Raw genomic sequence first — 72,089 nt, forward strand, 5'->3', positions numbered from 1 at the left:
TTATCAAAGAATGCCACTATTGAGCCACAAGTCACATGACTAACATTATTAACGCGGCTCTCCTGGCGGGATGACATCATCTTGTCAGGTGAACTGCTCATGCGCTAACCTGCATGTCTCACAATTCATTCTTTCCTGCCAATCCGATGCCTGAGTTCACTAGTTAAACACACCTCTTACCTGTGTAAGTTGCCAAATCTTCAGGTCCCTCCTCCGGTTAAGACATCCTGTACCCTGGCTCCTGATTGCTACTTGTCTCCTGAGTCTCCAGCATATTGGCCCGCAGATCATCACAGCCTCTGTGCCTAATCCACTTTCCTTGTGGTAAACGCTCTGCAGATCATCGCTACTTGTCTCCTGAGTTTCCACCGTATTGGACTGCAGATCATCGTTACCTGCCTCTTGAGTATCCAGCATATGGCTCTACAGACTATTACATCCAGTGTATTTACTCCACTGTCCATAATGGAAACAACATCCTAGGGTCTCAGCCATTCTGATCCTACTTATTCGTGATATCCATAGTTATAGTATTGGTTCTCATCACAGTTTCGCTCATTACCTCCTAAGAGAACCGCGACCTGCAGTTTCGGAGCTGCGAAGTTCAGACTCCCTTGCGGGAGCCTCTGGTGACAACCCTCTCTCCATTAGACTCCGCGCCTGTTAGGAAGTAGTACCAATTTGAGCAGACTATACGGTCATTCCTCTGGCCCTAGTGGATGTGACACCTGGAAGCATAGGGAAGTTCTATTCACTTCCAGAAAGATATCAGTAAAGATATCTACTTAGCGGTCTATTTATAATGCTCATGTTAATTTTAATTTTTTTATCACAATGATAAGAAATGAATAAACATGGCTATTTATTAGAATTGATTAGCCAGGACAGCGTCTCCGATAGGAGCCTGTCCCAGCAAATAATCTGTAGCAAAGTGATCGCAATTGTGATAATTTTGCTAACAGGCTTCTATGGCAGGACTGAATTTGCGATGGGGGGAGCACAAACCGTGCAGGGGAGGGATCTTAATTTTGGAGCTTGACAATTAGGGCAAAATTGCAGTCCCCATAGACTGGGTTTGCGATTGAAGAGGCTGGGACTGCAGCAGCTTACAGAGATACCGGCTGTGGTCCTCCATTAATAAATATCATCATCATCACCATTTATTTATATAGCGCTACTAATTCCGCAGCGCTGTACAGAGAACTCAGTCACATCAGTCCCTGCCCCATTGGAGCTTACAGTCTAAATTCCCTAACACACACACATAGCATCATTGCTTTTACTTTTATTGTTGCTATATTCAAGGATAATAGCTGCATCATCTCGAAAGGGAGTCACATTCTTGCAGAAGGAAAAATCAGTGATGAATTGCTGAAGTGCAAGTGGTCAATACTGCAAAGCTGAACCAACATATAAACTCCACCCATGTGTGGTTGCAGCAACATCTAGGACATAGGAAACCATATCGCAATAAGGAAGCTAGCTAAAGAGTACTTTGTTTACAGCATCAAGATTAATCAGTGCAGCCATATGATGAAATACACTAGCTGCTTGAAAATTACAAGGAAATATTTTTCAAAACTCAGCACTAGCAGAGCTGAACAGCCTCTGGACATGATACACATGGATGTGTGTGAACCTCCGGGAAGGAAAAAGCATTTTCTCACTACCTGCGGAGCAAAGATGAAGTATCAGAGAAATTCAAAGAATAATTTGCTCAAGTAAGTAAAACATTTAGCAGAATGCTAAAGATACCGGGCCTAAGTAATTAGGGGGAGAAAAGCAAAAAATAGGAGTAAATTTGCTCCTGGACAAACCATGTTACAATGCAAGGGGTGTAAATTAGTTTATTACTTTGCACATAAGTTAAATACTGGATGTTTTTTTCATGTATCACACAAATACTTGATAGCTTTAGTTTTACACTGAAATTTAAAGTAGATCTAGGACATTCCCTACACCAACTTTAAATCTGTCCCCACTTTTTAAATTTAATTCCCCTCAAATGTAACATGGTTTTGCCAAGGTGCAAATTTACTCCTTTTTAAATGCTTTGCTCTCTCTAATGACTCAGGCCCACAATGTCCAAATGGAATGCACAACTATTAAACACAATTCATCTAGTAAAAGAATGGAAATGTGTTCCAGACCACAGTGCCATACAACCCTGAACCAAATGATACAGTACAAAGTAAGAACCATGCTCTCGCTGATAACAGACAATGAGGTGGGGTACGTTTTCACGAATGTGAGAACACTGATACCGAAGAATCCTACCCAAAAAAAAAACAAAGAGGACTTTGACACTGACAGGGATATAATCAAGACTTACCTGCAAAGCAACTTCTGAAGTTCCGAAGGCAGCGGCATGCTGACAGCTACTGAATCCAAAGACATTGCTTGTCCTCAGTTTTTTTTGTAGGATTCTTCAGTGTCGGTGTTTTCACATTCGTGAAAACGACTACCACCGGGACAAAGTATGCATTTCGAAGCATAAGCCAACACCATATTTGTCAACATCATCATCTATTTATTTATATAGCGCCACTAATTCTGCAGCGCTGTACAGAGAACTCATTCACATCAGTCACTGCCCCATTGGAGCTTACAATCTAAATCCTCTAGTATACACACACAGACAGACCGAGAGGGACTAAGGGCAATTTAATAGCAGCCATTTAACCTACCAGTATGTTTTTGGAGTGTGGGAGGGTATCGGAGCACACGGAGGGAACCCTCACAAACACGGGCAGAACGTACAAACTCCACACAGATAAAGCCATTGTCGGGAATCGAAATCATGAACCCAGTGCTGTGAGGCAGAAGTGCTAACCACTAAGCCATCGTGCTGCCCATATAACAATAATGACAGACTGTTCTCTCCACATTCATATTCCCAGTAAGGCTACAGAGAAAATGCTATAAAAACAGTGGAATAGAAAGAAGCCTGGGCCGCAGCAGAATCTCTCAGCAACACAGAAAAATTAGCAAAGTGACATTAAAATTGAATTAGGAGGTGACAGAGAGTAATGCCTCCTTTATCTTTAGTTAGAAGATCCATAAGATGGAAAAAGAGTGATCCAACAAAATTCTCATGATTAAGCAACACCACAACTTGAGCCAGATTGGTAGAAGGGAACTACTGCATATCCATTAGAAGCAGAAGTCAATTAAATCTGCTGATGAAGTGATGAATTCTATCAACCAGCTCCAGACCTAAGAACCAAGATGGGATTCACTTGATGACTACTACTGTACCATATGTGTTTTGTAGTTTTGTAAAATTGTTATTAAAGTTTTTAAAAATGTAAATTGAAAACATGAAACTAGAAGCTGACAGTAGTGTGACATGTGCTGTTGCACTTAAAAAGTTAGCAAGATTTTCTCTATAATTAAAACTTCTTCTTTAAGTTTGACATGCCTAGACAAACTCCTTAGTTGTCGGCTGCTAACACATATGCAAAGAGCTAGGCATAATTCAAAACCCCCAAATAACTAAAAAGACAACATTATTTACTGAGTCCCAATCACAACATAATATTTCTGTTTTCAATAATACACTGACTTTCAAGACACCCAAAACAAGGTTTTGGGAAGACTTTCAAAACAGAAAATTTGCCCCAAAACCACTGTCCTTGTCCTTTCTAAGCTGTGGGCTATTTGAAATTATAGCATTAAAAACTAAACTTGTTTTAAAATTTGTGAACTGCATTGCACTACAGATTTTCAATCAGGAATCAAGGTGGAGTTCCTACTAAATTATGTTATTAGCACTTTAACTTCTAGAGCATGAAGGTCTAGAGATATGAGTGTGCACCATTCTTAACTCTGCCAGTCTGTATTATGAGGGATCCGCACAACAATTTTCAAGACTAAAGTTTGAAAAGAAACAAACAACAATTTCACTTTTTTTGTAAATATATAGTTAGACATCAAAACACCAGCAGCTGGTCTACATTTGTTACAAGTTTTTTGGCCTAGAAGGTTGACTTGGCATATTTTGAATTTTCATAGTCTTTGGCATAAAACATGTTCTTTTAGTGTTTTTATTGTCCCTTTACACCACATTACCCAACTGTCCTGCTACATTTTTCTTCTCCTTGACCTATATAATTTTTTTCATCCAATGGGAATGATTTGTGACATTTTTTTTTGCACGTGATTTATAACTCGTCTTATGAATTTTTGGGGGAGAAAATTCAAAACAACATTTAATCGTGTTCTATTTTTCTAACCTAAAGACACTTCTATAAATGTGCCCTAGTGGGATTCTCTTTTAATGAATTGGAATAGCTTTATGTGCAGGATCACTCACTAAAATAGCAATTAGGTCTTACTGTAGGATGTCACCTACTCCATTCGCTCATGTAGCTTGAACCTAGGCTATAAATCACATTGTCAATTTTGAGATAACAATAAGGGCCTGATTTACAGTTGGACAGAAGTCCAATTACGCCAGGGAAAATGTGGCCCGGACACTGCACATGCACAACTTACACCCTTTTATTATACATATCTTTGCCAGTCCCATAGACTGGTGCAAGTTCCCAAGTTGATGATGATGATCACAGCTGAGTTCTTGCACCACAGATCTCTTTATTCTAGATATAAAGTTGCACATAGCACAAGAAATATGTAAATCCCAATACAGCCGAGATTTGTCTGTACAGAGGCATTTTTGGGTGCGCGCAAAAGTTGCCTTTTTACTTTTGACTCTAATCAAGGTCCTTCGTAGCTAATGTTTGCAGTATAGGGAGAAGGGACAGGTCATTGAGACATAGGGTGAATTTCGGCAGAACAAAAACAGCTGTAACTCCAACAATAAAACAACTCAACTTGACACATTTTGCTCAAAATGTTGTTACCACAAAATCACAATTATGCTTTTAAAGACTCTATGGGGCATATTCAATTGTTGGCGTTTTCTGCCGCTGAAAAAGTATTACCGTTATTATGGTAATACTAAGCCGGATTTCAGCTCACAGCTCCCTGAAATCCAGAGTGAAATGTACCGTAATAACGGTATTTACGCGCACTATTACCGTAATGACGGTAATAGTGCGCGCGCCGCGTTACTTTAGGTAGTAACGCTAACAATTGAATTTGCCCCTATGTAATTATAAATGATACAGCTTCACTGTCAAGATACCGTAACATGGACTTACTGTAATTATATGCTCACTATTACTACACTAATTTTACACTAATACCATTACTACATCATTTTCGGCTAACATGCCAAAGTTATCACTTTTTTAAACCAGAATTTGTCTTGTAAATGTAGCTTACGTTTCACTAGCCACAAGCTGCATTCAAGGCATTTTGTGGTTGCAACAAAAGGTTACATAAGGTCTGAATTTATCGGTGAAGGATGTAGCTTTGTTCTACGTTTTCTAGCAATGTCAATGCACTAAAATTTGGATGATGAGTTTCATAACACATTGTACTAGCTGCAAAAATAATTAAGGCATGCTTAAATGGCACAGTACAATATTTGCTAGCATAATCAGTGTTAAAGTTTTGGCCTTTTTTCTTGTCTTTCTTTGACTACCTTGGAGTGGAACGTTGTTAATTTACTTTGACTAACAATACATTGTTGCCAAGTTGGCTTATAATATTAACAAAAGCTGTGTTTTAGGCAGCTTAATACAAGCTTACAATTACAATGTTCTACTCACTGAGCTGTACTCCCCTTTCTGTTCTCATTAGGAGCTAGGGTACTGGCGCACAGTAAGATTAATGAGTAAGAAAAATTATCTAAATTAGAAATGACAAAGCAGCTTTTATGCCAAAATGTAATTTTTGTACCAACAAGCCTAAGCTAATTTGTCTAATTATAGCGAAATAGTGGTGATTTAAACGGTTCTGCTTACTGTTATGATACGTAAAATAGTGATCCCTGAATATATCCAGTATCCAGTAATCATTTTTTTTAAAAAAAATATTATAGTACTTGCAATAATAATATTATAGAACGTAATATACTTCTTTGGTGTTATTTTCACGCACAAATTATAAATATTTATATTTATATAAATTGTAAATATTTCCTTTAAACATTGGGAATGATAATTATGTACAACAAGATTAACAGAAATCAATCTGACTACATAAACTTGCAGAATAATAATAATAATAATAATAATAATAATAATAATAATGACATTGCCTATTTCACAATGCTGGAACCGGATAGACAGGTTTCCTAATGCATAAACAGATCTAGCACAAAAGAAAAGCTGATTTCCATTCTAGTCTACTGCATAACACTGATGAATGAACTGCCTGTCACATGACTAGGAGTGTTGAGTGATTTGAGGCGCTGCTCTAAAAGACTTAAAGACCCACGCACACATAAACACACACACAGACATAAACACACACACATACACAAACACACATAAACACACACACACATAAACACACACACATACACAAACACACATAAACACACACACACACACACACACACACACACACTTGGATATGCACTTACAAAACGTTATTATTTTTAGGGCAATTTCATGCTGCACACTCCAACATGTTTTAGCAGCATGGTTTCTTGCCCAAAGAAACTTAACATCTAATATTTAATAGCAGGCAAATAGGAGCATGGAAACCTAGCACTGGAATCCAAATGGAGTCTCCAGTAAATATTTCAATGTCATTGTTGTCAGCCATTGTTTAACGGCACAAAGCCTGTTTTCTACCCAAGCCATGAGTTTGTTATTTGACGATCCAGTTCAAATAGTTTTCAAGACATGTAAAAGTTACCAAGATGAACATCAGATAGTGTTTTCCTTACTATTACAGCCAGTCCTATTAGTCTGTGTGTCCAGTATATTAAGCCATAAAAACATTTCGGTAGAGATGACTTATATTTGTGTACTGCACTCCACGTTGCCTTGTGAGTAATAATGCTGGTGCTAATATTAACATTGGTGTTAACACATTTAAAATGTGTAGTTTAATTTTTCAGTAGTGTTAATTCCAGTTTATATTCAGTGAAGACTCGAGATATTATTCATGTAACACAAGCATGAAATTAATCAGGGTGTAGCAACATGTGTATATACCAATATGGTGAATTGTTTATATATAGCAAGGTATATTTTAAGAAAGTGCTAAAAAAGTGTTATTATCATTATTATATAACTGTGATGACTGCATAGGACATAGATCCCTAAATTGTTGTAATAAAAAAGAATAACATTTTAATATCAATAAATGTTTATTACTTCCGTCTTCTCTTTTTTTTTAGATTTAGTCAAATTACCCATAGTCTAGCAGTCTCTTTTACTCAACAGGCCAGACTCAGGTATAGTATTTTATGTATATGTTGTACTTTCCATGTACACTTAATAATTAATATATTTGTTAAGGGATTACAACAGCAAAAACACTATAAACAAACTATAAAATGCACTACACATTTATTTAATATAAACATTCCAATATAGGTCATTTATAAATGGCAAAAATTGCAGATCTTCAAAACCTTTCTTATGTGTAGGCGTTTTTCTGCCAAACGCCTTTATTAATGTGATTTTCAGGCATTAGTTAACAGCTGAAAAGTGCGCTAACAGCAGATAGATGTGAACAAACCCTAAGGAAACATCATTACTGCTAGTGGAAATTTTGTGTGTTTTGGGTAGGGGAGGATGGAATGCCACTAAAGATGTACCCTATCTACCACGTCATCTAATTTCAATTAGTTTGCTAAATCCTTGCCTACTCTATGCAGCCAAAATGCCTTCTCTCTGTCCTCTGTCCAACTGCTACTATCGCCAGGTGTAAATTTCTGCTCCTCCGCTATCACCAGGGGAGGGCTGGTAAATTTCAGCCAGGGGAATTAGTAAGACTTGACTCAGCAGCCTATTTTAATGGAAAAAATGCAGGTGGCCCAGTGACCCAGCCTAAGGTAGCCCATTATGGGCCCGGCCCAGGGGGCAGTTGCCCCCCTGCCCCCCAGCCCAGCCTGCCCCTTACAATCACTACTATCTTTCTGCTTATACCAGCACACTTCAAGGTGCAATGCTCAATACAAGATCATTTTGCAAAGTACAGTATACAGTATATCAAACACTATAGTTCACAAATATTCACACAACTTTGCATTTTATTTGGTATAGAATTGTTTGAAGAGGAGAAATTGTATTCTATTAATTGTTGGAAAGATCATCTCACTTAAACGGAACTGGCAAGAGGCACAAACATGTTTTCTATCTAATTTTTTTTTTTTTGTTAAATGTATTTGCTTTAGTTCTAATTTACAGTTATTCTAACATATAGGAAATAAGAGATTACAAGTAAGAAGGAGTACACACATTTCAGTAAAACTATTATCTTATAGTTATGTAAATTACTTATGCTGAAGGCTATAACCCTTTACAGTTCCCTGTAGTGGTGCCTTGTTGTGCTTTTACTATAAGCATATTGTGTTGTGTCTTATTTTGTGGCTATTTTTATTGGTCCAATTTGACATTTTTCTAGATTTGTATTTCAAAAGGAAGAACAATGCATGTTTGCTGATTTTATTTACAGATGCTTAAAGTAGTCGACCGACTTTGAGAAAAAAAAAATTCAGTCTACTTAATGTTGCTATTAGGGACATAGCTGTTTTCGTGACTTCATTTGTTTCAAATATCTCAAATATGCAGCATGTATGTCTGCTCACACATTAACTTCTTCTCTAAGTGAGTGTAAGAGCTGGCTCCTGCCATCACTTCTTACATTTACATACTGGTTTTGTAGGAGCTTGCAACACATCATCAATCTCTGCCTGAGAAGTAAACTTTGGCAAGTCTGCGCTTCTCTAAAAACAACACGAATATTGGAAGGGGAAAGTGTATTTTCATCCTGCAAATTTATTGACCCTTACTCTCAATAAAGAAATGCCTGTGATATAACCCATTCTTTACCAGTTTACCTGATACATGAAAACGTTGATATTAGAGGAAAAAAATAAGCAAACCTAACCCATAGACTAGAGCCAACGTGCCATTACTTGCCACAGCCACTGTGATTGTTATGGCTTGTCCTTTTGCAGTGCAGGTATTTAGCTTAAAAAAAAAAAATGCACAACACACTTTTTATATTGACATATCCAAACCTCTATCTTTCAAAGAATTTAACCTTGGACAGAAGATCGAGCTTTCAAATCGAATATCAAACACTCTGAGTCATAGACAAGTAGACAGCGCTCTGTCTAGTAACATATTTTAAAATCTTGACAATTTTCAAATACTAACTTATGTAATTTTTAAAAGCACTATTAAATTTATGACTGTACACTTTAAGACAGATGTCACCTAAATCTATTTTGAAATGCTCAGTTTAATAAAGTGTCTAAATTATCCCAAAAATAAGTTACCTTACAATTAACCAAGACCAGGCTCAGCACATAGAGGACTCGGGGTAGTAAATAAATCAAGGATTAAAACAATGAGAAGATGCTAGTTAAAAGAAAAGAAAATGTCCTCCAATCATCAAATGATTCTCATTTTTGTCATCCATTCAAAGGACAAGATGTCCACCTTTAGTGAGCTTTTTATATTTAATTGATGTAGCCCCAGTGTCTTTTGTCGTAAAGATAAATTTTACATAGCTCAGTTAGGTACACACTTGTTGACTGTATCTAACACTAAGCTTACATTACAATGTTTTATGTGTGTCATAATCACTAAATGCAGGCTACATAGGGCTATACCCCACTACGGGGTCATTTGCCAATTTCAGTGGCTTTAAAATATCATATTCTCAAAAATCTATTCTCAACAGAAAGTCTGTGACATTGGGTAGATATTTGTATCTAGCACAGATATGTGTCTATAGCAGTTTATATTCCAAACCAGCACTTATATGTCAGTCTTAAGTCAAAATGCAGGCTTATTTCACGTGTGGTGTCACACATTTGTCCACTTATGTTTGAAATGTAGATTTTTAGATTTTTTCGAAAGGGAAGAACAAAATATAAGCAAAAACCCAAACGCATATGCAAATTGCACATATGAACACTGCATTTCCATGAAGCCAACCAAAGCCTCAGCTCACATCAGAAGTGGTGACTGATTATTAAAGAGATGCTTGATGTAATCAATTATAAGCACTGTGGATTAGTACGTTAGATTGTTTCATTGATTGCAGGGATGCAGTATGAAGTTTAAAGTGCATTTTAAATAGCTCACATGTTTTTATTGCTTTTAGGACATCCCAGGTCAAATCGCTTAACATAGTGTCTATTTATTTCAGTTATTATGCTTTTAACTAGAGTGAAAGCATCTATTGTCTCATTTCTCTTCTTCTGCCTGTCTGTGTGTAGCCATTTTTCAAATTAGTGAGGCTTAAAGAAACTGGAAGAAAATGAAATAATTAGCATGTTTACAGCAACAGAGAATATTTCAGCAGACAAGCTTGTTGCTACAGGATCTTAGGGATATAATGACTTGCATGATGTGTGTGACAAAGAGTCTTTCATAACAAAATCACCTATAAAAATAATTAAAATCCCCCTTTAATTATACCTTATACTGAATACTGCTATCATCAAGAGTTGATTCCAAAGCTAACACTTTAAGGAAGTTCTTCAGTAACTTCCTATATTATAACCTTTTACAAATAAACCCTACATTTACAAAGGTTATCATAAACCAAACAATACTCTTTATTTCAGGCACATAGGGCTAGATTTACTAAGCTGCGGGTTTGAAAAAGTGGGGATGTTGCCTATTGCAACCAATCAGATTCTAGCTTTCATTTATTTAATACCTTCTACAAAATGACAGCTAGAATCTGATTGGTTGCTATAGGCAACATCCCCACTTTTTCAAACCCGCAGCTTAGTAAATCTAGCCCATTGTGTTTCAATAACCAAGCTAAGTAACACCTGAACCCCTTAAGATCACAAAGACAGAATATTATTAAATGGCATTTAATAAGATGAAAGTTGTCATGATGCTTAAGATATAACAAACAAAATAACAATGAAATAGCATAGACTACAATACAATTATGCAAACACGTCTCTTAAAATAAAAACGAGAATGCATGTAATGTTCTGTTTGATGTTGCAATCCAACAATATAGAACAAATCCTTAATAACACATTTGTAGAAACATAGAATTTGAAGACAGATAAAAACCATATTTACCCATCTAGTCTGCTCATTTTTTAACCTTTGGTAACCTCCAACCCTATTTGATCCTTAGTTCTTTGTAAGGATATCCTTATGTCTATCCCAAGCATGTTGAAATTGCTCTACTGTATTAGCCTCTACTACCTCTGATGGGAGGCTAGTCCACTTAATCATTTGAGTAGTTTTTCCTCAAATTTCCTCTGAACCTACTTCCCTCCCATTTCATTGCATGTCCTTGTGTTCTCATACTTCTTTTTCATTAAAGAATGTTTCCCTCTTGTACCTTGTTAAAACCCTTTATTTATTTGAAAGTTTCTATCATGTGCCCTGTTCCCTTCTCTGCTCCAAACTATACATATTAAGATCTTTTAGTTTTTCTGGGTAAGTTTTGTGCTGTAGGCCATGCAGTATTTTAGTTGACCTCCTTTGCTAGCCTCTAATGTATATATATTCCTTCTGGAGATATGGCCTCCAGAACTGAACACAGTATTTAAATGAGACAGTACCATTGACTTATTCAGTGACATTATTACTTCTTTCTTTCTGCTATTGATTTCTTTCACTATGCAACAAAGCCTCTGACTTGTTACATTGCTTACCTGCATTTTAGTCATCTGAAACAATGACTCCTAGATTCCTTTCCTCCTCAGTAGTTTCCATAATAGTAGAGTTAATACTATATATTTAGCTTTGGGTTTTTGATACCCAAGTGCATGATTTTGCATTTTTTGGCATTAAATTGTAGTTGTCATGCTCTTGGCCATTCCTCTAGTCTACCTAGAGCATCAATCCTTTGTTTTACCCCTCCTGGTGGGTTTACTCTGTTGCATATCTTTGTGTCATCTGCAAAAAGGCATACTTCAATACCATTTGCAATGTCACCAATGAAGATATTAAAAAGCACTGGTCCAAGTACCAATCTCTGTTTTCTATCCTGCAACAAATATCTTATCCATTCAACCATCTTAGAATCCAATCTCAAGCTTTTTAGTTTATTTAACAGTCTGCGATGTGGGACAGTGTCAAAAGCCTAGATAAGCTACACCTATGACCCACCCTTGATCTATCACTTTAGTCACCCAGTAAAAAAAGTCAATAAGATTTGTTTGACATGATCCTTCCCCAGTAAATCCATGTTGTTTATAATCCTTTGCTTGATTTCATTTCATTGCTGGATTTCAGATGTTCTACCACACCTTCATTTAAGAGTGTTTCCATCAAATTCCCTACTACTGATGTAATGCTCACTGGTCAGTAGTTGCTTGCATACTTTCATTCGCTCTTTTCCAGTCCTCTGGAATGACTGCTCTAGTTAGTGACTGGTTGAATAATTCTGTCAATGGTGTTACCAGCACCCCTTTAAGCTCTTTTAGTATAATCTAAAGCAATGGGAAGACAAATGGTGGTGATACAGAGAGGGCGAGACAAAGGGAGTAGAGGTGAGTTAAGATGAGAGCTGATAGACTTTTATGGAGAAATGAAAGAGCCCACTTAAAGTCTTTGAGAGAGGTAGAGAGTCAGAATTGGAGAGGGAGTGAGTTCTAGAGGAGGAGAGCAGCACGGGAGAAGTCTTGGAGACGAGAGTGTGAGGAGGTACTGTTGAGTAGAGGCGGCGGTCATTAGTTTAATTTTGGGACTTCAGAGGGACCTTACATCTGAGGGCACCTGTGCAGATGGGCTATAAACTTAGGTGACATGCTTACCTGATATTCTGTAGTACAACTGCAAGTCTTTCTGAAGTATAGACCCCATGTTCTGTGACATGCAGAGACATTTTCTGGCCCAGTCTCCTTCAAAGATAAATATCATTCTGTCTCTCAATTAAATGTAGTAATAACGCTTAAATTAATCCACACAGTGAGTTCACATCTTAAAGCAATTCATATCTCAATCAATATGTATATATATTTATATTTTATTATTTCTTTAACTCGTGATTAGGCCATAATTATGACAGAGGACATGGCTGCATGTGATACAGAATGAGTCATGATGTGTTAAAGGGGGATGGAAACAAGCAGGAACCCACAGACTGAGAGTTAGATAGTGGACTCTGAGGACTCTCTGTATCACAGCCAAATATGCAATAATGATACAGTAAAGTGGGCTTGCTATGGTTAATAAAGCTGTGGTATATAAATATATCTGTAAAGGTTGTTTTTTACTATACGGAAGCATTCTGCTTATGCTTAAAAATATGTTGCTAAACTATAACATAGCATTTGTTCCTTTCCCTGCAAAGTATGGTTAAAACTTGAATTACATGTGATATTTTTGTGCTTGCATGTATTACTTGGCTAGATCAATATATTGTTTCACGTTTTTCCCTTTCAACATAGAATAGAATTCTCTGTTTTATGTTAAATTAATGGGGATGAGATTATAACAGTTTTCACAATTTTTTGTGTATACAATGTAAGAAAAAGCAAAAAAGACTGCACTGTAAAAAGTAGCTAAAATGAGATAAATATTCAATAATGGAGTGACTCCTATACAAAATCAAGTTGATGGAAAGGTTCTTTAAAATATCAATATATTTATCAAAGCTTTGATAAAGTGCTGAGCCCAGAACAAAACTCGTCAGCCGTGTATTCAAATACCGATATGAGGTTATGACCTGTTGATGTATCCCCTGCTCCTACTGTGACCGATTGGGAGGAACTTTTCTATAGCGAATTTGGTTTCCAGCCAGACCGCAATTGTGGAAACACACTTTTGGTAATATACCGCTATTGAACGGACAGATAGAGGAGTCTCTGACCGCGCACTGGAAGTCAGTGATTTCCAAATCCCCTCCAGAGGGTGGTGAATTTCTGGCCGGTACCGGTAAGAGGAATTAATCTGTATTTTACCTTGAATGAATTCTGGGACAAGAATAACTATTTAGCAACATTTAAGAGGCATAAGGTGATGATATGTTGAGCCTCTGTTGCACTGGATCTTTTGTGAAATATTCACTTCTATATGAATATAATCGCTTGGACATATTATCCGAAACATGATCAGTGGTTGATCACCATATAATTATTTTTGCTACTCCGCAATTAATGGTCACTATGTTTTATGGAGCTGGGACATTATTAAGCATCAAGTAAACCTGATCAAGCAGTTACTTGTTTTTGTCGTCATATTGTGTACTTATTGTATGTGTCAAATAAATGTTTGTTTTTATTTTAAAGAACCTTTCCATCAACTTGAGTCATTCCATCATTGAATATTTATCTAATTTTAGCTACTTTTTTATTTTTTCTTGGCTTATAGCTTTCTGGGCTTTACAATAGGCCCTTGACTAGCTGCAGTGGAATGTGCTGTTTTTTACATATCAACTTTCTGTATATTAATTTTTTATTAATATTCTATTTTGATCATTGAATACGTATTTATTGGATATCCTTAGGCCCCCTTCTGTGAGCGCTGGGTTAACCCCTAAGTGGGCCCCCAATTTTTTTTGCTTTGTATATAATGTTGACTTCATGACCATAGTGTTTTGTAGACAAGTGTAACAAAGCATTTCCAAAATAAAGATCAGTGGTTTCTGTGAAGAAAGCAGTTAATTTGGGCAAAAATATTTAGGCTGTTCTTCAAATAATTTGAATAGGTACTTTTTCTACCAGTTCATTTGTATACTAAAAACAATTTATAACCTTAATTCACATTTCCATAACTGTAGCCCTCAATGCCTAGATGTGAAAGGCTGAGGGTAGTAATTGTAAACAGGGTTACAAATTTCGATTAGGGATTAGGAACCCATGCCAGTGATTGGGTTTACAATCTAGAGAGTGGAGTTAGGGATTGGAGACTAGAATTAGAGACTGAGATTTGGATTACAAACAATAGGCATTGAGGGCTACAGTTATGGAAATGTGAATTAAGGTTATAAATTGGGTCACCCATTACGCCCTTGGCATATGGTTTGTGGTGTAGTATTAAAAAGTGAAATTGTTACATGATACTGTAATTACTGCAGAGGGCTGTATTATATGATGTGTACTGGGATTTGGGAAGAAGGGTCTGTGTGTATTTATTTACAGTTGTCAAAGTGGACATTTAGAAGGTGGTATGGTAAACGTAAGTAAATAGCCTGGGGCCGCCTACAGGGTGGGCTGTCCCGCCTGATGGCTCCCCTCTTCGTTGGTGGGGGAGCGGGTACTTAAAAAAAAAACGCTGACATTCAGTGGGGAGCAGCACAGAGAGGAGCAAGCAAGAAAGAAGACAAGAAGAGAAGAAAAGAGAAAAGAAAAGAGAAGAGAAGAAAGATGCTGATAGAAAAGGTAAGTGAAGTAACGAAAGCAAGGCGGAGCAAAGGCAGCATGGCAGAGTGTGAAGGGGGAGCAAAGGCAGCATGGCAGAGTGTGAAGGAGGAGCAAAGGCAGCATGACATAGTGTGAAGGGGAGCAAAGGCAGCATGGCAGAGTGTGAAGGGGGAGCAAAGGCAGCATGGCAGAGTGTGAAGGGGGCAAAAGCAGCATGGCACAGTGTTAAGGGGGCAAAAGCAGCATGGCAGAGTGTGAAGGGGCAAAAGCAGCATGGCAGAGTGTGAAGAGGGGCAAAAGCAGCATGGCACAGGGTGAAGAAATAACTAACCAATGGGTGCTATTATGTTTGTGGGATGATGGTGGGGCAATTTCATTTTATAGTGGGGACTATTAATTTAAGATGGGGTGGTTTGGGGGCTATTAATTAAATGTGGGGCTGAGTTTGAGGAGCATGAGGTCTATTTATTAAATGTGAATATGAATTATTTACTGGCAGTGACAGTTGTGGGAAATAGGTATATTTATTATACGTAAATGTTATTAATTTAATACTGGGGCTGTTTGATGGGAGGGAAATAGGTTTATTTATTAAATAGGAATACTATTACTTTAATGTTGGGGCTGGAGAAAGGCCTAAGTATTAATCGTAGGTCCTATTGATTTAACTCCGGGGCTGGTTGGAATTTTCTAAATGTACCCATTTTTTTTTTCCAAATAGGACCCCCAACATTCCAGGATCCAGACAAGCTGCAACTAAAGAAACCAGCAGCCTCAGGTGGTGAAAGTAACAAGAACAGGTAGGAGAGAGTAGGATATTCTGTCAAATGTTCTGATTCTAGTGGGACAATCCTGATTTTTGGTGACTGTTCTGTCCAATCTAAGGGGCAGGTCAAGTCTGTGTACTCTTTATATACACACAGCATTCTTTATATAGTACACTATGGTGCTATTCCCAGTGTCCTGTCATATATATGTATTTTTACACTTAGCTAGACTGGATGGGAATCATGCCTTCCAAGTCTTTTTAGCATGCTAAAGGTCTGGTATTTCACAACCTGTGAAAGGACTTTAATGGCACATGTCCATAGAGGGCCAGCAGCTGTAAAATGCCTTTGAAGTCACAAAAGGGACTTCAAACGCTGTAGGCCCTGTATACCATATAGAAAATGTAATACATCAACTTAATGGTGTTCAGAATTCATATTGGCATCAATGTGTATGTGTATTTATCATCAGTGTGACTTGGCCTAAGACATATGTGAAACTTAAATACTAAACCCTTACAAAAGTTTTATTAATACAATATTGTCCCCAACTCTATAATTAATATTTTCAGAAGTCTATGTATGTAAACTTGGAATTTGTTTATTGAACGCAAATTGATGTTTCAGTAATGTATGGACAAAATGAATTTCCCACTTTATTGTGTGTAGTGGAAGTCATAAATCCCCACATCTACATAGCCCTTTTCTGGTGACCTCACAAAAGAGGAGGACAGGGGGCTGGAGCAGTATGTTTAAAATGTCACTGCATATGATGTGTTATGAAACTGTTCATATCAATGTGCAGTTGAGGACATGTTTCTGCTCTCATTTGCATAATTTTATATTGCTGTGTGTCATTTTGTTATCTGATTTTTAGTTTTTACTCTAAGCATTGTGACTTTTTTTTGTCATATTATATTCCATTTAGTAACCGTTTCTTGTGCTAATTAAGCTCGGTCAGCTATTAAGTTACATATCAAAATTGCAGGGCATTGTTTGGTTAATGATAACTCTGGTTAATTTAAAGTTTGGCTGTTGGTTGTACTGGGATATAAGTTTAAGGTGAAGCTAAGAGCTCTTACAAAGTGCTTTAAAAATTACTCTTGGTGGTAGCAGTTTTGGGCAAAGATAAAGTTGGAAATGGCATTTTTGGGAACATAAATCACTTTGAGGCAACCCTAGTGATTTTGTTGTGATTAATCCTTTGTCACATACAAGTCTCACCAACTCATGCGACTGCTCTTTGTGACATTAAGTATTAATTTAATGTGAAAGAGCCATTGGTGACACAGAGACGATTAACAAAAGACTGCCTGTGCATGTCTATAAGAGACATGGAACCACCTGTAATGGAATGTGACAAGCCTCCTCTCTGTGTCAATGAGAAGTAGTAGTTTCTGAGAGGAGAGTTTGAGCTGCTATCCATAAACTCTATAGTAATATAAATTCTATAACAGAGGTGCCCAAACTCAGTCATCAAGAGCTACCAACAGTTCATGTTATCAGGTTTTCATGCACAGGTGAGTTAATCTATCTGTCTGGGACAATAATTATCCTACCTGTTTCTACACAAACAACCTGAAAACATGACCTGTTGGTAGCTCTTGTGAACTGGGTTTTAACACCTGTGCTCTATAATGTAACTTCTAGAATAAACATGAGGTTCTTAGTATACATTTTGATCAAACTGTGGTTGCCCCTCTGCCACATCAAGGTGACCTCTTTCAGATGGGTAACTACACTAACAAGTTATTATTATTTATTATTTGCCTCTAAACTACAATCAGCATTGGTAGGAGCCAGACTATGCTGCTCTGATTAAAATCTGGGGCACTGGCCCAAAAAGAAGGCAGTCACAACCTTCAAAACATACAAAATTCCAAAGGGGGTGTCTGTTTGTGCATGGGGGGGAGGGGGTATTGTTGGTCCAAACATCCTAATTTCCAAATATATTAAAAGGTGCTACACAGCTGTGACTGAAAGTACAATACACAATTCAAGATGCAGATGTAGGTGCACACTTTAAGCAGTAAGGGCACATATAATATCTGCCTCTTATTACCCTCCTTATCTCTCTCCCATTATCCACCCCTTATGTTGTGGGGGGGGGGTTAGGTTCTGGGCAACAGGACTCCCTCCCCACTAAAGTGTGCGCCTTATAGAATTGGTAGATAGGAACTAATCACCTGTCCAACTGAGATTATGTTAAGTGAGGACAGGCTGTATGGGACCTGTCAGCATCATGATGGAAGAGGGAATGTAGAAGGCTTGCAGGAAGTCACAGACACAGACTTAAATTAAAGATCGAGCAGGGTCTCCTAACAGCATAGAGTAATGATGTAAAGCTCCTCTCATAATAGGGCAAGAAGATTGTGGTTTGAATTGGCTTGAATCAGTGACTAATTACCTGTGACCAATTGCATCTCCACTTACCCATCCTGTCCTTAAGTCCATGAAGAGAGTCTTCTGGCAGCTTTGAGAAAGTCCCTCCATAGGGATGAAACGCGTCAGAGGCCTATTCCATTTGCGCAACAGTGGCTTCTAATTCTATCAGCAATCTAGGAACCTCTAAGTAGGAACCAATTTCACCTTGGAGTGGCTTCCGGACGACCAGGAACGTATAGGTGCACCTATGAGGTTGCTTGCAGTACTGGACATGAACACACGGACATACAAGTGAGACAGCTTATGATTGAGCGGTGAAGTCCGCAACTACTCAATAAACCGTGACTGTTCCCAATCCCTCCGGAGGGTCTGTTCCAATCTCTGGGTGCTGGTAAGATTTTTTCCCCGACTGGGGCATTAAGCATGCAAGCTGTGATATTGATTGGATAGGTGTTTTACCTTTCTGAAACTTAACATATTTCCTAAAGCTCTGTTTTTTGGTCTATACCACTTATTGATAACATCAGTCTGGATATTTTTCTTGTTCCATATTGCAATATGATGATCACCGGGACTTTATATTTCTAATCTGGATATTTTACAAGGGGAATTCCTTTCAATTGCATTTAACCCGGTCATTTATTCCGTGGTTTTTACACGTGAGCCCTGCCAGCAATTGGATTGTATTAGTGTATATTTAATATGTGATTTTTTTATTGTGATGTATTGAATAAAATTCTTTTTATATATTTGAAGTTTGAGCCAACCTGGTTAATATGTCTTTGGTTGATTGACTATGCTCCTCGCCAGCGCCATTATTCTGTATATAAGAAGATTGTGGTGTCAACCGTACATCCACAATAAACGAAGTTCAAACATCCAACTTGTTTCTAGACAAATACAAAAGCCCATAAAAATAAGCAACCTGGTTTGACAAGTTAAGGGCTGAGTTATTAGAGGCTTATGATGATTAAGTTTGCTAGCTCAAAACAAATAGTTGAAGCAGCATATTGCTTTATCACCAGGAAGGGTTCCTTTGTGAGACAGAGTAGCAATGCTCTTCCCTATGACAACAGTCTCTGTCTACATGACTTATCTTAACCTTTTTGTGTCAGTTCTGGAAGAAGCTTTGCTATCTCCTGGGGCTGGAAAATCTTGCACTGCTTAGCTTACTGCATGCAGGTTCCAATGTTGTAGAATCTATGCGGGGCATAGCCAATAAATAAAAAGACAATTATGACCTTTTAACAACAAGTAAAGTGCTATGAGTCACGTCCCTGGGATGAAGAACAGCGTGTCTTTATTTTCATTGTAAATGAGTAACTCTGGGTATACTAGTAATCTTTTGTATCTATAAGAAGAGTACTACAATGTTTGTAACATTGTGACATTATATTATGATTGCAGGCATGATATGGCTTGAAAGAGAGGGAAACACAATGGGTGTTATTTGCTAACAAATTTGAGATATGCAGTATCCAATTGCAGTTAATCTCAAAATAGTTTTTCTGCTTTAATGCAAATTAGAAAATTAAACAAAGGGCTGATTATAAATTACGGAAATATAATTTTACTGTTGCATTAATCTCTTGTCTGATTGTATCTTGAATATGGAGTACAGATTTAGAAAAAGTCAGTCTAGAGCTGACGAAATGCGTCAGTAATTGCTTATTCTAAACCAGACAAGTTTGGCATCTTTTATGCACCAATAACCATCATTCATTTGGAAAAGATTACTTATTTTCCTCTTTGCTGATAGCTCCAACTCACTTATGTGAACAATACTAGAGAGAGAGATCTAGCTGTGGACATCCCATCTTACTGTGTGATTATTAGAGGGAGGGAGCCTTCCCCAACAGCCCACATGTCCACTTTCAGATATCTCTAGCTCTGGCTGTGTCAACATCTTAGAGGGAGAGTTTCCTCAACAGCCCGTTCGTTCATATCAATTTGGGGAGATCACTCCAGAGCACTTTACCATTAACTGATTACATGAAAGTTTGTTTTTGTGTTTGATTTTGGAAGTCTGCTTTGGATATTAAACGTATATGTTTACATCTAACTAACCAGTGAACTGGCCACTCACTTCATTCAGTTTTTTACAAACAAGACACTTCAATACAGACTTTATAATTATACTAATTATCCCAATCCACCTCATGGATTGATGATTAAGTGTGCACACTACGTCCTTTAAGATATGTCCGCTATTTTCAGATTTTCAGATTTTTTTCATTAGGATTATTGAAATGTGATCATAGTGCAAACTATCTATTTGTTATTATTGTTATTATTAGTTACTCTTATTTATATCAATTTGCCAGACATTGTTACTTTTTAAACTAGATAGCCCATTTAATGTGCTAATAATTAAAAGTATTGTTTTATTTTATGCCGTTATCCGCCATGTTTATTATAGGCTTACTTTAAGCTTATTCCCCTGGCACACCTTATAGTGTATTTTGTTTGTTGTAGCTCCCACAAGTATTGGCACGCTTAGTAGGGTTGCGACAGAGATTTCCATAGGTACTGTTTGAGCGCACAAGAGCTAGCTGTTTACAGATTTGGGCACCTGTCTCCAAGAAAGACATAGATAGAATTTAGAGAGGGTGCGGAGGCACACAACTTTATTCATTAAGGGAATAAATGGGTAACATTATAAAGAAAGACTAGACATATTGAACTTGTGGTAAAAAGAGACCTTAGTATTATACAAAGATTTGTCTAATGAGTTTTTCATACTTAGAACTATGCAGGTGAAAAGGGAATATTCATTTTGACGGGGTGAAAGATGTAACAGAACAAGATAAAATGGAACATGACAAAGTATCACTGTAGCTATGTGATCTAGATGTGCCCATGCTAGCACTGACTTTTTGACCATTTCCCATTTAACAAAAGTACTCTATCTAGGCCAGTAGAAGAGAGAGAAAATAATATTGAAAGTGTCCTAAACTTTATCACAGATGAAAGTCTGAGTCCCACAAATGGTATCGTAGGACCCAGTATAATCATAATTCGGTAGTTTTCTTTACTTAATTTTATAATGTATTATCTATGTAGTCTAACATGAAACATAGTAGTTATAAAACTAAATGAGCTCATAAAATAATATTTTGCTAATGCAAAACTCATGCAGACCAACTCAGAATAATGCTTTATCAAGCACTAAGTGGGAAAATCCATTTTCTCTCAGTAGCACCTTTGTATTCTTTTGCATATATATATATATATATATATATATATATATATATATATATACATATATATATATATATATATATATATATATATATATATATATATATATATATATATTTGTAAAATGTTTAGGAGCATAGAGAATACAGCTACCACAATAAACCTGTTTAGCACATTTACAACATTACTATTGATCAATAATTTAATTTGATAACATTTAAGCCTGCCTATTTTGAAATATAAAACTTTATAACATGCTCCTCTCAAACTTAGTATATATACTTAGATTGTTATATACTTATATGCACATTGTTATTTAGTGTATAAAGTACTTTAATTTGTTGCAGTGTCACAAGTTATCTGTTAACACTTCCTGCCAGTCAACCACACTGAAACCCGCCTTTATGTTACAGGTGACTTGTGGCATAACTGGAGGTTTATCTGAGAAGCAGTACTGTTTCTTCCTCTACACACCCAAACGTACAATGACAATTTCTTATATAAATTCCCCATGATATATGTTTGTGACATAGTTTAGGCTTAGCAAAATAGTCAACACCCTAGGTCCTATTTATATTGGACAGTTATGCAATACTTGTAGCGTTTTAGAAACCTTTATTTATGAAAATGAAACATTGAATTAAAAACCATTGCACAAAAATTATTTTACCTGTCATATAGCATAGACAAGTTTTCTGTTTGTTTAGATACAAATTTGTGTAAAATATTTGGGTCACTTTATTAAAAGTTTTGCTTTAGTGATGGTGGTAAAGACCATTTTGAAATGTTTTTACAGTAACTTTTCCTGGATATTTTAGAATTCTTATGACAGCCAAATCAGTTTGTTTGGATCAAAACTGTCCTATTAGCAGCCTCAGTGTATGCTTCAAAAACAATTTGCCTATAAACCACTTCCATTATTTTACATTCTACTTTCTTTAAGAGAGGTCATGGAGATCCTGAAATAATCACTTTTATATGATAGAGATGAGTAACAATAACTTTATCTTTCAAATCTGCTTTCAGAGATGCAAGCTTGTCACATAGCACATACTTTGCTGTTAACATCATATATTTATGTTATGACTAATTGTTAGTGTTTAAAATGACTTGTCTCTAATGGGATTACATATGCAGAACAGACAAAAATCTTCATTAAGAAAAAAAAGTTATTTTTGGGGTAGTTTATTTTTAATTTATATTTTACTAACCACTGACCTAGAAACACAAGGTGCCTTATATGAAAAATTATTAGTGGGAATCAACATGGATTTGTGAGGGATAGGTCATGTCAAACTAATCTAATTAGTTTCTACGAGGAAGTTAGTGGAAACTTAGACCAGGGCTGCACAGTAGATGTGGTCTACTTAGATTTTGCAAAGGCCTTTGATACAGTGCCACACAAGAGGTTGGTTTACAAAATTAGGGAACTGGGTCTAGGAATCAACATTTGTACTTGGATCGAAAACTGGTTAGAGAATAGGGAACAGAGAGTTGTGATAAATGGAACATTTTCTAATTGGTCAAAAGTCTTAAGTGGAGTACCTCAAGGTTCCGTGCTGGGGCCACTCCTTTTTAATATATTCATTAATGACCTTGGTGATGGTTTAGAGAGTAAAGTTTCTATTTTGCAGATGACACAAAACTCTGGAATATGAGGTTTAACACAGATAAATGTAAGGTTATGCATTCAGGGATCAAAAACAAGAACGTAATCTATAAATTAAATGGAATTAATTTAGGAGAATCTATAATGTAAAAGGATTTGGGAGTGCTCGTAGACAGTAGACTTAGCAATAGTGCTCAATGTCAAGCAGCAGCTGCAAGGGCAAACAAAGTATTGGCATGCATAAAAAGGGGCATAGATGCAAGGGAAGACAGTGTAATTTTGCCACTGTATAAATCATTGGTAAGACCTCATCCTGAATATGCAGAAGAGTTCTGGGCACCACTCTATAAAAAAGATAATTTGGAACTAGAAAGGGTTCAGAGAAGGGCGACAAAATTGATAAAGGGTATGGAGTCATTAAGTTATGAGGAAAGGTTAGCCAGTTTAGGCATGTTTACTTTAGAAAAGAGGCGTCTAAGGGGAGATATGATTACTATGTACAAATACATTAGGGATCAAAACAGAGAACTTTCATGGGAACTTTTTACCCCAAGGACTATACACAGGACATGTGGTCATCCCCTAAGGTTAGAGGAGAGGAAATTTCACAACCAGCAAAGGAAAGGGTTCTTTACAGTAAGGGCAGTCAAGATATGGAATTCATTGCCAGGGAAGGTTATGATGGCAGATTCAATAGATATGTTTAAGAAAGGGTTAGACAAATTTTTAGCGGAAAGGTGTATCCAGGGATACGACCGTTAATTAATATGTAGGATAGTAGTGGATATAGGGTAAAAATAGGACTGCAATATTGAGTCTGGGGGGGATTTTCACAATTGAACCAGATTGGCGGTTGCTTACTCTGGATCAATTTCAAATATAAGTGCAGGCTCGCAGGAGATCCAAAATAGGTTGAACTTGATGGACTGGTGTCTTTTTTCAACCTCATCAACTATGTTACTATGTTACTCTTAAAATATGATATAATTATATAATAGTTCCCTATACCTTGACATAGCTTGAGATATTTGATATTAAATTAACAATTGCAATGCAGTTGAATACAAGTCAATAAAAGTAATTTACTAATGTGCCAATAATGCAGGAGCAAAATATTCCTCTATGTGCAAATGTTCCTATGTGTCTACCTTGCACATACACAAATATACACCCACCTTTTGTTTTTTAAAACTGCCACAGAAATTCAGTGTGCGCATGCTTTTGTGGATTACTGATTTAACTAGAAATGTGAAAGGGGAGAACAACAAAAATGTCACTTTAAGGTCCTCCGCCATATTACATTAGGAACACCCACCCCATTATAAAGTAATGATTAGGGGAGAAGAATGGTGGAGGCGAAATAAGGGTGTCAAAATGAGGAGGGTCTGTGGGAAAAGGATAAGATAGGGCGAGGAATCAGAAGTAGAGGGGTGGTAAGGACATAATCCACTTGGGTGCAGCATAAAATTAGACCTAATAAAAACAACATTTTGTTAAGGAGTTAGGGAGTGGGAAGATCAAGTTCAGAAGTTGGGAAGAAAGTGCTTGTGAAAGAGACCCAGTAAGCCCAGGTTTTATATACAGAGACAGAAGAGTTCCTCAGCACACAGGTCATATATTCCATTTGGTATGTTTGCCAAATACATCTGATAACCAGAAACACAGTTTTGGGACATGGACTTTTCCAGGAAAAGTGATTGGACAAGTAGCAGACCTAAAAATATGTCTGATAAGTATATTGTCAACAAAATTTTTATTAGAATTTTTCTCAAAGGTAAATAAAGCGGTATAGAAATAAAAGGAGAAAAGGAGTTACTCAGGAGAATACACAATGTAAGCATCCACAATTACTTGTAACAAAAAAAAGAATATACTATAGAGGACATGCAGGATACACAAATGCAAACTTTCATCTGAGCTCGAAACCAGGAGCCCATCGCACCATGGTCAGACAACAGCAGAGGTGGGGAATAGGGGAAATCTTGGGGTTGGTGGGGGTGGAGTACACCCTTTCTGTAATGTGTTCATGCCATTTAAAGCATTTGGTGAGGGGATCTGAGGCAGAGGAGGAGTAAGGCATGTGTAACAATACTTGTAGTATTAAATGAAGCCCAATAGCTGAGTAGATATCCAGTGAGTAGTCAGACATTTGCCGGGTTGTTACACAAGCAGGGTAGTCAGAGGTTTGCTGGGTCGGCACACAAGCAGGGTAGTCAGACGTTTGCCGGGTCAGTACACAGCAGGGTAATCAGACATTTGTCGGGTCGGTACACAGCAGGATAGTCAGACGTTTGCCGGGTCGGTACACAAGCAGGGTAGTCAGACGTTTGCCGGGTCGGTACACAAGCAGGGTAGTCAGACATTTGCCGAGTCAGCACACAAGCAGGGTAGTCAGACGTTTGCCGGGTCGGTATACAGAAGGGTAGTCAGACGTTTGCCGGATTGGTACACAAACAGGGTAGTCAGACGTTTGCTAGGTTGGTACACAAGCAGAGTAGTCAAACGTTTGCCAGTTCGGTACACATGTCTGATCCAGGAAGTGCCTATTATAGGACCAAACAGGAAACAGGATACAAGATGGTTTCTACTTGATGCCATTCTGGCCATCTTGGATAAGGGCAAATCTAAGGGCAAATTTATGAATGCAGATACCTCTAGTGGTCGGAGGTGCAAATATCACTGTAATTCCTTACAGTATTCCCCCCTTTTAATACCGTCCTCTGGACGGTGCTTTGCTGGGTTTCTCTGGGTATCATTGATTAAATTCACGCAACAATTGAGGTGCATGGACATTCCATTCTGGTTCCCATAAATTGTCTTCTGGACCATATCCCTGCCATTGTATCAAATATTGAAGTTTATTTCTAAATATTCATGAATCTAGTATTTTCTCTACTAGAAATTATTCATGTTCATCAATTTGAACAAGATCCAGAGGAGGCAAGGTGTGACCAGGAAAAGGATTTGAAATTACTGGCTTCAGTAAAAAAAAATGGAAGACAGGATGAACCTTCAGAGATCCTGGGAGTTCAAGTCGAAAGGTAGATGAACTGACTTGTGCCAAAATCTTAAAGGGACCTATATATGTTGGTCCTAGTTTAGAAATAGACACGCTTACTTTTAGATTTTGTGTGGAAAGCCAAACATCATCTCCAATTTTTAAAACTGGTGCAGCTTTATGATAATTGTCCTGAGCATGTTGCAATGTCTCTCTTAATACTTCAAGATTATTTTGTAGCAATTGTAATCTAGATGTAACAGCAGGAATGGAAGAATCCTGTGGAAAATTGGGTTGTAGGATTGAATGATACCCCAAATTGGCATAAAAAGGACCTTGTCTTGTGGATGAATATTGCGAGTTGTTGTATGAAAACATTCATCTTGCAGATGCCAAATGTAGGAACATAGGTATTGTTCCAATGTCTGGCTGGCGTGTTCTGTCTGTGCATTGAATTGGGAATGGAAGGCAGTTGCTAATTTAATATTAATATTAAGAGCACTACCAAAATGCTTCCAAAAACATGAAGTAAATTGCACTTCTCGGTCAGAAACTACATCATCAAGAACTCCAAGTAGACAGACAACTTCCCTGATTAGTAATTCTGCCATTTCTTTTGGAGTAGGAAGTCCACGGTAGGGCACAAAGTGAGTGTCACGTTAATGACACTATAGATGCCACTGACTGGTATTGATGCAACTAAACAAGGAGGCGCGGGGTCTAACGCACCCCCGGTGTTCACCAGGGAGGTATGGACTTGGCTGCGTGAGGTGCGCAGGTCGTGGTTCTCCAGGTTAGTTATCAGGGCAATGGAAGAAGTGCAGGGATTGTCGTGTTGTCCGGGTCAGATACCAGACAATGGTGCAGTACACAGGGAGGATAGAGGAGATTAGCCAGGGAAGAGCCATAAGTCAGAATTCAGATTAGGTGCAGTACTGAAGCCCAGGACAAGAGAATGGTCAGGAACAAGCCAAGAGTCAGGAACAAGGTAACAACATCAGGAACAGGGTAACAGGACACAGGAAACAGGAACGCTGGAGCTGGTGAACCAATACTCTGGCAACAGAACAAGGTAAGGAGGGTCTTTATATAAATGAGAATAAACTCTGATTGGTGGCCAGTGATTTCGGTGGTCAGATGCACCTGACCGCCAACATAATAAAAGGAGAGTTGCTAGGCCACAGGACGTGGACCGCAATAGAGGGAAGGCATCCGTCCCCGGCACCTATGGACAGTGCGGTGACGGTGCCTGACAGTAAGCCATCTTTGTGAGCCAATCTACAACCACCATTGTAGGCATACCCTTGGATGATGGTAAATCCACAATAAAATCCATGGAGATTGAACCCCATTGACGAGAAAGGACTGACAAAGGCTGTAAGAGTCCAAGTTGAGCAGTGCGGGGAGTCTTAAACTGGGCATAAGTGCTGCAGGGTGATACTAATCTTTAAACATCCTCCTTGTATTTCGGCCGCCAGAAGTAACGAGATAATAATTCATGAGTCTTGCAAACAACCTTCTGGCCTGCCAGTCTAAAGTCGTGAACAAATTGCAGTACTTTTAATCGTGCTGCTAATGGCATATACAAGCGATGTTCATACTTCCATATGTTATCTCGATAGGTTAAGTGTAAATCTGTAGGGGGGTCTAAAAGCATCAGATCCATTCTGTAACCATACTTGATGTCAGACAACTGCTCACCAGTGCCAATAGCTCCCAGGAAGTTTGACTTAGAGAGTATTGTCTCTTTGGCTCAACCTATGGTGAGTCTTCCATATATGCTCTGGATAGAGCATCAGCTTTCCCATTTCTGGATCCAGGTCTATAATAGATAACAAAATCAAAATGATTTAAGAATAAATGCCATCTGACTTGTCTAGGAGACAGCCTTTTTTACAAACCGAACAAATTCTACATTCCGGTGGTCAGTAAGCACAGTGACATCAAGGAGACATCAAGCAAATGTCTCCTTTCTGTAAATGCAGCCACAATAATTCTTTATTTCCTACATCATAATTCCTTTCTAAAGCAGTCATTTGATGAGCGAAAAAAAACACATAAATGCAAATGCATCTTCTTTCCTATTCTCTGTGATAATATTGCCCCTACTACTGAATCTAAAGCATCTGTCTCCAGGATAAAAGGAAGTTCTGGGTTGGGATATATTAATATGGGATATGTAGTAAACCTTGTCCTAAGCAGAGAGAAAGCACTTTCAGCTTCTGGAGATCAGTTAAAAGATGATCCCTTCTTGGTTAGTTGAGTGATTGGTGACACAATTTTGCAGAAGTCTTTAATGAAACGTCTATAGAAGTTGGCAAACCCTACGAACCTTTGTACCTCTTTAACATTTCTTGAAGTTGGCCAATCTACTAAAGCCTGGACCTTGCTAGGGTCCATTCTCATACCTTAAGGTGAAATGATATAGCCCAAGTACTGAATCTGTGTTTGATGGAATTCACACTTTCCAAGTTAATATACAAACAGTGTCTGCGAAGACGATCCAGTACAGTTCAAACTTGTTGTTGATGCTCCTCTTGGGAATTTGAGAAAATTAGTATGTCATCAAGATAGATGACAACAAATTGGTGAATTAGATCTTTAAAAACATCATTCATGAAATGTTGAAAGATAGCAGGACCATTGAACAGTCCAAAGGCATCACCAAATGTTCAAAATGTCCATATTTCCATCGAAAGGCAGTTTTCCATTCATCGCCAGATCATATGCAAATTAAATTATATGCTCCTCATAAATCTAATATGCTGAAAATCCTTGCTGAGCGAAGCCTCTCCAGTAACTCTGAAATAAGTTGGAGCAGGTAGCGGTTCTTCATTGTAACTTTATTTAATGCTATATAATCAATACATGGTTGTAATGAACCATCCTTCTTTTTCACAAAGAAAATAGGTGCAGTTGCTGGAGAAGTGGAGGGACGAATTAAACCTTTTTCTAAACTTTCATCCACATAATACTTGAGGACCTTTAACTCAGGCTCGGGTAATGAATAAGTGTGTCCAAAGGTAACAAATCCACCGGGCAATCATAGGGTCTGTGACGTGGTAACTTGTTAGCATTCTTCTTACTACAGACATCAGAAAAGTCTTTATACTGTGGAGGTAGCTGTTCCAATACACGAGGAGGGGAATTATATAATTCGCTCACCTCTTCAACAGAGGGTTCATTGTTTTTTGGATGTTGAATTTTGACAATTTGTCTCATACATATTTTGTACTTAAGGGGAGAAATTGATGTTTTTCTGATTTAAGCCACCTGCACTCTACTGTATTATTGTATAATCATCGTTCCATTTAATTGCCTATTTTTTATCATTAAACACTCTTTTTTTTTAAATATCCATGTGGCCAATAGCATATATAAGTACGTATAAGCTATATAAGCTTATTTAAAGAAAAAAACTTGATCATGGAACTGTCAGGAATGGAGGGAGGTGGCGACTTGATGGGCCATAGAGCAGAGTACAAAGACATGCAATAAGTGGAAAAACAGCACATCTATGAAATAGAGTGCTTGAGTAATTAGAGGACAGGAATGGAAGTAAATGGAATCTGAGAAACAAAAGAAAAATGGAAGTGGAAACAGAACTAGCCCAAGGAACTGGGCTATAGCATTTGCTAGAGATGGAAGGATGTTGAAAACTAGTTAACAAGTGGGGGTGGTGAGGGAGAGTCCCACCCATTTAACATAATGAACAGTTGTAGCCTAACACTAAACAACAGTGTGAGAAAGAAATATTTGTAGAGGTTTCTTTACTTTTATAGACTTTGGGGTCATAGCCGGATTAAGGGGGGGGCACAGGGGGCACGTGCCCCGGGCCCCCCTCTCTGCGAGGGCCCCCCGCCGCCGCGCGCATAACTTCTGATTTTTTTCCAAAAATTTTTTTTACACTTTTCTTTTTAGCGGCGGCGGCGGAAGGGGGGGGGTTCGGGGCTCCCTTTGTTGGTGGGGGAAGCCGGGTAGTAAAAAAAAAAAAAAAAGATACACTACTCACCTCACCGCGGCGCTGGCGTCCCTCCTCCTCTCTGCACTGTTGATACTGAATGACAGGCGTGACGTCATCAAGTCACGCCTGTCATTCAGTGAGGAGCAGCGCAGAGAGGACCAGGAAAGAAAAAAGAAGACAGAAGAGAGGAGAAGATAGAAGCGAACAGAAAGGTAAGTAAAAAAAAAAGGGAATAACGCAGAAAGGCACTATGGAGGAAATAGGAAAGAAGAGAGGCACAGTATGGAGGAAATAGGAAAGAAGAGAGGCACAGTATGGAGGTAAAAGGAAAGAAGAGAAGCTGTCACTCACCGGACCGTGAGTGCCTCTTCCCGGACATTTAGGAACCGTGGCCGTCCACCATCCTGAGGGTCTGCGCATGCGCAGCCCTTTTCTATACTTCAGTGTATACCCCTTTAACTTAATTGGCAGATCAGGCAACCTCCCTATATTAAGCACCTGTGGTCACCACCACGTTGCCTGATCTTGGAGTCTCATTCCTCATGAGTCTCTGAAGGTGTTCCTGTATTACTCGTGTATTCAGCGTTGCTGATTCCTGTGGTTTCCAAACCACTTCTACTACTGTGGTTCCATACCACTTCTACCATCAACTGTATCATCATGACTGTTTGCTGATTCCTATCCGCTGCCTCCGTGCACTACAGTCTTCTATACCACTTCAACGTTATTTTATATCTATGTGACTGTTTGCTCATCGCTATCCGCTGCCCCCGTGCACTCCAGCTCTTACCTCACTCACCTGCTTCTCATCAAGTCTGTTTGCTGATTCCTATCCGCTGCCTCCGTGCACTACAGTCTCCTGCTTGCAACATCGTGACTGCCAGCTGACTACTATCCGCTGCCTCTGTGCACTACAGTCTCCTGCTTGCATCATCGTGACTGCCAGCTGACTACTATCCGCTGCCTCTGTGCACTACAGTCTCCTGCTTGCAACTCGCCTGTGTTCAACATCGTGACTGCCAGCTGATTACTATCCGCTGCCTCCGTGCACTATAGTCTCATCTCATCTTTGCTGTGACTTCCTCGAGACTGCCGCTTTCATTACCATCTGCTACACTTCGTGATCAACAGCTCCTGCCCTGCGCTGCACTCCTGTTTCCCATCGCTGTTGGTTCCTGTGGTTGCTACTGGTTACCTCCGTGTGCCGCTGAGTCCTGCTGCGGTGGTCAACGCTATCGTCCATCTCCTGCTGATCCACTCTCCACGCCTTCACGTGTTCCACTGGTCTCTACCCTCCTGTCAGCATTGGATTTGTATCTCATCTACTACCCTCTGCTGGATCATCTCCATTCTCCTGGGTCCCCTATGAGTCCAGTTCCACGTGTTGCTGACTCCTGTGGATTCGTGTCCCTGTTGGTCTACTCACCTGTGCGCTGCACCTGCTAGACCGCTGCTTCACCTATCCAGGGACTTCCTATCCAGTCGGTCTCCAGCCGCTCAGGTACCGCTGCAATCCCATCTGACTGCTACTGCTGAACCACGGTATGCATACTTCTCATTGACTGTGCTGTGTATTGCATATCTTGCTGGACTGTGTTTGGTTCTCTCTGGAGTCTGCTATCCGCTGAGTCTATTGCCATCATTGACTGTGTTATCATTGTGCTGGACTACTTCAAGAGACTTTCTAGATTGCAGACCTGATCAGTCATATATATATATATATATCTATATTGTGCATATTTCTGTGGATCGTGTATAAGGTGCCTGTGTATATCCTGTGTTGCAGTCTTCCCCCGTACACCTCCTCACATATATATTCAGTGGTACAACTTGCTGATGTCAGACCACTGATCCCTGTTTCCGGTATCACCTGTTCCATTATCCTCTCACATAGCAGTGGTACAACTTGCTACCGCAGACCACTGACTACCTGGATACCTCCACTTGGATTCCATTCCTTCACTCAGACAGCGGTACAACTTGCTACCTGCAGACCGCTGACTCTCATCACCTCCTTGTTTCTGTTGGACATTCCTCCTCACTATAGCAGTGGTACAACTTGCTATCGCAGACCACTGACTACCTTCACGTGTCCTTGTCCATACAGTTCCTTGTGTATCATTACCTCATTATTACCAGTGTTGCTAGTCATAGACTTTCCTGAGCATCTCATCGGCCATCATTTCATGTTCCGTGATCACCCAGCTACCAGAGTACCCTATTACCATCTACATTGCTCTGGTAAGCCTACCATCTGGTGATCCCTGGGTAAAGACTCCTAGTGCCCGTGACAGTAAGATCAGGCCATGACAGACCCAGATGTGGAACCTACCGCCAAAGAGATGCTGCAACATCTGGTTAGCCGTGTGGAGCAACAGGATGCCCGCCAACAGCTGTTACTTCAGTGTTATCAGTCATTAACCTCCCAAGGAACATCTGGACAGACTGTGACAGCTACTGCTGAAGCTCCTGTGCTTTCCTCCGTTTCCCCATTGCCATCCCAGGTGTCTATAGCTTCCACGCTTCACCTGCCTACTCCGTCAAAGTACGATGGAGACCCCAAAACTTGTAGGGGTTTCCTTAACCAATGTTCAGTCCATTTTGAGCTCCAACCTCAAAATTTTTCTACCCATCGTTCCAGAGTGGCCTATCTTATCTCTTTGTTTTCAGGACAAGCCCTGGCTTGGGCCTCCCCTCTGTGGGAGAGGAACGATCCAATATTACAAGATAGTGCCAAATTCATTTCTACATTCCGAAGTGTGTTCGATGAACCAGGTCGTGTGACCTCCGCTGCTTCTAGCATCCTCCGTCTGCGACAAGGATCTCATACTGTAGGCCAGTACGTCATTCAATTTAGGATCTTAGCCTCTGAACTTCAGTGGAACACTGAAGCCCTAGTTGCCGCCTTCTGGCAGGGGCTTTCCGATAAAATTAAAGATGCACTGACTACCCAAGAGCTTCCTTCGTCACTTGAAGATTTGATTTCTCTATGCCATCGTGTTGATATGAGATTTCGTGAAAGAGAGGCTGAGAAAACGACTTCTGCTAAAGCACCTTTTCGCTCTAACCCTCAATTTCGTCCAGTGTCACCCGCTGTGATTCCCATGGAGATAGGACGTTCCAAGTTATCTTCTGAGGAGAGGAAACGAAGAGTCAAGAATAGACTCTGTATCTATTGTGCTGATTCCACTCATGTCCTCAGCTCCTGCCCTAAGAGATCGGGAAATGCCAGGCCCTAACTAGTTCTGGAGAGGTGAAGTTAGGGTCCCTGGAGTCCTCTCCATCGTCTATGAAATCTAAAGTCTGCGCTTTTGATGTGACTATTTCCTTTGCTACCAAAACCTTTGAGTCACAGGCATTGATTGATTCCGGAGCAGCAGGAAATTTTATTTCCAAATCGTTAGTTAATCAATGGTCTCTACCAATGATTACCTTAAAAACTCCCATTACTGTGACGGCTATCGATGGATCACGTCTCATCAACGGTCTCATCACCCAGAGTACGTCTCCAGTAACCCTTCAGATTGGTGCTCTGCATCATGAAGAGATATCGTTTTTAATTCTTCCTGTTACGACAAGTCCGATTGTCCTAGGCCTTCCATGGCTTCAGTGTCACTCTCCCCAGATTGACTGGCGCACCCCTCAAGTCACGTCTTGGGGGCCTGAATGTCACCATCATTGCCTTTCCCAAGTCATTCCTCTCAAGGTACAGCAAGCTTCCATCTCAGCTATTTCACCGGGACTCCCTCCTCAATATGCTTCATTTACCGATGTTTTTGATAAAGCTCAGTCTGAACGTCTTCCTCCTCATCGTTCTTGGGATTGTCCGATTGATCTTCTTCCTGGCAAGACTCCTCCCAGGGGCCGGGTCTATCCACTCTCGTTACCTGAAACTCAAGCTACATCTGAATATATACGGGAGAACCTCCAGCGTGGGTTCATTCGACCTTCCACCTCGCCCGCTGGAGCTGGGTTCTTCTTTGTCAAAAAGAAGGATGGATCATTACGCCCTTGTATAGATTTTCGTGGACTCAATGCCATTACTATCAAGAATCGGTATCCCATTCCGTTGATCACTGAGCTATTTGACCGCATCAAGGGAGCCCGTATTTTTACTAAGTTGGATCTTCGTGGTGCCTACAATTTAATCAGAATCCGTTCCGGTGACGAATGGAAGACGGCGTTTAACACCAGAGACGGGCATTACGAATATCTGGTAATGCCTTTCGGGCTATGTAATGCCCCCGCTGTTTTTCAGGGCTTCATCAATGAGATTTTTCGGGACTTATTATATGTATGTGTCGTCGTCTACCTGGACGACATATTGATTTTTTCACAGGACCTGCCTTCTCACCACCAACATGTGGCAGAAGTCCTCTCCAGGCTACGGAAAAATTCATTGTTCTGTAAATTAGAAAAATGTTCATTCGAATTACCCCAGATTCCATTCTTGGGGTATATTGTTTCCGGAGTTGGTCTGAAGATGGATCCTGACAAAGTAAATGCTGTCCTACATTGGCCCCAGCCAACTACTCTTCGTGCCATCCAGCGTTTTTTAGGTTTTGCCAATTACTATAGACGCTTCATTCAAGACTTTTCTTCCATTGCATCTCCTATTGTGGCCCTGACTCGAAAAGGGGCTAATCCTAAGCAATGGTCTACTGAGGCTATTCAAGCCTTTCAAACATTAAAAGAGTCCTTCTCTTCGGCTCCAATCCTTCGTCAGCCTGATGTGACACTCCCCTTTTTCCTAGAAGTAGATGCCTCTAATGTGGGCTTAGGAGCTATTCTCTCCCAACGCTCGGAACAGCAAAAATTCCACCCTTGTGCCTTCTATTCTCGGGGTCTCCTACCCGCAGAGAAGAATTATACCATCGGAGACAAGGAATTACTGGCTATCAAAGCCGCATTAGAGGAATGGAGATACTTGTTGGAGGGAGCTCGCCATCCGGTGACGATCTTCACGGATCATAAGAACTTGTCATATCTCCAGTCTGCCCAATGCTTGAACCCTCGTCAAGCAAGATGGTCTCTTTTCTTTTCCCGTTTTGAATTAATAATTACCTTCAAACCAGCTGCCAAGAACAAAAAAGCTGATGCCTTATCTAGAGCCTTTGTTACGTCCTCTGATATAGAAGAGGTTTCCAACCATACCATTCTAGACCCCAAATGTATCTCACTGGCTGCTTCATCCACCAAAACGCTACCATTTGGGAAGACCCTCGTGCCTCCTACTCTAAGGAGGAAAATCCTTTCGTGGTTCCATGCCTCTCGTTTTTCTGGACACGCCGGTGAACACAAGACTTTTGAGATCCTCTCTCGAAGTTACTGGTGGCCTTCAATGAGGAGAGACGTCAAAGAGTTCATTGCTTCCTGTGAATTATGTTCGCAATTCAAATCCTCCCGCAGAACCCCAGCAGGGTTGCTGCGACCACTACCCATTCCGTCCAAACCATGGACCCATATTAGTATGGATTTCGTTACTGACTTACCACCTAGTAAGAACCATAACACTATTTGGGTGGTAGTGGACAGATTTTCGAAGATGGCTCATTTCATCCCTCTGTCTGGTTTGCCTTCCTCGTCTATCCTGGCTGAACATTTCATTAAAGAGATCTTCCGTATCCATGGATGTCCATCTGAGATTGTGTCTGATAGAGGAGTACAATTCGTGTCCAGATTCTGGCGAGCCCTTTGTAAAACCTTGGGCATACGATTAGCACTCTCATCTTCTTACCATCCACAATCCAATGGCCAAACCGAACGTGTCAATCAAGATCTTGAGACTTTTATAAGGATATTTTCATCAGCCAATCAAGACAACTGGGTAGAGTTACTCCCTTGGGCTAAGTTCGCCCATAACAACATGTACCATGAGTCATCATCCAAAACTCCATTCTTTGTGGTCTACGGTCACCATCCGTCTTTTCCGGAATTTCCTGCCCTCCCGCCCACCCAAGTTCCTGCGGTGGAAACTGTTTGTCAGACCTTTAAAAATATCTGGTCTCAGGTCAGAACCTGTTTAAAGAAGACATCTGTCAAATATAAATCTTTCGCTGATAAGAAGAGGCGGGCTATTCCACCACTAAAAATTGGAGATCGTGTCTGGTTATCCACAAAAAATATTCGTTTGAAGGTTCCATCCATGAAATTCGCCCCTCGTTTTATTGGTCCATATAGGATCATTCAAGTTATCAATCCAGTATGTGTGAAACTCCTTCTTCCTAAGAGTCTTCGGATTTCTAATGCCTTCCATGTATCTTTGCTCAAACCTCTTATTATCAACCGTTTTTCAACTCCTCCCTCAGCTCCGCAGCCAGTTCAAGTTCATCAGGAGGAGGATTTTGAGATTACCGAGGTACTAGATGCAAAAATTTCGCGAGGAGTCCTCCACTTCCTCGTTCATTGGAAGGGCTTTGGTCCTGAGGAGCGCTCTTGGATCAAAGCTGAAGATCTTAATGCTCCTGCCCTTTTGAAGAAGTTTTACTCCAAAAATCCGGACAAGCCCGGTTCCAGGCGTTCTGTGCCCACCTTTAAAAGGGGGGGTACTGTCACTCACCGGACCGTGAGTGCCTCTTCCCGGACATTTAGGAACCGTGGCCGTCCACCATCCTGAGGGTCTGCGCATGCGCAGCCCTTTTCTATACTTCAGTGTATACCCCTTTAACTTAATTGGCAGATCAGGCAACCTCCCTATATTAAGCACCTGTGGTCACCACCACGTTGCCTGATCTTGGAGTCTCATTCCTCATGAGTCTCTGAAGGTGTTCCTGTATTACTCGTGTATTCAGCGTTGCTGATTCCTGTGGTTTCCAAACCACTTCTACTACTGTGGTTCCATACCACTTCTACCATCAACTGTATCATCATGACTGTTTGCTGATTCCTATCCGCTGCCTCCGTGCACTACAGTCTTCTATACCACTTCAACGTTATTTTATATCTATGTGACTGTTTGCTCATCGCTATCCGCTGCCCCCGTGCACTCCAGCTCTTACCTCACTCACCTGCTTCTCATCAAGTCTGTTTGCTGATTCCTATCCGCTGCCTCCGTGCACTACAGTCTCCTGCTTGCAACATCGTGACTGCCAGCTGACTACTATCCGCTGCCTCTGTGCACTACAGTCTCCTGCTTGCATCATCGTGACTGCCAGCTGACTACTATCCGCTGCCTCTGTGCACTACAGTCTCCTGCTTGCAACTCGCCTGTGTTCAACATCGTGACTGCCAGCTGATTACTATCCGCTGCCTCCGTGCACTATAGTCTCATCTCATCTTTGCTGTGACTTCCTCGAGACTGCCGCTTTCATTACCATCTGCTACACTTCGTGATCAACAGCTCCTGCCCTGCGCTGCACTCCTGTTTCCCATCGCTGTTGGTTCCTGTGGTTGCTACTGGTTACCTCCGTGTGCCGCTGAGTCCTGCTGCGGTGGTCAACGCTATCGTCCATCTCCTGCTGATCCACTCTCCACGCCTTCACGTGTTCCACTGGTCTCTACCCTCCTGTCAGCATTGGATTTGTATCTCATCTACTACCCTCTGCTGGATCATCTCCATTCTCCTGGGTCCCCTATGAGTCCAGTTCCACGTGTTGCTGACTCCTGTGGATTCGTGTCCCTGTTGGTCTACTCACCTGTGCGCTGCACCTGCTAGACCGCTGCTTCACCTATCCAGGGACTTCCTATCCAGTCGGTCTCCAGCCGCTCAGGTACCGCTGCAATCCCATCTGACTGCTACTGCTGAACCACGGTATGCATACTTCTCATTGACTGTGCTGTGTATTGCATATCTTGCTGGACTGTGTTTGGTTCTCTCTGGAGTCTGCTATCCGCTGAGTCTATTGCCATCATTGACTGTGTTATCATTGTGCTGGACTACTTCAAGAGACTTTCTAGATTGCAGACCTGATCAGTCATATATATATATATATATCTATATTGTGCATATTTCTGTGGATCGTGTATAAGGTGCCTGTGTATATCCTGTGTTGCAGTCTTCCCCCGTACACCTCCTCACATATATATTCAGTGGTACAACTTGCTGATGTCAGACCACTGATCCCTGTTTCCGGTATCACCTGTTCCATTATCCTCTCACATAGCAGTGGTACAACTTGCTACCGCAGACCACTGACTACCTGGATACCTCCACTTGGATTCCATTCCTTCACTCAGACAGCGGTACAACTTGCTACCTGCAGACCGCTGACTCTCATCACCTCCTTGTTTCTGTTGGACATTCCTCCTCACTATAGCAGTGGTACAACTTGCTATCGCAGACCACTGACTACCTTCACGTGTCCTTGTCCATACAGTTCCTTGTGTATCATTACCTCATTATTACCAGTGTTGCTAGTCATAGACTTTCCTGAGCATCTCATCGGCCATCATTTCATGTTCCGTGATCACCCAGCTACCAGAGTACCCTATTACCATCTACATTGCTCTGGTAAGCCTACCATCTGGTGATCCCTGGGTAAAGACTCCTAGTGCCCGTGACAGAAGCACAGTATGGAGGAAATAGGAAAGAAGAGAGGCACAGTATGGAGGAAATAGGAAAGAAGAGAGGCACAGTATGGAGGTAAAAGGAAAGAAGAGAGGCACAGTATGGAGGAAATAGGAAAGAAGACAGGCACAGTATGGAGGAAACAGGAAAGAAGAGAGGCACAGTATGGAGGAAATAGGAAAGAAGAGAAGCACATTATGGAGGAAATAGGAAAGAAGAGAGGCACAGTATGGAGGTAAAAGGAAAGAAGAGAGGCACAGTATGGAGGAAATAGGAAAGAAGAGAGGCACAGTATGGAGGAAACAGGAAAGAAGAGAGGCACAGTATGGAGGAAATAGGAAAGAAGAGAAGCACAGTATGGAGGAAATAGGAAAGAAGAGAGGCACAGTATGGAGGTAAAAGTAAAGAAGAGAGGCACAGTATGGAGGTAAAAGGAAAGAAGAGAGGCACAGTATGGAGGTAAAAGGAAAGAAGAGAGGCACAGTATGGAGGTAAAAGGAAAGAAGAGAGGCACAGTATGGAGGTAAAAGGAAAGAAGAGAGGCACAGTATGGAGGAAATAGGAAAGAAGAGAAGCACAGTATGGAGGAAATAGGAAAGAAGAGAGGCACAGTATGGAGGTAAAAGGAAAGAAGAGAGGCACAGTATGGAGGAAAAAGGGGGAGAATAGGCACAGTATGGAGGAAAAAGGGGGAGAAGAGAGGCACAGTAAGGAAAAAGGGGGAGAGGCACAGCATGAGAAAAAAGGGGGGAGAAAGGCACAGTATAAGAAAAAAGTGTGAGAGACACAGCATGAGGAAAAAGGGGGGGGAGAGACACAATAGTGGGGACAATTAATTTAAGATGGGGTGGTTTGGGGAGAATGAGGTCCCTTTATTAAATGTGCCTATGAATTATTTAATGGCAGTGACGGTTGCGGGAAATAGGTATATTTCTGAAATGTAAATACTATTAATTTATTGCTGGGGCTGTTTATAGGGAGGGAAATAGGTTTATTTATTAAATGTGAATACTATTATTTTAATCCTGGGGCTGGAGGAAGGCCTAATTATTAATCATGGGTGGTACTGATTTAACGCCGGGGGTGGCTGTAATTTTCTAAATGTACCCATTTTTTTTCTCCAAATAGGGCCCCTAACATTCCAGGATCCGGACAAGCCGCAACTAAAGAAACCTGCAGCACAGGTGGTGAAAGTGAGAAGAACAGGTAGGAGAGAGCAGCAAAGTCTGTGAAATGTTGTGATTCTAGTGGGACAATCCCAATTTTTGGTGACCGTTCAATGGTGTACACAACAATGCAGTTTTTTTGTCTGTAGGAGGGTGGCCTGGCCATGCCCAGTGATGCATTATCAATGGTATTTTAATTTGCGGTATAACTGCTAGTTTTAATGTGCATTATAAATTTTATTTTTAAAGTGCGGTATCATTGCTAGTTTTAGCGTGCAGTATCATTGCTAGTTTTAGTGTACATTATCAATGGTATTTTTAATGTGTTATATCATTGCTAGTTTTAATGTGTGGTGTCAATACCCATTTTAATGTGGTGTTTTGATGATTGTTTTAATGTACAGTATTTCAGTTTGTGGAAGCAATAATTTTTCTTATGCAGACAACCTAAGTGAGCCCTCTGGGAGAGCTGTAAGTGTCATACTGTGGGCTGTACGTGATGTAATGCAGGATGTGTCACTATGCCCTTAATTTTAGATCTTAGGGGCCCCCCTGTCTTAAGTGCCTTAATCCAGCTCTGTTTGGGGTATCACTCAGAAACCATGTGTTGTTCTATCTGGGTAGTAGTTCAGTCACAACTTTGGGATCCATATGGCCAATGCACTGTTGTGCTTTCACTGTAAGGGATAGGATGATGCAGTTGCAAACTATCCTGTCAATAATCTGCACATGAGGAAGTACCCCTGAAGAAAGCACCAATCAGCGTCAGCATCGCAATTGCAAGCAGCCAGACACAAGCGGTTTGTTGGTGCCTGAGACCAACATCATCATCAGCAGCTATTTCGACCTGCCCCTGACCACTCACAAATAATACAGGTTTCTCAGGCATATATGTGTCTTTTTCCCAGTCTCCATACTTTTTCAATTGTGCAAACATGCCCTTACTGTACTCAGCTCCATACATCACGCCTATTCAGGTGCAGGCTGGTGTAAGTGGCAGTATCACTCAAATCTGCATGGGCGCATATGCGTGCATGTACTTTCTGAGTGTGCATAGAGAAATTTAGCGCAATATATGCTACACAAACTGGCATAGTACTCACTTGGCCCCAGCCCCTATATCTCTGGTATTTGTCATGCATTGGATGACATGGTCTAATGTTTGAGAGTCAGTTGTGTCACTTTGCATGGAGAAGGCAACATGTTTGTTGGGTAATAGTCTGCTACACTGTTACAAATTGACGTTAGTCTGCAAAGTTGCTATAGAAACTCCCATTACTGAATAACTGGTGGACACCTACCTCCCAACTGTCCCAATTTAAGCGGGATAGTCCTTATTTGTGGGCTCAGTCCCACTGTCCTGATCGGGCCAGAATGTTGAGAGGTAAATGCACATACTGCTGTTCTGATCCTGCCGCTAATGTGCCTGACAATGAAAGGGCATTTTATGGATAAGGAAGGAGGTTAATGGTCATCCTAGTGTTATCAGAATGCTAGACACTACCCTGGGGTATGGCTGTAGAACTGTCTGAGTTCAAATCAAGAAGAGGCTGGAGCGCTGTGAGAGCGGTACTCCCGAAGAACGTCTCGAAGGATCCCCTGTAAGGAGGAAAGGTTCTCACCTGATCCCGAGGGTCGCTATGGGCGGAACCCGTCAAGTGCAGGAGGCTTCTGCTGCAGTCACGGTCCCTCCTGTGTGCGAGAGGAACAGAGGCACGAAAACAATGGGGGAAGTGGAAGGGGGTGTCCGGAATGCCGCCCAGGACTAGAGGGTTACTCAGCCCCGCTTGGCGACTCTCCGTTTTATTCTGGCCAAGCCACGCGGCTCCAAGAGTTCGGGGTAGAGAACGTTCTCGCCCGAACTCCCTACTCCCCTCTGGAGAGGGCCACAAGTGTGGGGACAAGACTCACTCCGCCGGCGGTGCGCCGCGAGGTATCACAGTCCCCACCCAGAACCGTCAGTCTCCTGCCGGCGTGCGGGCGGACTCCGTCTTACCCCACGAGGCACCGTCCGCCCTGGAACCGTCAAGCAACCCTGCCGGAACTCAGGCCGGACACCCCAATGGAACCGTGGACGGCCGTGACCAACCCCGGAACTCACCAGGGCAGGGCTGTACTGCCCCAGTGGAACCGCGGAACGCCTGAACCGCCCTCGGAACTCAGAAGGGCTGTGCTACACTACTTCCAAGGCACCGAGGGAGACCTTGATCTCTCCCAGCCCGCGAAGAAGTCGTGCCACACCGCCGCCCAAGGATCTGCCCCACCAGGGTCTACACGGAAGGGGGAAGGGAAAGGGGATAGACAATACTTACCGGCTCGGGAGATCCTCCTCGGTCCTTCTCCCTGGGGTGGGACGTAGCTTGCCTACTTGCCCTTTCCAGGCCGTACGCACGGCTCGGGAACGAGTTGAGTCCACCCGGCGTTCAGTCCCAACACACCACTTCCCGACCCCTGCAGGGAGACACAACACGCCCCAACCACCCACTACACCGTACAATACCCCCCCAATACAATACTCAATTGACAGTACAATACTCACAATACAATACTCAATTGACAGTACAATACTCACAATACAATACTCAATTGACAGTACAATACTCAGGACACTATTAACACGGAAAAGTGTAATATCAAAGCAGAGTGTGTGTGTTCCTGTCCTACTCTGCCCAAGGGTGATACGGTTAGGAAAAAGGGAGAGAGGGAACAAAGACAGAATTCCACGGCAGGGCCTAAAGCCTAGGGGTGACCTGAGGGCCTCGCGCCCTAAGGAATCTACTCAGGGCCTGGTGCCCTATTGGGTCTAACGGGAGCTACCAAATGGAAAGGCAGACTTAATGGACGCCGGCAGAAGGCCCTGGGCCCGGGTAAAGAGTGTCCGATAGCCTGCGGGCGTGGGCCCGGGAGGGGTGGTCCCCACTGGGGTCTTACCTGGTCTAGGTCCTCCGCTCGCGACGTCAGCGTAACTCCTCTTCGGTCCCGCTGCTGCTGCTACCGTGGGTGCTGCTGCTGCTACCGTGGGTGCCGCTGCTGCTGCTGCTACTGTGGGTGCTGCTGCTGCCGTGGGTGCTGCTGCTGCTGAGGGTGCTGCTGCTGAGGGTGCTGCTGCTGCTGCTGCTACTGTGGATGCCGCTGCTGCTGCTGCTACTGTGGGTGCTGCTGCTGCCGTGGGTGCTGCTGCTGCTGAGGGTGCTGCTGCTGAGGGTGCTGCTGCTGAGGGTGCTGCTGCTGTGTCCGGACGTCCTTCCTCCAGCTTCACTTCCCGCCGAACAGAGCGCTTCCCACGTGGCCGCCGACAATATCCCCGGGCCAGGCGCTTCCCTATGACCTCATCACGGCCGGGAGCCGTGATTGGTCCGTGGCCGGGCGCCGTGATTGGCCCGCGGCCCGTGTGTGGAGCCGGCGTCTCCACACATCCCCCTACGTTTCCCATTGCAGTCCCTGCAATGACGGCTTGGGACCAATCGAAATGCAGATCGGCGAATCGTGGGGCCGGAACGCCTCGATTGCTCCTCTGTGACTTCCGAGGCGCCATGAGTCTTAGCGGAGAGGAAGGGACAGGGCGATCCGGGTCCGTTTGCGTCTGGGGGCCAAGGGTGGGGGTTTGTAGGGTTGTCGCCTCCCATCCTACGTTTCCGGGTGCTTCTGCGAGGTCGTCCGATCTTTTATCTCGGGGGGAGCCCGGCAAAGCTGGTCGGGGTACCTCCACCCACCCTTTCTCGGTTTCGCCCCCTGGGGATGGTGCGGGTCCCAGAATTTCCGGGACCGGGTCCTCTGCTGGGGCCTCATGGAACAGGCAGGGCCTCAGCTTGTCTCGGTGTAGTATTTTCGTGAGTCCGGGTACCTTGGTGGACTCAACCTCGTAGGCGGGGCTTTCAGGACTCAACCGCCGCCGGACCACATAGGGGGCGGTTTCCCATCTCTTTTGTAGCTTGTCTGCCGGTTTAGACATGTGGACGATGACGCGCTGCCCTTCTGTGAAGTCCGGGGGTGCCTTTCGCTGGGCGCCATCATGGATCTTGGCTTCGATGTTGTGTTTGGCAAGGCTGCATGCGATCTTCAGCCGCCGCCGTTGCTCCATGACCCAGGCAGGACATGTCCATTGCTCCTCCTCTGCGGGTCCCAGAGCCAGCTCTTGCATGTCCTTCCCTGCTCGGCCAAACATTAAGAAATAGGGTGTGTACCCGGTGGTGCTATGTACTCGGTTGTTGTAAGCCCACGTAAGATCCGGCACCGCGGCTGGCCAGTGGGTCCGCTGTTCCTTTTCGAGGGTTCGCAGCATCTGGATTAGGGTCCGATTGAAGCGCTCACACCCGCCATTCCCTTGGGGGTGGTAGGGGGTAGTCCTAGACCGGCGTATCCCATACATGTCGCAGAGTCCTTGCATGATGCGCCCCTGGAAACAGGCTCCCTGGTCGGAGTGGATTCGCTCCGGGCAGCCGTACTTCCTGATGAAATCTTCCACGACGGCCGTGACGGCGGACTCAGCCGTCTGGTCCCGGGTAGGGGTCACGACGGTGAACTTGGTAAAATGATCGGTCATGACCAATGCATACTGATGTCCGCGGGTAGACTCTCCGATAGCCACGTAGTCGATCATGAGGAGCTCCAGGGGCCGTCCCGACGAGATGGTGTGGACGGGCACCCGTTGTTGGGTGGGTTTGGTCACGCCACATCTTCGGCATTCACGGCACACTTGTTCCACTAACGTTGGCAGCCCTGGCCAATAGAACCGCTGTCTTAGCCATTGGGTTGTTTTCATGGCCCCCAGGTGGGCGCCTCGAACATGGGCCTCCTCGGCCAGGCGCCGCGTGGTTTCGGCTGGCACCACAATCTGCCACACCGGCCGTAGTTCGTGTTCCAAATAGGCGCGGCGTCGCAGCACGCCCTCGTGCACCACCAGCTGGTTCCAATGCTCCACAAGTTTCTGTTCGCTCACCGGCAGGCGCTTCCTCTCCCCCTTCGAGGGCCAGTGTCCCTGCTGGCACCACTGGAAGACCTGGCGTATACCGGGGTCCCGTTGTTGTTCTGCGGCCCAGTCCGGCATCTGGTTGGCAAGGAGGGTGGCGCATATTCTGCCGTCTAGCGGTGTCTTGGAGACCATTTTGTGAAACCGGGTGAAGTTTGGGATTTCCACTTCCTCCTCTTCTTCGTCTTTGGAGTGAGTTGTCATGACCACTGGGAATCTGGAGAGTGCGTCGGCGTCTCCGTTATTCCGGCCGGGGCGATAGCGGAAGCGATGAGAGAACTTGGCCAAGCGGGCTCGCCACCGTTGTTCTTAGGCTCCTAATTTGGCCGAGTCCAGGTGCACCAGTGCACTGTTATCGGTGACTACCTCCACCTCTGCGGCCGTTAAGTACTCTGCAAATTTTTCGGTCATGGCCCACACGACTGCCAAGAACTCCAGTTTGAACGAGCTGTAATTGGCGGGGTTTCGCTCGGAGTCGTGCAAGGTCCGGCTGGCATAGGCGATCACGCGCTCCTTACCATCCTGTATCTGGGCCAGTACTGCTCCTAGCCCTTGGTGGCTGCCATCCGTGTACAGGATGAACGGCTGGCTGAAGTCGGCGTATGCCAACACGGGGGCGCGGGTCAGTTCTTCTTTTAGCTGGGCGAAAGCAGCCTCGTGGGGGGCATTCCACGCCTCCACTCGGGACTTGGCTCCCGCAGGGCTTCCTCGGAGCAAGTCAAACAATGGTCCGGCGATCTTGGAGAATCCCTTGATGAACCTGCGGTAATACCCAACGAGGCCCAGAAACGCCCGAAGCTCCGTGATGGTCGTGGGGGCTGGCTAATTGGTCACCGCGGATACCTTGTCCTGGGTGGGACGCACTCCGTCCCGCGACACCACATGGCCCAGGTACTCCAACTGATCCTTCAGCAGATGGCATTTCCTCGGCTTGAGTTTCAGCCCAAACCGTTCCAGTCGTTGGAACACCAGGTCTAGGCGGGCTAAGTGTTCCTCCAGGGTGGATGCGAATACGATGATGTCGTCCAGGTAGATTAACAGGGCTTCAAAATTCAGATCTCCGAGGCAGCGCTCCATGAGTCGCTGGAAGGTGGCTGGCGCGTTGGTCAACCCAAACGGCATCCGTTGGAATTCGAATAGCCCCATGGGTGTAATAAACGCCGTCTTTGCCCTGTCTTTCTCGGCCACGGGTACCTGCCAATAGCCACTTGCCAGATCTAATGTAGAAAAGTATTTGGCCCGGCCCAGCGCCGCGAGGGATTCCTCTATGCGTGGTAATGGGTATGCATCGCGCACGGTGCAGTGATTAAGCTTCCGATAGTCCACACAGAACCGGACAGTGCCATCTTTCTTCCGCACCAGGACGATCGGTGCCGCCCAGGGACTACGGCTTTCAGTCACCACCCCATTGTCCAACATCTGACGCAGCATGGTCTTGACCTCCTGGTACAGCTTCGGGGGTATTTGACGGTAACGTTCTCTCTCCGGCACGGCCGTGTCCGTATGGATCTCGTGCTCCCATTGATCCGTTAGCCCGAAATCGTCCTCGTGTCGGGAGAACACTCGCTGTCTTCTCCACAGCATCGCTTCCAGTTGTTGGATATCATTCGGCGGTAGGTCACCTTCTGAAACATCCATGCTTTCACGGATTACCCGTCCGTTCCAGGTGGAGGTGGGTTGTTCCGGGGGTGCTACTTGGACCACCATGGTCCAAGGTCTTTGGGGGTCGGGGAACAACGACACATCTTGAGTGGTTTCCACCTCTTCTCCGGTGGTTGGGTGGAGCAAGGCCAGCAGGGTGTTGGGCGGTATTTTCTGTGGTTGGTCGCCCATATTGCAGAAACGAACGGGGACTCGTCCTTCCCGTATCCTGACCAGTGCGCGGCCAACCATGGGCGTCCTCTGGTTGCTCTCCTCCGTCCCGCCCGAGGATACCGGTTCGAGGAGCACCTCCCGGCCTTCGAGCCTCTGCTTGGTCCCCACCCTCATCCACAACAGGAGCTCCTGCCGAGGGGGAACGACCACCTCCTGCCGATAGTTTGTGCGGATGGATCCCAGGGGAGCAGGACGGCCTTGGGGAAATGTTGGGACTCGCAGGCGGTTCACCTGCTGTAGCGCCTGTTGTACCGGTCGTTGGACCCCCAGTTTCTTCCAGTAAGCAGGACCCCTCTCGGACCACAGCATATGGTCTAATCCTCGGAGGATGTTCATCCCCAGAATCACGGGGCCATGTCGTAGTTCCGGGCTGTCTATGACCACAATGCCCTGCTTCCCCAACGGGCGCCCGTAGAGCTCCACCTCCATCCACACGACTCCCACCACAGGGATGGGTAGGTTATTGGCGGCCGTGAGATGAATCCAGTCCCCCGTCTGGGCCTGTTGTAGATGTTGATAGTTCTTTTGGAAACAGGCCGCCGTCATCGTGGTGACCTGGGACCCGGTGTCTAATAGGCAACGCTGGTTGTGACCCTGGAAGCGAGCCACAACTACGGGACACTCTCCTACTAATTCAGCCGAATTAACAATCAGTCGTTCTGAGTCTGCTTCCCTTGCGGTGGGTCCCACTACCGCAAGGGTTTCTAGTTTAAAGTCGGCCTGGGTGCGGCATTGGGGCAATTACGGGCCAGATGTCCCACCTGCCCACATTGCCAACACCGGGGCCCGTCCGCTGGGCGTCGCCGTGGGGCGTCCCTTGGTTCATTCCGTGGATACTCTCTATCCCCGCGGCCAGACGGTATTTCCTCGATCCGCTTCTGCATCCGTCCCATGTCCTCCTTCATCTGTAGAATTACGTCCGTCAGGTCTTGGATGCAGCTTTCCCATGGTGCGGCGGACGGTGGGATGGGGGCGCGGACCTGCTGCACGGCCATGGTGCTCGGGCCGCTGCCTGTATTGTCGTCCCGGGCGATGACCGTGGTTTGTGCTTGATGGAAGGTCATGCTCGGCAACAATTCCAATCGGTCCTGCATATAGGTTCGCAGGTGCTCACTACGTAAGCCGTTGATAAATTGATCCCGTAGTACGGTATCTGTTTCTCCCAATACCTTAGTGTCCTTTTTCTTCAAATTCGCCAGCAGGCCTTGGAGGGCTATAGCGAATTTGGGGATGGTCTCCTCTTCTCGCTGAAATCGGGTAAAAAAACGTTTGCGCAGGGTCGCGGTGGTAGACTTGTCCCCATACACATCGCTTAAGACCCTCAACACATCCGCCAAAGTCTTTCGCTGTTCAGGCTCGCATAGAAGTGCGGCCTGGCGGGCATCTCCCTCCAAGGCGAGCACGGCCACTTCCGCTTGCATGTCTGGGGGCACGCCATATAGCCGGATGACCATTCGTAACTGCATCTCCCAGTCGGCTAACGTTATGTTCGTACCATCGAACTTCGGTACGTGAGAAAGAGCTGCCCCTATCGCTACAACTCGGGAGCGCTCCGCCGGCTCCCCTACTGGTTCCACGTCGCCTGGGACGTTTACCGGCAGCACTAGGCAGATCCTCCTCGCTCGCCGGCCTTCCAGACGGCCGGCCCTCTGGAGCGTTGTTGTTGCCCGTGGGCTCCATAGTCACCTGTCGGGATCCTGCCGACTACGCCAAATGTGAGAGCGGTACTCCCGAAGAACGTCTCGAAGGATCCCCTGTAAGGAGGAAAGGTTCTCACCTGATCCCGAGGGTCGCTATGGGCGGAACCCGTCAAGTGCAGGAGGCTTCTGCTGCAGTCACGGTCCCTCCTGCGTGCGAGAGGAACAGAGGCACGAAAACAATGGGGGAAGTGGAAGGGGGTGTCCGGAATGCCGCCCAGGACTAGAGGGTTACTCAGCCCCGCTTGGCGACTCTCCGTTTTATTCTGGCCAAGCCACGCGGCTCCAAGAGTTCGGGGTAGAGAACGTTCTTGCCCGAACTCCCTACTCCCCTCTGGAGAGGGCCACAAGTGTGGGGACAAGACTCACTCCGCCGGCGGTGCGCCGCGAGGTATCACAGTCCCCACCCAGAACCGTCAGTCTCCTGCCGGCGTGCGGGCGGATTCCGTCTTACCCCACGAGGCACCGTCCGCCCTGGAACCGTCAAGCAACCCTGCCGGAACTCAGGCCGGACACCCCAATGGAACCGTGGACGGCCGTGACCAACCCCGGAACTCACCAGGGCAGGGCTGTACTGCCCCAGTGGAACCGCGGAACGCCCGAACCGCCCTCGGAACTCAGAAGGGCTGTGCTACACTACTTCCAAGGCACCGAGGGAGACCTTGATCTCTCCCAGCCCGCGAAGAAGTCGTGCCACACCGCCGCCCAAGGATCTGCCCCACCAGGGTCTACACGGAAGGGGGAAGGGAAAGGGGATAGACAATACTTACCGGCTCGGGAGACCCTCCTCGGTCCTTCTCCCTGGGGTGGGACGTAGCTTGCCTACTTGCCCTTTCCAGGCCGTACGCACGGCTCGGGAACGAGTTGAGTCCACCCGGCGTTCAGTCCCAACACACCACTTCCCGACCCCTGCAGGGAGACACAACACGCCCCAACCACCCACTACACCGTACAATACCCCCCCAATACAATACTCAATTGACAGTACAATACTCACAATACAATACTCAATTGACAGTACAATACTCACAATACAATACTCAATTGACAGTACAATACTCAGGACACTATTAACACGGAAAAGTGTAACATCAAAGCAGAGTGTGTGTGTTCCTGTCCTACTCTGCCCAAGGGTGATACGGTTAGGAAAAAGGGAGAGAGGGAACAAAGACAGAATTCCACGGCAGGGCCTAAAGCCTAGGGGTGACCTGAGGGCCTCGCGCCCTAAGGAATCTACTCAGGGCCTGGTGCCCTATTGGGTCTAACGGGAGCTACCAAATGGAAAGGCAGACTTAATGGACGCCGGCAGAAGGCCCTGGGCCCGGGTAAAGAGTGTCCGATAGCCTGCGGGCGTGGGCCCGGGAGGGGTGGTCCCCACTGGGGTCTTACCTGGTCTAGGTCCTCCGCTCGCGACGTCAGCGTAACTCCTCTTCGGTCCCGCTGCTGCTGCTACCGTGGGTGCTGCTGCTGCTACCGTGGGTGCCGCTGCTGCTGCTACTGTGGGTGCTGCTGCTGCCGTGGGTGCTGCTGCTGCTGAGGGTGCTGCTGCTGAGGGTGCTGCTGCTGCTGCTGCTACTGTGGATGCCACTGCTGCTGCTGCTACTGTGGGTGCTGCTGCTGCCGTGGGTGCTGCTGCTGCTGAGGGTGCTGCTGCTGAGGGTGCTGCTGCTGAGGGTGCTGCTGCTGTGTCCGGACGTCCTTCCTCCAGCTTCACTTCCCGCCGAACAGAGCGCTTCCCACGTGGCCGCCGACAATATCCCCGGGCCAGGCGCTTCCCTATGACCTCATCACGGCCGGGAGCCGTGATTGGTCCGTGGCCAGGCGCCGTGATTGGCCCGCGGCCCGTGTGTGGAGCCGGCGTCTCCACAGCGCTGTGAAAACATTGTCTTTACTATGTGGTATATACTGTGAACTGAAAATGACTGCCAGATATTTCCTGTCAGCCAGCACTTCCTGGTTGGTGAGTGGATGGCAGTGATGTCACTTCCATCAAAGACATATAACATACATCTACACCTTCTTTTTTTTTTTTTAAAAACACATTTTATTTGCCTTTTCATCAAAAAGGTAATAGACATTTTGCAATCACTATACAATTAAGTGCTTACAACATAGTGGATGAATTATACATTGAGGAAGCTGTGATTGTGGGCATACATATGAAATGAACACATGAAATAGCATATATTATATGAGCCTTTAAAGGATATCACAGTATTATTAAGCACAGTACATATGGTACATGAAACTAGACAAAACAGAAAGCAAAAAAGAAACAAAACAAACCAGGTCTTAGACATTATATCAATATTCATCAATATGGTAAAACATACAACATTTCGGTGAGAAGAGTTTGGCGAGAATAATTCATATCAGTTACATGAAATCACAAAAAACATTAACTCTTTAGTCTGGTGAAGGAGGGGATCCGCCCATCTTAATATACATAACAGCAGGAGAAGAAAAATCTGTCAAATGTGCAAAAAACATCTGAGTGCTTAAGTTCTAGAAAGAATCAAACATCTGCCCCTAATTTTCTGTATAAGAACCAAGTAGTGGATTCAAATACTTGAAGTATAGTATCTTGTTGATTTTTTGGAAATGACTCTATGTAGAACCCCATTTAGTATAACATTTCTGAACTCCATTCTCAACATCTGGAAATGCTGCTCTTCTGTCAAAATATAGGAGTTGCAACAGTTCTGTTTTTACTTCCGTAAGAAAGGGAGGAGAAGAGGAAGTCCATTAAAATTGTCTTTTTAGCTACAGTTAGTATAACAGTGATTATTGGTATAATATTGGTAGAAGGAAATTTATCCCTTCAAATATATTAGTTACATAGAAATATTGGAATGAGGTCCCCGCATTGTTCAACCCCAAATGTAGAATTGAAAAAGGTCATAAGTTTATTCCAAAATCGTGTAATTTTCCGGCATTCCCAGAAATTAAGATAAAAGGTAGCTGGAAAATGCCGACATTTTGGGCAGATACCTTGTTCGCTAGATACACACATCCTCCTTTTTTTTTTTAGAAGAAAGTAATAATCAATAAGTGTGTGGGTGCAAGACAGTGTGGCAGCTGTTGGGTGTGGGAACAGTGTGCAAGTGAAAATACACATGAAGTGGTAATGCCGAAAATTACATAACAAAGTCCTGGAATTTAGTAATAGGCCTGGATATTCTACCAGACCTCATGATGAAGAAAGCCGGTAGTGATGTGTCCTGTGTTTTACAGGGCTCACTATTGGTCAGGGGTATAGGACTGTCCTGCATTGCAATAGATACTTCTTCAGTGGACCCATTGTCCACATTGATAGGTGTTCTGACACCTTCAGACGGTATTCTGTGGGATGGGGGTGCTGGGTCACACACCCCTAAGAATTGATGCCTGTTGCGCTCATACAAAGCACTGTCGGATTGCAAGCTGTTGCGCCTGTTGGAGGATCCTTGCACAGTCACGACTCTGTCAAACCCAACTGGGGTCTGGATCCGGACAGTCTGCCCTGTGGACAACAATCTCAACTGATGAGAGGTTTTGTCATGATTCGCTTTGAGCCGTAACCTGCACTTCTCCAGAGCACTCTGCACATTGGACTCAATGGTTTGTGTAAGCTTGACTTTGGTGGTAGGAATGATAGTGCAAGTATGTCTGGAAAGAAGGTGTTAAATAGGAGAAGGGAGTTCATCCCTTGTGGTATTTCTCAAATTAAGGAGCGCCATAAATATGCCTGAACCATCTCTGTAGCATCTGTCTAACTGGTGATTTGCAGAATGTACTGCCCTTTCTGCTAGCCCATTAGATTGTGGATAGTGCAGACTGCTAGTGACATGTGAAATGTCCCATTCATTGGTGAAGGACTGGAACACACCACTCATGAACTGTATAGCGATGTCTGTGAGCAGCTCGCGTGGTATACCATGGCTAGAGAAGGGTCTTTTCATTTTGTTAATGACTGTGGCACTTGTCAGTTTAGGAAGACAGTCTATCTCAAATCAACCGGAATATGAGTCCACTAACAAAAGGTGCTTTTTCCCCCTCCACACAAAAATATCTGCAGCAATGATAGACCAAGAGAGGTCAGGTACCTCATGGAGAATGAGCGGTTCTTTGCCATGATGGGGCCGTAAAGCATTGCAGAGGGCACAAGCAGAGACTACCCGCTCAATGTCAGCAGCCATAGAGGGCCAATATAATTCATCCTTAGCCCGTCGCAAGGTGGCCTCCTGCCCGGGGTGCCCCTGATGGGCCTTCTGGGCATAGAATCCTTGGAGAGCATATGGGATTACAAACAGCTGACCACACAAGAGGATGCCCTCTGAGATAGTCAACTCATCCAGGCAAGCAACGAATAATTGAGGTCACAAGGCAATTCCATAGAGGAAGACGGCCAACTATGCAGCACGACATGTGACAACCATTGTCAAAGCTCATCCCTGAGTGTAACATCACGCAGCTATTCCATGCGCCAGGAGGAGAGGACATAAGACTCCAAAATATCCATGTCATCGTAAGCATCAGGCACACCTGAATCTGGAAGGTGAGCACGTGATAAATTGTCAGCTATGTGGAGGTCCTTTCCACGCTTGTACACCATAGCGAGATGGTACCATTGCAGTTTGAGCATGACCCGTTGAATACGTGCCGAAGCAGTGTGCATAGGTTTGCGGAGAATAGTGATCAGTGGTTGGTGATCTGTTTCAACCACCACTGGACATCCATAGATTAACTCATGAAACTTTTGACAAGCAAAGACAAGGGCAAGCAGTTCCTTTTCAATCTGAGCGTATCCTGACTCTGTGTCTGTGAGTGGTCTGGACACAAAACTTATGGGATTGTTGCACTGCAAACAGACAGCACCAAGACCATGCTGGAAAGCATCAGCACAGATGACCACAGGAACATGTACATCAAAGAATTGGAGCACCGGGTTAGAAATGATCATAACCTTGAGGAGAGCAATAGCATCAACACCATTTAATATCATTGTGTAAAAGCTGGTGAAGCGGAGCTGTGATGTCACTCTAGTGAGCTAGAAATTTTGAAAGGTAATTTGCCATACCTAACAATCGCTGCAAACTCAGCTTGTCTGCGGGGTTGAGCATTTGCTGAATGGCCCGTGTCTTGGCTGTATCCGCCTTTACAACCTCTGAGGTTAGAAGGTGACCAACATTTGGGACCTCAGTAACTCTGAAATGACACTTGTCAGGGTTTAACTGCATGTTGATTTCACAAATCCTGTGGAGGACTTTGCGAAGGCACATGTCATGTTCCTCTATGATGTGATCCCACACGAGGATGTCATCAATGATGATTTCACAAGGGTATCCCTCAAAGAAGTGTTCCATGCTGCGTTGGAACACTTCACTGCCAGTACAGATGCCATAGGGCATTCAGAGGAAAGCATGTCTGCCCAGAGGTGTTATATATGTAGTGAGTACGGATGACTCCTTGTCCAATGTGATCTGCCAGAACCCGCACTTGGCATCCAGAGTGGTGAATATCTTTGCATTTGGCATGTCACTAATGTCTTGCTCCACGGTCCTGAGGGGGTGATGCGGTCTCATCAGACCTTTATTCAGATGCACATTGTCAATGCAGATGCGTACTAAACTATCTTTTTAAACTGCAGTAACCATGGCTGAGACCCACGGCCTCGGCCATGGCCCACGATGGCTATTACCACTGGAGCAATGACACCTAATGAAGTCATACAAATTATTCCCGCTATCACCATATGTTTCATGGCCAAAGGCACCCTTCTGGGAGCACACATTGTAGAAGGAACAATCTCATCAAGGCGCATGTAATATGTGAGAGGAAGTTTTACAATGGTCTTGCAATCGAACAGATCAGCAAAGTCTCTCTATTCTGGAATATCCTGTTGCCGCACGTGCACTTAACGTTATTAACCCCAGTTTTATACTATCCGGCAGACCTAGCAAAGGTTTATCATTACTATCCACAATATAAAACTGCAGTGGGACACCTGTGGAGTGAAACGTGGCCATACCCACAGTCTTAATTATCTGGCCACCGTACGCAATTAGATTCACTGTGTGAGAACAGTCAATAGGTGTCTTGGGGTTTGTACGCTGGAGGAGTTCACGTGACATGACATTTGGCGCCAGTGTCAATTTTATTTGTCTCCTTATCAACTAGGGTGGTAAATATTTCACCATTTTCAGCTCTGAGGTCAACACTCTCACAGTAAAGACCTGTGTCAAGGTTGTTTTCTTGCGGGGTATATACCATATGGACTTTGTCTGTCATCGATTTTGGGCTTGGACCTGCACCAGCGAGCAAAGTGATTATGTTTACCAAAGGCATTGCAGAGTTTATTGAAAGTAGGACATTTGTGACGTTCATAGGAATGAAGACCGTCGCAATTCACACAGTGAGTTTGTTGCTGCTTGTGTTACCGGAGGTCACATATATCAGGTTCTTTTTACAACTCAATTGCACTTTTGCAGGATTGTTCATGTAACATGTATATGTGTATTACAGTGTCCAGTGTCAGTGTCTTCTCCCGCAGGAGATGCGTATGAGTGACATCATCATCATCAGCACAATTTAACACCAGTCAATTGTAAAGGAGTTACTCCTGGTAGCAGCTGGTAAGTCTGACCTTCCATTGTTTGGCTTTACATTTTGATTGCTGACTGCCCTGCTTTCGCCACCACCAATGAGTTTACCTTGATTTAAATAAAATTAACTATGACCTTTTCCAACTTATATCTAGTGTACATGTGGTTATAACATGAAAATAAAGTAATAAGAAATAACATCTGAAAAGATGTTAAGTTTATGGAAGTGAGACATCTACACTATGCAGTTTAAAGCATCATTCACCCTACAATTAAACCATGCACAGTATAGCTAAAATATACACTGCGCACATTAGACTAAGCTGCCCTTTATAGACAGCCCAATGCCCAGCACATACATACACAATACTGTATTACATAGCTGTCCCACCATCCGTGTTATGACAACCAATCACAATCCGATGCCCAAATAAAACAAGATTTACATGTGTATAGCAGAGGCATGAAACTTGTGTTTATTCAGTAGTTGTGACACTGCTAATGCCAGCGTCTCTCAGAACCTGGAAGGCATGTTCACAAACCTGAACCCTTTTGGTGGCATGTGTAACTCCCACCCTATAAATATGTGTTAGTCATCATCGTTAGCTTAAAGAATAAATAAATACCTTGTAAAAATGTGCTCACTCCCCTAAATCAATAAACCAGTACCAGTGCTATAGTCTGATATAGCAGCTGCACAAAGGGTGTGTGGTGCAAAAGTGGCAACCAGCACCAGGCTATACCAGGTTGGGCTGGTCACATTATTACAGGAAGACCCACAGCGTGAAGTCCCCTGTCATAATATGATACCAGTCTGGTCAGAATGGGACAGAATTCACTAGAGCAGTGTTTCCCAACCCTAGTCCTCGTACCCCTAACAGTGCAGGTTTTCCAGGTGACCAGTGATATAATTATACCACCTGTGGATCTTTCAAAATGTGCCCGTCAGTAATGAATACACCTGTGCTCCAGCAAAGTGACTTGGAAAACATGCACTGTTAGGGGTCCTTGTGGACTAGGGTTGGGAAACTGCACTAATAGTAATAGTGCTGCAGAAATCATACAACCTCCCCACAGAACAAACCAGTCTTTGGCTGAATAGTACTGGAGTTATTCCTGGCACACCTGGTGTGGTGGGTGCCAGGTAATGGTTTAATGTGATGAATTCATTAAGTGTAATTGTGGAATTCCGAATCCCAGAAAGTCCTGGAAAGTTATATGAAGCTTTTCGCTTTGCTGTACTGCAAATGCGCCATAAAACAAAGGAGACTCTTGAAAACTGCAGTTGGATATCCAATTCTAATTCAGGTCCATTGTGTTTAGGAACAAAATTTGACTAAAACAAAACAACCAATCAGATTCTTTATTGTCTAACTTGCAATAATCACCACACATTGTTTATCTAAATGCAATGTTAGTAACTTACCTCTACATTATACACAGATGCAGGTTGATATGCTTCTTAATAATTGAAAAGAGACTGCATGTATGCATACCAAAAGAAAAAGGAAATGAGTAACAAGGGGCCTTATTCATTAAGGATCTTAACTTAAGAAACTTCTTATTTAAGTCTCGTGGACAAAACCATGTTACAATGCAAGGGGTGCAAATTAGTATTCTGTTTTGCACATAAGTTAAATACTGACTGTTTTTTTCATGTAGCACACAAATACTTGATAGCTTATTTATACACTGAAATTTAAAGTTGATATTTGTGTGCTACATGAAAAAACAGTCAGTATTTAACTTATGTGCAAAACATAAGTTTCTTAAGTTAAGATCCTTAATGAATCAGGCCCAAGGTTTGTAACATCAGGATAAGTATGGATAGAGTATAAAATATAAATAAATACGGTTGCAATACAAGCCACTATCAACTGCAAACTTCTGGAACTGTCCACATGAACAAGAAAATAATCATACATGCGGAACAGTATGTAAGGACGCCAAAGCTTGTAATTAGACACTCTTTAAAGTCCAAAAAATAAAAGCAAAATCAGAATCAACTTAAGAAAAAATAAAAAAGTTTACCACCTGGTTCAGGCAGCTGTTTCTGTTCAGTAGGAGTGCAGGTGGACTGGGGAGACTTCCATACAGAATCCAACATTTAGACTATACTGACTGGCGGGATTATTTCCTTGAGTTTGGACAGTTTGACGAGTATAATAACAATCCAATAACCCCAGTTGGTGGAGCAGCTTCTTTGCAATTTCCAGAGTGGAGAGATTGTAGTGTTTGTTCTAGAACTAAAATAAGAGACAGAAAGAGAAGAGCTATTTGTATTTCACGTTGTGGGCTCTTATGACAGATGTCACAAATTTGAATTGGTTTATATATAGCAGTAGGTGCTAGATCTGCAAAAAGTTGGTTGATGTGCTGCTTCCACAAGTTTGTCTAACGTAGGTATTACTTCCCCTTTAAAAGAATTGCAATCTATTGTACACTTTAGCTTATCTGCTTTTATCCTCATGTCTCTGATAATTTTGTAAGTAGTTGCTTATTTGACAGAGCATCAAGCTCAGACTATCAAAGAATCGTGAATTTATGAGATAATGTAGAGTCATAAATCATAGGAGAGGGATACAATCAGAGACCGAGAAGTGTGTACAACTTACCAGTGTTGTATAAGCACAGGGATTAAATGCGATAAACTGCGATTCTGGCAAATCGCAAATATTCTGAGACATTGCAGTCCAAATTTAAAACAAAAATTCAATTAAAGGTAAAACTTGCATTTAATTAAATTGCCATTTTAAACCTAGCCAGCAAAGTTTCCAAATATCAACTCTTTGTCAGAATTGCAGCTTAATATATTTAGCAACAGGAGAGATAGGCCCGGCTGGATTTGTGGAAAGATCACATAGCAGCAGGATTGCTGGGGCAGTTTCACATGTTTCTTAGGCATGTCCCTCAGAACAACAACATCAATGATTATTTTTAAATTACTGATAGAATACATTGTTTCAACTATGTTCATTAGATGGGGTATGGTAGAGTGTGGGACTATAGAGCTCTATGGTGATGAGGAACACAGGGGAGGGGGGGGGCACAGGCAGCTGCAAAAATGGCCGAAGGCATTTCAACCAATCAAACTTTCCCACAGCCTTCGAATCTTTAGACGCTCTTTGAAAACCCATCTCTTTTTTAGAGGTGACCTTATTCCTGATCATACTATTCACACTAATCCACCCTCATAACTGTCCCATTTTCCACTCTGAGCCACATTTACTCTTCTTGTTTCAGCTGGGCCCTCTTCCACTTAGAATGTTAGCTCTCTAATAAGCAGGGTCCTCCATACCCTTTGTTTTCATGTCTGCATTTATTTTGTCTGCCTTATATGTCCCTATTTTATGTATGTCCTGTTTCACCTACTGTACAGCGCTGCGGAGCACTATGGCACCTTTCAAATATACAATAAAAATAATAATAATAATAATAATAATAATAATAATAATAATAATGGTAAAGACAATAAAAATAAATAAATCTGGGTCTGGCTCCAGCTATGCAAGAGGAGGCTTTGCTTAGCTGTGGGAGTTGGTGGAGATTGGTTTGTAATCATATTAGATAAATAATGCTAATATACCTGTAAACTCTAGTAGATAATATCTTTGTAAATGGTGAGCTCTGATGTTATCATTTCAGTATTCATTAGGAAAAGGTCTCTATTTTACACAATAATGCACCCCCATTTTATCGTTCATTATGGATATTAAACATCATTCCGTATTGCTGTGACTTTTACGATCTAGAAACTCTGTGATGACTTTGAACGAGCATCGTGAATTTTTTAGTGAACTGAAAGTATCCTAATGGGACAAAGTCTTCACACATGTGCGAATTTTATATAGTGTTCACTACAATCTCTGCAAATGTTAGTGGTGTATCTATAAGTAATATAACTCCTGTACACTTCATAATAAAGTCTTCAGAAGTTGTCTGTATATTGAACAAGTAACATCATTTAAAAACATTAATTGAAAATGTCTGTTGATATGTTTGAAAATAAAATGGCATACCCCAGAGTAGTCTGTTCCTGTTCTCTTTGTGTAAAGCCTCCACACATTGCATAAAAGAGATCTGGTATTGAGATATACGTGATAATTATTCTACGCACTGGCTTAATGAACTTCTCAGCTGGGTGCATTGAGCAATATTAATGACATTAAAATGTTCCTTTCTGCAAAAAAAGAGAGGAAGTGATGCCGTTAAAGGCATCACTGTGAAACAGCATGTGAAAAAGGGAAGTTTATAGCAATTGTTGTGTTTGTTTTTTGTGGTAAGTACATATTGACAAATAAATTCCATACTGAGTGATCTATAGGAAAGTGATTATTAGGGGAACCCAGTAAGGAAGTAAAATGCAGAATGAACTGGAAGCAAGAAACCTCCAGTGCTCAGTGGAATGTGCCTGCTCTCTGAGCCCATAGAAAGAAAGGTCTGCCAGATAGGATTAAGGATGAGTTAACCTGAATTGACCTGCTAGATGCACTAGATTATTTGCACACAAGTCTGTATTTATACCAACCTCTTTCTCCCTAATCAGTAAAATTGTCCCAAATCAACATATTTAATCCCACAGAAACACAACCTCATTATTTGCTTGTTAGTGTTTGGCAGACTCATTATATGCCTATCTGGTTTGCATGGGATTAGACATCATGGCTTTGGACTGACCCAAGAACATGTTTTAGAGGTAGTAGCCTAGACTGTTACTAGGATTTAGGGAAGTAGTATCCATTACAGTGGACCTGTCACCTCTCTAACTGTCCAATACACACCCACACACACTGATGTGACTTGTGTAGGTCTACCAAAGAATGATTACTTTCTACACTCAGCTTTCACAGAGGTGACAAAACATGATGCTATTATCACTGCATAAATCTGAAGGATGTCTTTGGTTGCCTTTAATGCAGGTACATGCATACAAACTGCACACTGGGATACAACAGAAACAAAGTATACACATTAACTCAGCAATTAAACAGTTGCAAAGGCAACATTCTAGTGAATAGTTACAATTATTTACTAATGCTTTGTGTATTAAATGCAACCTGTAAAGCTTTACTTAAAAAAGTATTTTTAAGTAAAATTAGTGGTAAGAGCAATAAAATTATTTCTAAAGAACACAACATACACAACATGTACATGTAACGGCCTCTTTGGATGATGTGACTGTGTGACACCCATAAAGGAATGTAGCAAGAATGGAACCTCAGTGATGGGCTAATATATAGTGACGGGACTGGAGCATTTCACTTTCCCCTTTGGTGCCTGGGGAGAAAACTTCTCTTAGCAAAGTTAGCTCTCAGGATAACATTTTGAGAATGACTATTGGCTCAGCTTCTAGCCCAAGTGCTTATATTCAGGTTTCACCTCTCATTTTGATGATATAGACTTTTCTACCCAGTCATCTATCGATATAACAGGTACCAGGGAATGTGACATTTGTATGTGATAGGTGCATGTCAGTGATAGCGCTGAGAGGAAGACTTCACGGGGTCAATGTATTGAGCAGCGGATCCGTAGAACCGCCGATATTCAGAGATTGTGACGGCTATATTTAAAATGTCAGTTTTATTAAAGGCAAGAATCAGCAAGTGTTGCCTTTGATAAAATTGCCTACCCAACCCTACCCTTGAATGTGGACACCATATGACTTACACACGTCTGCATACTTTCACTTCTAAAAACTTAGCACAATGTTTATTGTTAGTTGCATCCATGAGATGTTCCCTGCTATCTGGTTCCTTTATAACAAACTTTTTCCCAAAAATTTCAACTATCCAGAAATGCATGTGCCCGAAAATCAACCAAAATCTGATGAATTATAAAAAATTCTCAATGTATTCATTCATCTCTGGTCTTTGACAAGTACAAAAGGGTAAGACATGTTTGCACAGCCGACCCACATGGCAGACTATATGTATGTTACTGATACTTGCTATACACGTGTATTCTAAGGCTGTGTTTGCACAATGCTGGTGTCCATGCTATGTGTAACAAGAGTGGTAGAGAAAAATAAAACTCCCATAGATCAGGCAATGTTTTTTTATAGTAAATGATAAAAAGGTTATATAAGCTTTTGACATTCAGGGCCTGATTCATTAAATAAACGATGATAGTGATGATGATGATGATGATGATGATGATGATGATGATGATGATGATGACGATAAGGCATGCAAAAAAAAGGTAAATTGCGTTCTTTTAAAAATGCAGGTAAATTGGGCATAGACAAGTCCATATTCAACTAGGAGCTGATCTGAAGAAACGTCTCGTTTTTTAATATTGGTCTAGGTCCACTTTGTGCAGACAATACACTGCAGGAAACGTCCAATACGTATGTGAAATATAAAGCCCCAAAGGAATGCACAGAAAATATAAAAGTATTAAATGATTGTCACCTGTTCATAGTATATATTTTTTTCCATATTTTTTACACTCCAGAACATTTATCATGATGTTATTAATGCCCCACTGTACGTAAAATGCATTTTTCTGATTCTCTTCTAGCATGCATACAAAGCCATCATGACTAGTAATCGGCACTTACACCTGCACTGTAGCTGGTGCTAGCGATACGACAGATAAACCATGTACCTTTCAGATGCCCAATGCATGAATTGGACGCTGCTGCGCGCATTCGAGTTTAGATCGCCAGTACAGTAAATTAACTACATGCATACACCCAGTCCCCTCCCTGCTCCGCCCCTGAAATTGTAGGTCCTGAGCACTGGAAGATTATTATGCATGTGCAAAAAACGCCACGTATCGGCATAAGTTTCTTTTTGAATCAGGCCCTTAGAGGCTATCCCTCTGTGAACCAGGTTTAAAAGTTTTCATATGCTTCACGTTTTGGGGAACATCCCCTTCAACAAGCAAATGTGGAACACTTTGGGGCTCATGGTGAGCTACGCCCATTTGTTTAGTGCAAAATACACAAATTGAATGTCTACGTCTGTATGCAGAATTGACATCCCTCCTTTGACTTCAGTGGCTGAATAGGGGGATGGAAGGGACAGTTAAACGCTTTCCGAATACAGGTATCGCACAGAGACACAGATATACCTGTCAGTAGCCGCATCACTTGTGGGTGCCCGAGTCCTGGTGCAAATACACTGACTAATGATGATGATGGTTAATCGCACTAGCAAACTGCTTCTAATGTGGATTCATCTCTTCATTGGTCATGCCTATATTATATGAGTTTGTGAGCATATTTTAGAATACATTTTTAGGGACTTTCATTCATTCACAAGAAGGAAGATTATTATTTTTTTAAAATTTAAATTTAACCTATAAGTGAATGTGAATCCTATCAAAACAGATGTTTAAATAAATATTCTTGTGTTTATGACCTGATTAAGTGTATTTGATGTACGCCTGACATAAACCTGACGCATATGTTCCTGGTGCAGAGCTGGATGCATCTTGTGATGGGTTCGACTCATCGTATGAACGTAAATATGTCGTTTTTATGTCTGTCTTTTTTTATATATTTTTTCCAGCACGTATACCACTAGTGTACATGGGTATGAGAAGCATAAGCTACATTGAAGCGCTTGCAAAATGGAGCTAGATGTCATGTCAAAGCGGGATAAAAGCATTGTGTATATCCAGCCCCAGCCCAATTTAACCTTTTCTAGTTCTGCAAATTAGCAAACGTTAACTTGGTTTTAACTTGATTAAATTACACAGCTGTCAGGGTTTTGAAACAATTATCAGGGATACTTTACTGCTAAGCAGGTGCAACTAAGCACATCACACTCAGTGTACGTGAACCTTGGAGTACTACAATCCCCATCAAGCTGTGTTTACTGAATAGGATTATAATGTCATTGTTTATATTCTAAAATGGTTATAATGTAATTGTTATATTCTAATTGTTCATCATTGTATTGTGCATTTGGTCATTGTTAAAAAATAGGGAAAATTCCAATTCTTTAAACCTGCAAATTATGGAGAGTTGGTAACTATGAAATTGTTAGAAATGCTATGAACATAAATGTGATTTGTTACAAATCAAAGTTTGTAATATTTTTAATATAACTCACAAAGTGAAATCCATAGCAAGTGGACTGTTAGAAAGGGAATACAGTAAGTAATTTCAGAATTATTATTAACTATGTATTGTATTGAAATGACAACATTGTACAATTCTCTATTATGATAGTTAAACACTGCAGTAATAAAATATAGACATAGTGACATATAAAGTGAAACAAAATACTCAGGTTTTCTGCCTGCTTGGAAACAGTAATGCATTGTTCCTGGAAGTCTAATCCATTTAATGCTTTAGGAAATTAAGCCAATTAAAGAGCTTATTCAGTTTCTTTTGTCCGCAGAGAGTACATCTGTTGTCTTGCTTATATGTGTCATGGATTTTGAAAAAGATAAATAAAAAAATAAAATGTGATATTAGAGACTAAACCCATACAATGTAAATAAATAATATACCAATATATCACATTCATATAAAAACATTATAAAAATATATTGTATACAAATTATGAGTAAAATTATACTGTATGACATACTGCCATTGAAATCATATATTGATTCATCTCCTAAACTGCACTAGAAAAATGATAGTTAGAATCTGATTGGTTGCTATAGGTTACAGCACATTTGTGCCTTTTGCACCTTGTTACTAAAATGTTGACCAAGAGGTGGAGCATCTAGAATTTGATTGTGTTGACACCCATTTATCTTCCTGATCTGGAGTTTGTCCCAGTAAATGGTTTTAATTTACTTTCTATCAAATTATCATTTGGTAAGGAAAATGCACTAGTGACATCAGAAGATCAGTAACTATAGCCAGGCTAGTCATGGACTTACTCTTCAGCCACCCCCTCTCTCTTAGAACTAGAAGCATTCCCTGGTACTCAGTCACCCCCAGGTCTTGTGCATGCAAATATTGTCACTGACCAATATGGCTTCAGCAAATGGGCAACACAAGAGCACAATTAGTAAAAATGGGATCAAATCAGTAGGCAGAGGTCATAGTTAATACACAGGCAAAAAGTCAAAGCAGGTGGTAAGGTTGAATGGCAAAGAGACAAAACAAGGGTTAGAAGTAGTAATTCCATACAGAAAACAATACCCAGGCCAAAATACAGAGCCTATGGGTCCAATTTATTAATCTCCGTAGAGGGTTTTAAGCACCCAATCCACCCAAAAACTGCAGTTCTCAGAGGATTACAGCAAGTTACAAGGTTATTTATTTATTATTAGAGGATCGCAGCAGATATCTTTTACCTGTTGTGGTCCCAGCTTCTTTGAGCACAAATCCAGTTCCCATATGTGTCTGTGGGGACTGTGATTATACACTATTTATGAAGCTCCAGAATTTGGAGCTTGACTCAAATAGCTAAATACATTTGAAGATGGCATTAGCAATTCTAGCCTACGGGGAGAGCATTGCAGGAGAGGGATCTTTGGATACCTCTCTGGCAGGCTTCGGGCTTTTCCCCATCTCAAATTGTGCAGGGCCATACGAACATGTACTATATAGATTATTTGTATCAGAGCCACTGTCCTGGATAATCAATTTTAATGAATAGATATTGTCACTCACCGGACTGTGAGTGCTTCTTCCCGGACATTTAGGAACCGTGGCCGTCCTCCATCCTGAGGGACTGCGCATGCGCAGCCCTTTCTATACCTCCAGTGTATGTTCCTTTAACTTAATTGGCAGATCAGGCAACCTCCCTATATTAAGCACCTGTGGTCAACACCACGTTGCCTGATCTTGGAGTCTCATTCCCCATGAGTCTCTGAAGGTGTTCCTGTGTTTCCTTGTTTATTCAGCCCTGCTGATTCCTGTGGTTTCCAAACCACTTCTACCTCTGTGGTTTCCAAACCACTTCTACTACTGTGGTTCCCATACCACTTCTACCATCTACTGTATCATCGTGACTGTGAGCTGATTCCTATCCGCTGCCTCCGTGCACTACAGTCTTCAAACCACTTCTCCTACTGTGGTTCCCATACCACTTCTACCATCTACTGTATCATCGTGACTGTGAGCTGATTCCTATCCGCTGCCTCCGTGCACTACAGTCTTCTAACCACTTCTACTCTACCATTTATTATTGGGACTGTTAGCTGATGCCTATCCGCTGCCTCCGTGCACTACAGTCTTCAACCTGCAACTCGTCTGTGTTTCATCATCGTGACTGCTAGCTGATTCCTATCCGCTGCCTCCGTGCACTACAGTCTTCAACCTGCAACTCGTCTGTGTTTCATCATCGTGACTGCTAGCTGATTCCTATCCGCTGCCTCCGTGCACTACAGTCTTCAACCTGCAACCCGTCTGTGTTTCATCGTGACTGTTTGGCTGATTCCTATCCGCTGCCTCTGTGCGCTTCAGTCTTCAGTCCTTGTCAACGCTCCCGTGTTTCCTTGAGTCTGCCTCCACTATTGCTACCCGCTATTCTCCGTGATCAACAGTGCCTGTTCAACTCTGCTCTCCCGTGTCCCATCGTTACTGCACCTGCTGGTTGCTATTGGCTACCTCCGTGTTCCCGCAGAGACCCGCTGCTGCTACTCCTCAGCACTACTCATCCATCTACTGCTGATCCGCTCTCCACGCTTTCCTGTGTTCCCTGCTGGTCTACCTACCCGTGCGCTGCACCTGCTAGACCCCTGCTTCACCCATCCAGGGACTTCGCATCCTGCCGGCCTCCTGCCGTTCAGGTATCTCTGCACTCCTGTCTGACTGCCTCCTGAACCACGGTATGCATACTTCTCATTGACTGTGCTGTGTATTGCATACCTTGCTGGACTGTGTTGGTTCTCCTCTGGAGTGTGCTATCCGCTGAGTCTATTGCCATCATTGACTGTGTTATCTTATGCTGGACTACTTCAAGAGACTTTCTATATTGGCAGTATTGTTCAGTCATCTATACATTTATATTGTGCATATCACTGTGGTTCAAAGTCAAGGTGCCCGTGTATATCTTGTGTTGCAGTCTCTCCCCGTGCACCTCCTCACATATATATTCAGTGGTACAACTTGCTGAAGGCAGACCACTGATCCCTGTTTCCTGTATCACCTGTTCCAGTATCCTCTCACATAGCAGTGGTACAACTTGCTATCGCAGACCACTGACTACCCGGATACCTCCACTTGGATTCCACTCCTTCACTCAGACAGCGGTACAACTTGCTATCTGCAGACCGCTGACTCTCATCACCCCCTCGTTTCCGTTGGACATTCCTCCTCACTATAGCAGTGGTACAACTTGCTACCGCAGACCACTGACTACCTTCACGTGTCCTTTGTCCATACAGTTCCTCGTGTATTACTACCTCCATATTGCCAGTGCTGCTAGTCATAGACTTTCCTGAGCATCTCATCACCTGCTATTTCCTGTTCCGTGATCACCCTGCTACCAGAGTACCATATTACCACCTATACTGCTCTGGTAAGCCTATCACCTGGTGATCCCTGGGTAAAGACTCCTAGTGCCCGTGACAGTAAGATCAGGCCATGACAGACCCAGATACGGAACCTACCGCTAAGGAGATGCTGCAGCATCTGGTCAGCCGTGTGGAGCAACAGGATGCTCGCCAACAGCTGTTACTTCAATGTTACCAATCGTTAACCTCCCAAGGAACATCTGGACAGACTGTTACAGCTAATATTGAAGCTCCTGTGCTTGCCTCCGTTTCCCCAGTGCCATCCCAGGTGTCTACAGCTCCTACGCTTCACCTGCCTACTCCGTCAAAATATGACGGGGACCCCAAAACTTGTAGAGGTTTCCTTAACCAATGTTCAGTCCATTTTGAACTCCAACCTCAAAATTTTTCTACCCATCGTTCCAGAGTGGCCTATCTTATCTCATTGTTTTCTGGACAAGCCCTGGCTTGGGCCTCCCCCCTGTGGGAGAGAAACGATCCAATTCTACAAGATAGTGCCAAATTCATTTCCACGTTCCGAAGTGTGTTCGATGAACCAGGTCGTGTGACTTCCGCTGCTTCCAGCATTCTTCGTTTGCGACAAGGCTCCCATACAGTAGGACAGTATGTCATTCAATTTAGGATCCTAGCCTCTGAACTTCAGTGGAACACTGAAGCATTAGTTGCCGCCTTCTGGCAGGGGCTCTCCGATAAAATTAAAGATGCACTGACTACCCAAGAGCTTCCTTCGTCACTAGAAGATTTGATCTCTCTTTGCCATCGTGTAGATATGAGATTTCGTGAAAGAGAGTCTGAGAAAACAACGGCTGTCAAAGCACCTCTTCGTTCAAACCCTCAATTTCGTCCAGCTCCATCCTCTGTGATTCCCATGGAGATAGGACGTTCCAAATTATCTTCAGAGGAGAGGAGACGAAGAGTAAAGAATAGACTCTGTATCTATTGTGCTGATTCCACGCATATGCTCAGCTCTTGCCCTAAGAGATCGGGAAATGCCAGGCCCTAACTAGTTCTGGAGAGGTGAAGTTAGGGTCCCTGGAGTCCTCTCCATTGTCTATGAAATCTAAAGTCTGCGCTTTCGATGTTACGATTTCCTTTGCTACCAAATCCTTTGAGTCACAGGCATTGATTGATTCCGGAGCAGCAGGAAATTTCATTTCTAAATCACTAGTGAATCAATGGTCCCTACCAGTGATCACTTTAAAAACACCCATTACTGTGACGGCTATAGATGGATCACGTCTCATCAATGGTCTCATCACCCAGAGTACGTCTCCAGTAACCCTTCAGATTGGTGTACTACACCATGAAGAAATTTCGTTTTTAATTCTTCCTGTTACGACAAGTCCGATTGTCTTAGGCCTTCCATGGCTTCAATGTCACTCTCCCCAGATTGACTGGCGCACCCCTCAAGTTACGTCTTGGGGGCCTGAATGTCACCATCGTTGTCTCTCTCAAGTTATTCCTCTTAAAGTACAGCAATCTTCCATCTCATCTTCCTCCCCGGGACTCCCTCCTCAGTATGCTTCATTTGCCGATGTGTTTGATAAAGCTCAGTCTGAACGTCTTCCTCCTCATCGTTCTTGGGATTGTCCGATCGACCTTCTACCTGGCAAGACTCCTCCCAGGGGTCGGGTCTATCCTCTCTCGTTACCTGAAACTCAAGCCACATCTGAGTACATACAGGAGAATCTCCAGCGTGGGTTCATTCGACCTTCCACCTCTCCCGCTGGAGCTGGGTTCTTCTTCGTCAAAAAGAAGGATGGATCATTACGCCCTTGTATAGATTTTCGTGGACTCAACGCCATTACTATCAAGAATCGGTATCCCATTCCGCTGATCACTGAGCTATTTGATCGCATCAAGGGAGCTCGGATATTTACTAAGTTGGATCTTCGTGGTGCCTACAATTTAATTAGAATCCGTTCCGGTGACGAATGGAAGACCGCGTTTAACACCAGAGATGGGCATTACGAATATTTAGTAATGCCCTTCGGGCTGTGTAATGCCCCCGCGGTTTTCCAGGGTTTCATCAATGAGATCTTTCGGGACTTATTATATGTATGTGTCGTTGTCTACCTGGACGACATATTGATCTTCTCACAGGACCTGCCTTCTCATCACCAACATGTGGCAGAGGTCCTCTCCAGACTACGGAAAAACTCATTGTTCTGTAAATTGGAAAAATGTTCATTCGAGTTACCCCAGATTCCATTCTTGGGGTATATAGTTTCCGGAGTTGGCCTGAAGATGGATCCAGACAAAGTAAATGCTGTACTACATTGGCCTCAGCCAACTACTCTTCGTGCCATCCAGCGTTTTTTAGGTTTTGCCAATTACTATAGACGCTTCATTCAAGACTTCTCATCCATTGCATCTCCCATTGTGGCCTTAACTCGGAAAGGGGCTAATACTAAGCAATGGTCATCTGAGGCTCTCCAAGCCTTTCAAATCCTCAAAGAGTCCTTCTCGTCTGCTCCTATTCTGCGACAACCTGATGTGACACTCCCCTTCTTCCTAGAAGTAGATGCCTCTAATGTGGGCTTAGGAGCTATTCTCTCCCAACGCTCGGAGCAACAAAAATTACATCCTTGTGCCTTCTACTCTCGGGGTCTTCTGCCCGCAGAGAAAAACTATACTATCGGGGACAAGGAGTTGCTGGCCATCAAAGCTGCATTAGAGGAATGGAGATACTTGTTGGAAGGAGCTCGCCATCCGGTGACGATCTTCACGGATCATAAGAACTTGTCATATTTGCAATCTGCTCAATGCTTGAACCCTCGTCAAGCAAGATGGTCTCTTTTCTTTTCCCGTTTTGAATTAATTATAACCTTCAAACCAGCTGCTAAGAACAAGAAAGCTGACGCTCTATCTCGAGCTTTTGTGACGTCCTCTGATGTAGAAGAGGTTCCCAACCATGCTATTCTAGACCCCAAATGTATTTCTCTGGCTGCTTCATCCACCAAAATGCTACCATTTGGGAAGACCCTCGTGCCTCCTACTCTGAGGAAGAAAATCCTTTCGTGGTTCCATGCCTCTCGTTTTTCTGGACACGCCGGTGAACATAAGACCTTTGAGATTCTCTCTCGTAGTTACTGGTGGCCTTCAATGAGGAGAGACGTCAAAGAGTTTATTGCTTCCTGTGATTTATGTTCTCAGTTCAAATCCTCCCGCAGAACTCCAGCAGGGTTGCTGCGACCACTACCCATTCCGTCCAAGCCTTGGACCCATATTAGTATGGATTTCGTTACTGATTTGCCACCAAGTAAGAATCACAATACTATTTGGGTAGTGGTAGACAGATTTTCGAAGATGGCTCATTTCGTCCCTCTGTCCGGTTTACCTTCCTCGTCTACTCTGGCTGAACATTTCATTAAAGAAATCTTCCGCATCCATGGATGTCCGTCTGAGATTGTGTCAGATAGAGGAGTACAATTCGTTTCCAGATTCTGGCGGGCCCTTTGTAAAACCTTGGGCATACGATTAGCACTCTCATCGTCTTACCATCCGCAATCTAACGGACAAACGGAACGAGTCAATCAAGATCTTGAGACTTTTATTAGGATGTTCTCTTCAGCCAACCAAGACAACTGGGTAGAATTGCTCCCTTGGGCTGAATTCGCCCATAACAACATGTACCATGAGTCATCATCCAAAACTCCATTCTTTGTGGTCTACGGTCACCATCCGTCTTTTCCGGAATTTCCTGCCCTCCCGCCCACCCAAGTTCCTGCTGTGGAGACTGCTTGTCAGACCTTCAAAAATATCTGGTCTCAGGTCAAAACCTGTTTAAAGAAGACATCTAACAAATATAAGTCTTTCGCAGATAAGAAGAGGCGGGCTATTCCACCACTAAAAATTGGAGATCGTGTCTGGTTATCTACCAAAAATATTCGTTTGAAGGTTCCATCTATGAAATTCGCCCCTCGTTTTATTGGTCCATATAGGATCATTCAAGTTATCAATCCAGTATGTGTTAAACTTCTTCTTCCTAAGAATCTTCGGATCTCCAATGCCTTCCATGTGTCCTTGCTCAAACCTCTCATCATCAACCGTTTCTCGACTCCTTCCTCAGCACCGCAGCCAGTTCAAGTTCATCAGGAGGAGGATTTCGAGATTACTGAGGTATTGGATGCAAAAATTTCGCGAGGAGTCCTCCGTTTCCTCGTTCATTGGAAGGGCTTTGGTCCTGAAGAGCGTTCATGGATCAAAGCTGAAGATCTTAATGCTCCTGCCCTTCTGAAGAAGTTTTATTCCAAAAATCCGGACAAGCCCGGTTCCAGGCGTTCTGTGCCCACCTTTAAAAGGGGGGGTACTGTCACTCACCGGACTGTGAGTGCTTCTTCCCGGACATTTAGGAACCGTGGCCGTCCTCCATCCTGAGGGACTGCGCATGCGCAGCCCTTTCTATACCTCCAGTGTATGTTCCTTTAACTTAATTGGCAGATCAGGCAACCTCCCTATATTAAGCACCTGTGGTCAACACCACGTTGCCTGATCTTGGAGTCTCATTCCCCATGAGTCTCTGAAGGTGTTCCTGTGTTTCCTTGTTTATTCAGCCCTGCTGATTCCTGTGGTTTCCAAACCACTTCTACCTCTGTGGTTTCCAAACCACTTCTACTACTGTGGTTCCCATACCACTTCTACCATCTACTGTATCATCGTGACTGTGAGCTGATTCCTATCCGCTGCCTCCGTGCACTACAGTCTTCAAACCACTTCTCCTACTGTGGTTCCCATACCACTTCTACCATCTACTGTATCATCGTGACTGTGAGCTGATTCCTATCCGCTGCCTCCGTGCACTACAGTCTTCTAACCACTTCTACTCTACCATTTATTATTGGGACTGTTAGCTGATGCCTATCCGCTGCCTCCGTGCACTACAGTCTTCAACCTGCAACTCGTCTGTGTTTCATCATCGTGACTGCTAGCTGATTCCTATCCGCTGCCTCCGTGCACTACAGTCTTCAACCTGCAACTCGTCTGTGTTTCATCATCGTGACTGCTAGCTGATTCCTATCCGCTGCCTCCGTGCACTACAGTCTTCAACCTGCAACCCGTCTGTGTTTCATCGTGACTGTTTGGCTGATTCCTATCCGCTGCCTCTGTGCGCTTCAGTCTTCAGTCCTTGTCAACGCTCCCGTGTTTCCTTGAGTCTGCCTCCACTATTGCTACCCGCTATTCTCCGTGATCAACAGTGCCTGTTCAACTCTGCTCTCCCGTGTCCCATCGTTACTGCACCTGCTGGTTGCTATTGGCTACCTCCGTGTTCCCGCAGAGACCCGCTGCTGCTACTCCTCAGCACTACTCATCCATCTACTGCTGATCCGCTCTCCACGCTTTCCTGTGTTCCCTGCTGGTCTACCTACCCGTGCGCTGCACCTGCTAGACCCCTGCTTCACCCATCCAGGGACTTCGCATCCTGCCGGCCTCCTGCCGTTCAGGTATCTCTGCACTCCTGTCTGACTGCCTCCTGAACCACGGTATGCATACTTCTCATTGACTGTGCTGTGTATTGCATACCTTGCTGGACTGTGTTGGTTCTCCTCT

The sequence above is a fragment of the Mixophyes fleayi genome, chromosome 5 (assembly GCF_038048845.1).
Source record: "Mixophyes fleayi isolate aMixFle1 chromosome 5, aMixFle1.hap1, whole genome shotgun sequence".
NCBI lineage: Eukaryota > Metazoa > Chordata > Amphibia > Anura > Limnodynastidae > Mixophyes > Mixophyes fleayi.